We start from the raw sequence: 60,948 nt of genomic DNA, 5'->3' as shown, positions 1-60,948 counted from the left end.
GAAACCAATCCTCATTAACCATTTAAACCTTCAGCATGCACATATAGGAGGTAAAGCGAGGCGCGCTTTCATGAGCAGCGGCTCCAACACATTTAAAAGCAGGCAGAGATGATCCAATAAGCCGGCATCTCTCTCTCTCCTCCAGCAGCTCTGAAGGAGGCTGCTGGAGGAGAGGTTTCTATTTATCAAGTAATTTATTGTGTTTCCGGGCTAGAAAAAGGGACTCTGCAGATGCTGAAAACAATAAGAACAACAACAACAACACAGGAATCTCATTAGTGCAGGATTTGATAATGACATTCCTGTCTTGCATTGGGAAAAATCAATGCAGCAAAGCATGATGTAAGTCTTTCCCCCCCCCCCCCCCCCAACACCTGGGGACAGGGAGGAATTGGTTGTTGTTTCAAGTCACAATGAAGAGACAGACACGAGCAGTCGTGTGAACGAAGCAGGCGTCAGCTGGTGCTTTGGGAGAGGTCATCCTTCAAATCTGACACTATTCGGGAGCGTTTTCATCACAGGAGGCTCCCCGGAGCCGAGCGGTACACAAACAGAACGCTGCCCTTTAGAGGGACCCAGCGCTGCATCGAACAAAACGGTAACGTCTGTGGCCCGGTTCAGAAAAGCTGACTAACGGCGCTTTGACAGCGAGACAAAGGCCGAGGCTGGTGCCATTCAATGGCAGGAATAATGAAGCTACCAGAAAAATATCGGCCCGGGACAAAAGGACAAAAACAGAGATGCGTGCGAGCTCGGCAAGGCGAGTGGAAGGTGCCATTATTTGGGCAAAAGGTCTTTGTTTCAGCCATTGATTGCCGTTTTGTTAGGTCAAATGTCAAACATTGGCACAGAGGCTGTTAAAAGGCTGAGTCGGCACAGCGAGGTGAGCTATTATGGGATGTTGACTTTGCATTTGTTGATTAAAATACAAATACAGTTACACAGACTGAAAGGGAAACCATCATCCTCACAGGCATTAGTAAAGATCAAACATCTGGATTTGTGCAACTTCCACATAACTGTGCGCATTAACATAACTTATGTGCATAATAAATAAGATGCTTTTGTTTATTCGATACCGCTTTGCAAACAAGGAGAGCATTAACAACGCAATCCAGAAAATTAAGAAAAGTCATTTTCAGGCTTTATTGAGGTTTTCTATTTTCGTTACTGTTTAGACTGATGAAGTTTCCATCCAATAATGTTCCGTCTTCGGATAATCATCTGCATAAGACGACGCAGAAACAAAATATATCCCTTCATTTGACTTATTGATCCTTTCAGTCCGTAGTACCGGTAAATCGGGGTTAGATTCATGCTTTTTCTTTCTTCTTCTTCCACTCCTGTCGTTTGGCATCGCTGCAGATTGAGGCCAACCCATCAAGGATGAGCACAAACCTTCTGACCCAGACCTGCTGCAGAATCACTTCGTAAAGTCCACTCTTTTTTATGCATTGGAGCTCCTGCAGGCAGCGGCGTTTTCATCAGGCGGATAATTGTACAGCGGGTTTGCAAAGGAGAGCTTTGGATCTTTCCCTTTCAAAACCTAGCAGTGGACAAAACGATAAAGAGACACACACTAGCGTCACTAGCTTCTTCTGCGCAGATAATTAAACGATAAAAAGGCAGAGACACCTTACCTCCACCTGCCTCCTCCAGGGGTAGACGCTGATGGAAACCCCCCGGCCGTCGCCGATCCTCGGATTAACCGTGGGACGGCTACACCAGGACCGGATCTGATGGGAAGGGAAACGGTGCAGGATAGATTAGATGAGCCTTAATGTGTGTGTGAGCGCATGAAACGCAGACACACTTAAAATCGAATTGAGCCGTTATGCCTCCGTGATTACACCTCCAACCTCCATAAAGCATTTTCTCATCACTTCATCACAGGAATAATCCCCTCTAGATTGTCCATTCTGGGCTACCGTAGGCAACATGTTTCTGTAAACTGGACTCAATACTTCAGGGATCTTCAGGGATCAATTTCTAAACCATATTTTGATAACGGTCGACGCCACTTTGTAGTATTCCACGTTGCGTTGTTGCAAATCAGGCTCTGTCGTTGCCTTTAGCGTTTATCTGGTAATGTTTTGCACTCAAGAGCATAATTATAAAACACACGTAAATACACAGACATCCACAAGAAGCACAAAATCAATAATCTTAAATCAAAAATCCAATCTAGTGGAAAGGCTTTGAGCAATCTAATTGTGACCCCCCCCCCCTCCTGCCCCGCCGTAATGCTAGATCCGGTGATTGAATAAAAGTGACAGGAATAGCAGAAAAATTAGATTTGTACACGGGAACTGAATTCATTGATGATCGATTGGACATTCTTCTGCGCTGACCTCTGCTCTCCAGTCAAAGGCGGAGTCCTCCATCACCCCATAGTCCACCGTGTTGGGCCTCCTGTAGAGACAGCGAAGAGCATAAACTCATCATCATCATCATCATCAACAATGTCCCCATCGGTCAAATTAAAAGAAGACGAGACTCACAGCGAGACGCATCTTTTCTTGCACAAAGCCAGGAAACAGACGGCGACTCCGGCGACGAGCAGCAGCGACCCGATGGCGATGCCGACGTAAACAGAATCTAAAGAAAAAAGGCCGACGTTCAGCTGAGCTGCAGACGCGCCATGCAGGGGAGGATGCTTGAATAGAGGCAAGCAGGGAGCTGCGTTTGGTTATTACCCAGCTGCAGGTCATCTGGTTTGGGCGTCGGGGTTACGAGAGAGGGTTTCTCCCTCACATGGCAACGGTTGCCGGTCCATCCTGGATGACACCTGAGATCAGACACCAATGGAGCATTGAGAACAGGATGTACTACACCACTCTGGGGTTTGAGCAATAATCCCTGTCGTCCATCACATTTGACCCTCCAGACGTGCGTGTTTTTTTTCTTCCACACAGAAACGTTGCCTCGTTCATGTATTTTCTTATTTTCTAAATATTGCTGCTGCTTTTGGGACATTTTACAGAAATATTATTTTCATACTCCTTACTTTATGGGATAGAGGCTGGCCCTTTCAAACATTTACCCATTCATTTGAACTGCTTGGACTCCGTCCTCGGGTGGAAATAGCTTGTCACACTCTAAATCGCAGCGCACTGTGAAGGTGTGGAAATGACTCAGGATGGTGGAGCCGAGTTTTTCTGCTATCTGGTGATTTATAGCCTGGACTGAAATATACTCCTCGTGTGTAATCATCTTAAATATAAATATGCGGCTGTGTAATAGATTTAGCTACCTCACACCCCTTCCACTACTCCTGGGTGACCCTGGTTAGGATCAATTTTGCGACAAAATATATATATATATTTTTAAGAGTATTAAATACAGCTTTGGGATAAGAGAAAAAAGCAAAGAAAAAAATAAAAGCACTAAAATAGATGACATTCTCCTTGTGCACATACCCAAACACACATGCTATGCACCATCAGAAATGGTGGAAGATTTATCTGCTGGGTTTCCAGCATGGAAACTAATTGCGGCTACGCGCCGTCCAGTGAGCCGCATCAGTGGGAAGGAAAGAAACTCCGCTCTGCTAAACATCTGTTCTATATCGGCCTGATCTCCTAATACGCAGCTCTCGGCGAAACCAGACGTGTCATGACTGTTCAGATGGGTGGGGGTAATATAACGTGAGCTGGTCCCTATCGTGGCTCCCCGAAGCAGGGTGGAGGAGCGCGATCCCCACATGTTTCATGCAAAGAATGAAACAGGACAGCTGGGATTTCCATATTTTGCATCTCACAAAGAGAGGGATAAAGGATGGGAGGATGGAGTGTGAAAACTAGACATCTTTATGTTTGTGTTTTCATAAATGTGAGGCTCAGCTTACGTGCAGGTGGGACCGTGTCTCCCCACAAGGCATGAGCCGTGATCCAGGCAATACATCGGAGGACACTCTGCAAAATGTAGAAGACACTTTTTCGTTTTTTTCAGAGGCTTTTCTGACAGCTTTTTGAGACAGAAAAGAGGGACGCTGTCCTGCAGCATCTGTTTGCTATTTTGACCAAAGACTGTCACAGACATTTCATATAATTGTCTAGGAACTGCGTTAATTTGTGGAAAAAAGGGTCGAATATGGGATCTTTAAGATGCTTTGGCAACACTTGAGTAAATCAAGAGAATATTATTTAAATAGTATAACATGAAAGGCGCAGGTTGACAATAATGAGGTCGAATGTTTGTGTATCTCTAGAGTCGGCTTCTTCTGACACATCAGAGCATCGCAGAACTGTCTATGATTAATTGGTAAGAAAAAAAGGTAAATAAAAGCATGTTACCACGGCAACTGGTCTCATCAGAGTGAAACGGCAGACAGTCGACGGCACGGTCACATCGCTTCTGAAGTGGGATGCAGCGAGGCGAATCTTCACACACCAGTTCTCCCAGCTCACACTGGAGCAGAGCTGGAGGCGGGAAAAGAGGCGGGGATGGAAAAGAGGCTTACGTTTGAGAGGTATAACACGTATAGGACGTATAGGACAAGGGAGGATGAGTCCTTGTTAGTAACACAAAAACAAGCCGTATTGACGCTTCCAGACATTTTAAAGCAGGTTTAGAAAGCTGGGTAATTTCCAGGCAGCCAATTCTACTCTATATTCCTATCCTTACGGCAGCTGAACTCATCCTCTCCATCCGGACAGTCTGGAATGGCGTCACAGCGCAGGATGGAGGGCAGGCACGCATCATTGAAGCACTGGAAGCGTCCAACAGGACAGCGATCCTGAGGAGGGACAGTGCCGGGAACGACGTCGGGACAGGACTCTTCATCGGAGCGGTCGGCACAGTCAGGCTCTCCGTCGCACCTCCAGCTCTCCGGGACGCACTGAAAGGAATACGCACACTGGAACTGGTCGGCGCCGCAAGACGGAGGCCGGGGCGTTCCCGGACCTGTCGGGACATAACGCAGGGAAGATTCATGCATGTATTTAGACAGTTGAACGAACTAGATGTGTCTTTAGGAAGTCAAACGAAGAAGACACTCAGAAGTGAACACAAATTATGCCCTCCGTGCCTCCGCTTGGAGCCGGCCCAATTCCACGGTGAATTACGCGGACATGTAGGGCAAGCGGTGCCATTAACTTACTAAACTCTCCGTGAGGGTGGCATTATTCCGAAGGAGACTGACAGGACGACGTGAATGTTGGTGATCGGAAAATACGGCAAAACAGGAGAGGACAGGAGGTGAAAAATGGAGGATGTGGAAATATCAGCAGCCGCTTGAAGTACTACTGAAAGGAGGTTAAGAAGAATCGAAAGAAATCAAACAGTCGCGTAGGGACAGAAAGGGACAGGAGATAAAACCTTTACCCGCCACACAATCTGCAGTGTAGGAGACGTCGTCCAAGGCGATGTCTGTCCACACATCTCCACCGACCTCAGCCTGGAAGGTCACTCGGAAGGGCGCCGGGTTGGACAGGATGACATTAGCGTACGTCCACTGGTTCCCATGGTTACCAGTGGCCGTCCACATCAGTAGGCTGGTGCCGCTGGGTCCAACAGTGTAGACCTGTCGAGGTGCGTGGGACTTTTACACGAAGATTCCGTTTCACATTTGTTTCTTCCAAACCAAAACATAGTTAGCCCGAAGCTACAGCTGATCAAGTCGGTGTGTCTATCAATAATCAATCAAAGCCGTACACAGGTGTGAATTAAGTTTAATCAAGAAGTCACATCTCTCTCTCTCTCTCTCTCGCTCTCTGTGTGATATTTCATTCGTTTGTCTTCTTAACATTGTTGTTTTGAAATTAACCCAACTACAAAAACACCTAAAAAAAAAAAAAGACATGGAAAGACGGATATGATAATTTTTAGCGTCGACACGCTTTCATCGAGACTTTCATTTCTTCCTGTACGTATCAGGAGACTGACAGGAAGCAGACTCTCATGAAGCGAGATTGCTGATGAAACCCAAAATGAGCCTTGAAGTCGATTGTGACGGCTCATCCGGCAGCAAACAACAATAAAATAAAAATAAAACGTGTACGAAAAGCTCGACACCTGACACAAACGGCACTTTGAATTATTTATGGAGATGAGGCTCTGACTAAATCACCTTCAGCGTTCCCATCTCGTCAGAGCCGTGCATGAAGAACCAGAAGCGAAGGTGACACAGGCCGATGCTGGCTGGAAACGGACCCCTGGTTGTTACCTTGGCAACGTCCCCCTCCCTCTGAACGGCTGAGTGGATGTATAGGAAGTTCCCGCCACCCCCTATGGAGATACATACAGGACAGAGCATCTCTAATACGCTGATGTTTTTCTGTGATGGATGACAGAACATTTGCAGAATATCCACGTCTGCTTAACTGCAGGAAACAAAATGCTCTTTCCCGGTTGTGCTTTCTTTAAATGCTGCAGCCTGCAGGAGGAGCAAGCTGCAGAGAGCTTCTTCCACTCGGCTGGTTTTTGAAGATGCATCTGGGTGAGTCCAGAACAAAGTGGCCGTTTTCCACGTGACTCGAAGGCCATCGCAATCCACAGCACGCGACAAACACCAACGCTCGGTGCCCTCAAAACAGCGAATCCATTCAGATTAAACGCAAGCACATGTTGCTTCCACATCCAACACGAGATGCCGCGTCCGCCTCATGTCCCGGTTCAGTCCCCTCATGTGTGTTAGAGGGAGTTTATTGATCCGCTCTGGTGTCCACTGATGACATTCATCTCCCAGATCAATACATTCAAACAACCAATAGGAAGGGCTCCATGATCTACACAGGTTTGGATCACATGATGACTTGGTGTCACACACACACCTTTACAATAATAGCGTGCTTCCTGATGACAAAATTTGGTTTTATATCATAATTTATTGACCATAAATGATCAGCTACTCTCCCATTAATAAACTAAGGCTGCAACTAGTGATTAGGGATAAGACTGATCAGTCTGATCGTTGTTTTTTTTGTTTTTTTTAACAATAAATCAATGAATCTCAGATTTGCACTTTCTCTGCGGCAAAACCTTCAACAGTGTAATATTAAACATTACATTTGGGGTTTTGTAATTCCGAAGGAACGGAATTGTATTATAAATATTGAATCTCATTGCCAGATTGAACACTCAAACATTGTAATTAGATTTTTCATTCATTTCATGGGGCTATGTTCGTCTATCAAGGCCGTGTCGCAATCGTCAAGAGACGTTTTCCAAGCCCAGGAAACAAACAATGAGCTCCAGACAGTCAGTGTGCCAAACAATCATTAATAAATGCAAATTACAGGAACAGCGACATAGAATGAGGATTTATTTCACCTTATATGGATGTGAATGAGCATAAATTTCGTTGACCCATACAGCAAGATCCATTTTTAATTCACCAGAGGCCGAGGATCATGTCTCGATTCAGCATAATCAATTCTTGCTGATAAACAGCGTTTCCAAATCCCGTTCAGCTCAGCTGGGCTCAGGCTGACATTGATCGGGATGCTTTATTAACCCTGCCTTTCACGAGCTTGCAGGAAGTTCTGTCAGGCTGTAATTACAAAGGCGCCGCACGAACCCGACAGCAGGCGAAGAACGCGGAGGGTATCGTGTGAGGAGGGGGTTTGACAGCCTGATTAATCTGCTGCTAGAAATCAAGGCAGGAAGCAAACGCGGTGTGAGATCGCTACACAAACAAGACCCTTAGTGGGAATGTGGCAGGATGATACGAGTGTCTAAGGGGCCTCAAACCAATATTCAAACCAAGACGATGATCTTTCGTCAACCTAAACCTCAGCTAAAAAAAAAGAGTCACGATCAATTAACCACAACTATTAAATATTAGCCTTGCTTCAGTTGTTCTGCAAGAACTGATGAAAAAGGGGGGGGGGGAGAAACTAAATACAGCTAAATGGCTTTTTCTTAGCTTCTCATTAGCACACGAGAGAAAGAGTCGAGAAGAAACCGGAGAGTGATGACGCTTTGTCTCCTTAGAGCATCATCATCATCAGCGGTGTTATAAATAAAATAGAATCATTTCTCATCAAAGATAAAAAGATAATTACATTCGATGATTTGCTGTATATGAAGGAAACGTAAAGTAGGCGGGGTTTAAGGGTACCAACCGGGACTGTGGTCCACGTTAGGTCCCGCCCCCGGCGTCTCAACCTGATGGCCAATCCTCCAATCAAAATCATCGTCGGCATCCTGAGAAAGCCGGCAGCTCTCCTCCCAGCGGTCTCCGCCTACGTTGAAGCTACAAGCTCCTGGCAAGCCCAGGATGTGGCCTACGAGAGACAGAGACACGTGGGAGAACGTTTTATATCCGGTCCACAGGGCGATGGAGTCACGCCCCTTACTGCAGGAATCCCATTTCCCCATTCCCCCCCCCCCCCCCCCCCCCTCACCGCAGTTTTGCTCATCCGATTGATCGGCGCAATCGGCCTTGTTGTCACACAGCAGGTGGGCCTCGATGCAGTGGCCGCTGCGACACACGAAGTCCGTGACGGCAGGACAACTGACTGGATCCACAACATCTAAGAACACACAGATGGTAAATGCTCTTCAGGCTTCAGATGGGTCTGACCAATCAGAGGAGATGCTCGGGACGAAAGTGTGTCTCGCTAAAACGCATCATTCCTGATCTGTGCGGCGATGGAGGGTCGGCTCCCAGGTTAGTGTGTGTGTGTGTCGATGACGGCATGGAGGCGTCCAGCCCCGTTTCATCTGGAACATCTGTCATTTGTCACAGACATCAAACAGCCCGTCAGCAGCAGTCACACAGAAACAGAAAGACACACTTGGCTCTCCCTTTTTCGGCTCCGACTCCGAGCGCTGGAGGCGAATCAATTTCACACATTGAGGCTATCAGATACGAAAATATCGGAAAAATAATTTCACGGCACATTTACGTCTCGCTTGTGAAGATTATTAGAAGCACGTTTGATGAAACAAGAACCGAGGACGGCAAGGGGAGAAGCTCGACGCCATTACGTAATGAAGGCTCATTATCCCGCCTTCGCTACATAAATCACCTGAACAGGTGAGGTGGGGGGGGGTACATGAATCGGCCGTGCACTTTTGACATTTAAGTCAGTTCACGGTTGGGTAATCTTCAGAGACAAGCTTATAGATGTTCTCGGGGCTTTAAAGGAAAAGTCGGATCTTGACTGACATGAAAAGAGAACTGAACAAAGGAGTTAATGAATATCTTTCTCCCGCCGTCAAGTAACTCGTCAAACTCGAGTTACTTTTGAATTAAAGCAGCGATAACAACGTTTGTGCCACCGCTCCGCACAAAGCGACCTTCACACCTGCACTAAGGACGCCGGCGCGATTGCTTCGCCAGGCAGCTGAGAGTTTGGGGTCCAAAAAAAACCCCCAGACTTTCCAGTTCAGCGCTCCATTTCATTTACCATCTTCTCTGCCCGGGCCTTCTGCATTTTTCATCTCTCTGACAAATTTGAAAGCGCTGCAAGGTAACTCAGCTACAAATGCGGGCAGCTTTTAAATAACCCATCAGGTGGAATGGTGGGATTCAGCGATATCCTACTGGCTGAAACTAGAAACAGCAGGTCGGCTAGCTTAGCCTAGCATGAAGACTAGATATAGGAGGAAAGTGCTAAATGAGATGCAGGCTATTATTATGCAAATTCGTGAGCTGGATTGGTGCTATAAGGCGGAAATGCAATTTAGGAATTATAACAGGAAGGATATCCTCATTTTGAGGGTTTCATTTTTTTTACCATATCAGTTAGTGCGGATTCAAAAATTGGATCAAATGAGCAGAGAGAGAGATGATGCTGCTATAATTGGAGTCAGGAATCTTGGAGAGGAAATATTTTCTACGGGCAAAATCATGTCGGACGTAAGGCCGGGTAGCGAAGGAGGGGCCCTGAAATTGATAGCAGGTGTAGAAGGGCAGCAGGACACTTCTCCATCCGGAGCTGGATCTGACTGCCAAGGACGAGGACGGATGCTGGCTCCCGTTCAGAGCTGGAATCAGAGGGGGTGGAAGGAAAAATCAGAAAGAAGATACTAGTGAGAAAGAAAGAGAAATCCACTCGGATGGGAATACATTGATCGGGAGTCCTGCCAGACGAAACATCAGTCGAGGGGAGCAGATTGTCCAAAGAGAGACAAACAGATGGAAATAATGAGGGTCAGATCGGGGACACGCGAGGAAAGAGATGATTGGATGAGATGTTGAGCAAAGCAGGGCAGGTTTATCGTTGAAGAATGGGATGAAGGGTGAGCAGGAACCAGAAGGAGGATCGGCAGATGTCATTGATCCATCCTGGTCTGTGGACGTGATGATGGGCTCTTTTGTCCCCTGATGGCCAAGATGAAATAGATGCCATTTTTGTACATGGAGGCTAACAATGTGGGCATGCTGTCATCCAGGGGGGACGGAATGGAAGCCAGCCAGTGTAGCCTGCCAGTCCTACGTGATTTGCATAATCATTACCTAGCGATTTACCGACCCAAACAGGGACAACTCCGTGGTGCGATACCACATCTGTGGGAAACACACTCTCAAGTGGATAAAACACAACTGTGTTCCAGACACTGTGGTCAGATCAGCAGCTGGGGATGAATCCGGATCAGCAGTCATTTTCTCCGATTTGTCCTCTGGCTTCATTGTTCGAGCTGAATCTAGCTTGTCAGAGTCCAGGTTGCTTCCACATGGCGGCTGTCTGCCGTTCAAAAACAAATCCTCACTTTCAGATTAACTCCGGGAGTCAAATTGCTCAATATAGGTTAAGAAGCCGGACCAGAAGCTGACAGTCCAACACAAGGAAACTCAAACTGTGCTTGCACATTCGTGATAACGGAGAGGTTTTACGTGAACTTTCTGCAACAACCAATAACTTAAATTGCTTATTGAATGTTTGCATTCTTCCCATCACTCACTCGGGACACAATCAATGAACTCCAGGTCATCCAGGGCGGCTCCTCCGCTCAGGTCCCTTGAGCGAACCCCCTCAAATATCACCTCAAAGTTCCTCAGCTTCCTGAGGGGGATCTCTGCCTTGTTCCAGTAATCCCCCTGATGTCCCGTTTTGTTCCACGCCTCCCACAGCTTGTTCTCGGTCTGTGGAGAAGGACAGCAGTGGGACAGGAAGATCACGCGGTGGTATTTCTGGTCACGACTGATCAAGAGCCTCGAAGTGGACTCAAGGTCGCAGCGGCTGACTGTTGTCCGAACGTTACGTTTAAAGAACTTTAAGTTAAAAGAGATGAAACTAACGTTTGGAACAGTAAATACCATCCGAGGGGTGTCATTAAAGTCTCATTAGCATAACTTTGTAGTAATACGTTCCCCTTGCCCTGAGACATCCTATTGAGAATGAAAGCCTCCCTCATACCACATGTGGAACATATTAAAACACAAGCCGATGCATATTCCTCTGTAAGTCCTTGCTGTCTTGTCCCATGGCACTGGGGGGGGGTCAGTAAATCTTCACTAACACAGCTTTGAAATAAAAATGGACGGAACTTTGAAAGGTTGTTTCTATCGTCTTACCTGCGTGTGTCGAGAGCATGAATGAGACATTTAGAACGCAGTATGGAGTGAAATCACACACACACACACACGCACATACATGTGTGTCATGGTGGAGATGCACTCTGTGGAGGAACAGCCATCCAAACAATGGAGGTCAACATAGAGACAACAAACATGAAACTGTCATTATATATAGCCCTGTTATACAAAAAATATAAAGTATAAGAATATTAACGCCTTGCAACTGTGCAATAATTCATAATAGCTCAATCTCCACTCCTTTCCAAGGTGACTGCAGGCTATTTTGTGTTACTTGATTTGATGTGGTGATGGAATAAGTCACAGAATGGTCAAACTTCATTGGCTTTTTCAATGATGTCCAACCTACTCTGCTTGCAGCTCCAACAGTACAGCGAAGGAGACGTGGCCTAATGTAATCCAGACCAGAGGACGAGTGATGCCTTATTCTACTCTAGTTATAAAGCCAATTAAAATGCACCCTTGGCCGTCTCCTCTGCTTTCCACCAGTAGAGCCCTGGCTTGAAATAATCGTGTTACTGCGAGTGTAAAGCGCAGATTACTAGCCGGCTACAGGAGGACTTACACAGATTTATGTCAGGGACTAAAGACCCGATCCACAAAAGCAGCCTTAGAGTGACTGACGAGTGTGTGTGTGTGTGTGTGTGTGATACATGCAGCACGCCAGATGGGTGATTTAGCAGTCGAGGCATTTATTCAATCAGTCTGAAGGTTCCTCGCTGGAGCTCCCAGTCAAAGGAAAGTTTCTTCAAGGCGAAAACGCAGGTCGGAAGCAGAGTAAATCACCGCCGACATAAAGCTGCGAGCACAAATTGCAATCCCTGAAATGTTGATTGTTGTTGACTTGGGCGCACCATCGAGAAAGAATCCTCGACAACTGGCAGAGGGGAGGGTGAGACGAGGAGTGGCCATGACTGCCATCGAGATACACTGATCAATAACCCTGAAGGAGAGAGTGACGGCTTCGCCTCCTTTATGATCCTAGCATCCTGAGACTGTGCTGACGTGGCGTAATTACTGTCCAAAATGAACATGATGTAATTAGGCTTCACGTTCGACTGAAGCAAATGATCTGCAGGGTTCCTCGTCTGAACCGGTGGCAACCCCGATCCGAGTCCTCCTGCATGGGGCTTACCTTAATCAGCAGGCGGATTGTCCCCGAGGACACGTGGGAAATGTAGTACCAGAAGGAGAGCTTGCAGATGGCGCTCGACTCTTTCCAAACAGAGCTCCTGATGTGAGCTTTATCTCCTTTGAGTCCCACCGGCGTGGCTTCCAGAGAGACAAAGTGCCCTGAAGAAGGAGACGAGGGAGACGAGGAGAGGAGGATGGTGTTTTGTCGAAGTTGTCCGGGCCAACATTGACAAATTATAGGCGTAGAGTGGGAGCTGTGAGGTCACAGAGTGATCTTTGACACCTAATATGTCACTGCCTTTGATCAAGCAGGGGTCGAAGGTCAAACCCGCACAGAATATTTATAATGTAAAGGCAGAACATTGTGAAGACCGACCAGTTTCATCCATCAGCGTGTGGTCGTACGGAGGCCGCAGTCGTGTGATGGCGCCAACCCCGAGCGTCCAATCGAAATTATCGGCCAGGGAGCTCTTCCAGCCGCAGGGGCCATCCTCAAAGGAGCAGGAAGTCCCGCAATCCTTTTCATCTGTGCCGTCGCCACAGTCGTCCGTAAAGTCGCAGCTTTGGCCCGGAGTGAAACACCGGCCATTCCTACAGGGCAGGAAGCCTGAAGGGCAGGAGCCTGGGAATAAGACAACCATTAAACATCAGTCAGGCTCCGTATCTCTAAGGACTGGCGGCGTACGTTCCTGCAAACCCACAGGCAGGTCATGATGTCTGAAATACGTGTCACATCACATTCTGGTTGCTGCTTTCCGCTGTTCAGTGGCTTTTATAGTGGAGCTGAGGTTTGACATTGTGAGGAGAGAAATATGCTTATTCCCGTTTGATGAGGGGGCGGATAGCGTAAATATCCAGCTCCTCCCCGCAGTCCGAATCAATTAGAACATTAGGACGCGTCTGAACCCCTCTGATCATATCGGATTCATTTTGTGCAGAAAGCAAAGTTAATGAAATATCTGTACGCAATTTCACTTCCAGCCAAATAATAATAATCTTGCACGGAAAAGGGCCTTTCAAGTCTACAGCTCGCCACTTGGACTCTCCCGTTTCCTCCGGGCCTTTGATTTGACAGTGTCGCAGATTTGAACGCTGTTCTTTTTGAAGTCAAGCCGCTTTGTGCTTCATCAGATCAGCACAATGAGAGTCTGGCAGTAACTTCCCAGCATAAGAAGTCAACTGGGAGGCCATGAGCAGGCAGCGTCAGGGTCCTTAAGAGGCTTAAGGACATCAAGGAACATGGGGGCAATAAGCCCAAATCAGTGTATCATAGGGTGGCAGCGCTCGAGGGGGGGGGGGGGGGGGGTGTACTCCTTTCGGTGCCAGGCATTCCAGCAGGGTCAGGGCTTTGCTTTGGGTTGTGCTTGAGAGGGAGATGAGGCGTGATGAAGAGGGGTGGTCCCGGTAAGTAAAGAAGAGAAAGGCTTATAAGTCCCTTCTAATCCTTTGTTCCTCTTCAGATGCGCAGGACCAGAAGCAATGCGCCCCAACAAAGGCGCATAGGAAGCCGGCTGACCGGCTGGGGTGGGGCGTCCCGAATGTTCCACCTCATAATATCCCTTTGCTAGATGCAGCTTTTAAAATGAATTTGTCCTCATTAATTCCAGCGCATAAACTTCCCGACTCCAGATCGTCAGCAGCAGCCAGACCTTCACGCCAGGGACACGCAGTATGCTTGTCACCCTGCGTGTTATACTGCCCCCTAGGCGTAAGGGTGATACATTACACCCTCTGGCATCTGACAAGGTAAACGCAACCTTGGAGTTCACAGATATCATCTGGCTTCCTCAAATTAAAAAGAAAAAATCATTTATAAATTAAACGGAAGCCTCTTTGTTTTCTCTCTTGCCCCGCCTGCCCTCCCCGTCTTTAACAATGATGTCACAAACACGCACACGTAGATCTCGTCAAACAGTATAATAGAATGATGCAGTGGAGAAAAATGTCCCTGGGGGTTTCCGTATACAGTATAATAAAAGCTCTCTCTCTCTCTCTCTATGGTTACATACCGTCTTAACCTTCAGGAAATATATGAAATCCCTCTGTTCTCCATCCCACTTTATCTTTCGCCTGTTCTGAAACTGATCCCGTCACATTTTGAAAAAGAAAAAACAATAAGGCAGCAGCAATCCGTCTTCCTTTTCTCAACCGTGCAGTTCTTCACAATGGAATCCTCGTGTGAGGTGCCGCCGGCACCGTTGCCTTGAGCGCATAACTTACTGTACAGTCAAAGTACATGAACGTATTTGTGCTGTGGCATTACACCATTCCGATATTCCCCATTTACGGTTTAACGCTAAACATAATTTGCATGAGCTGCACTGTATTTTTAATCTGTGTATTCATTCACATCTATTAATATTTGATGTCTAAAATATAAACATGTGGATTCTCATTCATCAAAGCAACAATAATCCTAAAAAAACCTTGATACAACTTGAATTTTTTTATTCTTAAAGACGATTCATGGGGCCAGTTTTATTCACACTTTTAGGATATATAGTAATTAATTATAGTTATTATATTTTTATTTGTTCAGATTTCAAGATATCGATGCCTGGAATAAGCATGTTTAGTTTGAAGCGCAAGAATATTATTTTTCTAGTCTTCAGAGTGACTATTATTTCTTCGGAAGAAAGTAATTCCAAACAATTCGCATTGAGGAGGCTTCATTTCTGTGATGACATGATGCTGCTAAATTCTTTCAGTCTTTTCCAAGAATAATAAACAGATGCAGGGAGACAATGCACACGACCACAAGGACAGTCTTCAACACTACATGTTTCTGCTGCTGAAGACAAGAGACAAGGAGACTCTGGAGGGGAGGGTGCTCCTCCGCAGGGTCATCTCATTCAGCCTCCAGTGCAAGAGGAAGGTAATACATTTAATTGGCCTATTATAGCCAAAATAAAAATGGCAGTAAAAAAAAAAAGCTCATGTTCTCCTTTCTCGCCTTAAATAGTTCCATCGTTAAAAAAAAAAAAAGGTAAGAGATGCAAAGCAATATAAAAAAAAATAGTTTTATGTTCACAGCCACCTTAATTCAGCATGTTGGCATGCTAACGACTGAATGTTTTTAGCTTTCCTGGTACGACTGGTCACGAATCTAGGTGATCTTAAGAGTGATCTTTAATCTAAAAAACACGGTGGCATAAAAGTCTGGAGCGTATATACCTGGAGGAGGTGAAGGATCGCTGCCCACTTCTCCACAAGCGAGCAGACATCCTGGTGAGAATGTGATGTCATCCAGGCAGATGTCCCCCTTTGGACTCCGGCCCACCTTTCCCTCAAACGTGACCTGAAAGTCGCTGGTGTCGCTCAGCGGGATCTCCCTGAGCTGCCAGTAGTTGCCCTGATCCCCCGTCAGGTTCAGCAGGAGATGAAGGCGTCCTTTGCTTTTCCTGAACACGCTCAGGGTCCCGATGCCGTCTCCAGACATGTGGAAATAGAAACGCATCTGGATGAAGGGGAGCAAATAGAGATCAAATAAGCCATTTATTTAGCAGGTGTGACCCCCCCCCCCCCCATTCATTCATCTATTCTGATTATAGTTCATTTAAATGTTCGTTTCTCCGGCTCACCTTGCACCGTGAGCTCCTGCGGCTCAATAAAGGTCCTGATATTCGGGCGGTGTCTCCAGCCGCTTGGGGGAAGGAGCTCTCCAAGTAGAGGTAATGGCCTGAGGGGTTCCTCAGGGTGTGGTCGCTCACTGGCCCCGTGCCAACCGTTGGCGTGCTGCCTGCTTTGATCAACCAATCAAAGTCATCCTGTCTGCACTGGCGCCAGGAACAGAGATCAAATTCGAAGCTGCAGCGCCCACTAAATCCCTCTGAAACACAGCAACAGCATATCTGTAGGAACCTTATCTGTAGATTATATTTTTTTGGGGGGGGTAATCGGGCAGGTGGAGGAGGCCTCACTGCAGATGTAGTGGTCTTCATCAGAGTTGTCCCCGCAGTGGTTGATGAAGTCGCACAGGTTGTCCTGGGGGATGCAGCGGCCGTTAGCGCAGGCGTACTGATCGGGCGAGCACGGCTGGCCTGACGGAAGAGGATTAGGGCAGTCCATGAAGGTGACATCATCCAGCACCAGATCGCCCATGTAGCTGATCCCACGCTTCGCCCGGAACTCCACCTGGGAAGGAAGCGACAACAAGCAGGACTGACTTTTAGAGTCTATAATGATGGCGCCCATTCTGTGTGGGCGACGACCTCGCTCAGGAAAAGGGCTCTTGAACTCTGCAAAAGGGGACCCGGAGCAAAAAGGGCCTTCAGCTGCCCGTTTGTGGCGTTCTCACGCCACCGAGGGTTGATGGTGATGTGTGGGGGCGATGCAGCCCTCGCCACCGGGGGCGATGCATCGTCACGCTGTCCGAGACGAGACGATTATCATGCTGCTGATTGTCCAGCTCGCAAATGAAAGGCACATTAGACTCAATCAGGTCATTATTGACCCAGTCTGTGAGTCCAATTTACAGCGAGAAGATACTTTTAATGACATCGCTTTTATTGAAAAAGTGATGATGGCAGGAAGCCACATCATTTAGTCATGAGTTAAAAGTACCAAGTCCTGAATGAGGAACTCTGGATCCCTGAAAAGTTTAAATAATAATCACTTACATTTTTTATTATGCTTAAAAAATTATCACAAGGCATTAAATCGGCCTTTTAGACAACAATAAAAGTATTTTATATGATTCCCGTCTCAGTTAAAGTTCAACACCGTAATTGTAACAAAGAAAATTAGGGGATACATTTTTATATCAACAAATAACGTGAATATCGTAGACAAATATATATACTATTGTCAGCATGGTTTCCTTTTAAGTGTACTCAGGCCACCCGAATCAGGTTATAGTACCGATAAGAGTGTTTATAAAAGGTGTAATAAACGAACAGACCTGGAAGTTGGCTGAGAGCCCCAATAACACCTCCCCTCGCCTCCATTTGTTGCCCTGACTTCCAGACTGAGACCAAACCTTATGAGAGGCATCTCCATGTTTCAGCAGCACCTGAAAATGTCATGTAATCAAAGGCTTATTGACTAAAACGCTTACCCACGATACACTACGATAGCGCAGCGTGCTCCATCGTCTTACTTGCAGCGATCCCACCGTGAACCCAAACATATAGTACCAGAAGACCAGCGTGCACTGAGGTCCAGTGGAGGAGATGACCGGGGTCTGGAGGTCAGTGGTCTGGCCGTAGCCGCCGTTAGAACTGTCTGCACACAGGTACCAGCCCTCCGGACGGCCTCTGCCAGAGCGCAGACAAGAACACACAGAAAACCTCTGGACATCGACTCCTGCTGCGTTTTACTTCACTTTACATCCATTCTCAGTGTGTGTGCGTGTGTGTGTGTGTGTGTGTGTGTGTGTGTGTGTGCCTGATTACAAAACAGACTCGTATGTGCATATTATTCAGCAGTTATTCTGATAAGAGCTTCAAAATAAAAAGCTTTCAGTTCTCAGATTTAAAATTTGTTTTTTTTATTCTTCTTCATGGATAATAATAATAATAGAGAAGGTTTTTGACTTTTAGACTTCTGATTTGATAAAACAGTTTAGAAGATCCATATTTAGTTTTTTCAGTTTGTAAAGTGTGTGCAGCTCCATTTATTTTTGATATCTGTTGCATTTTCTTTTCTTTTTTAATCCTTTATTTACTTGGTAGGGTCACATCCAGACATGCCATCTCTTCTTAGAGGGAGTTACGTTATGTTAAAACAGAAAGCAGGAAGAGTAAATCAAAAAGCAGCGACTTTTCAAAATAAATGTTGCCTTCCGTTATTGAGGCTCTCGCCTATTCCATGGCTCATAAGCTAGTGATGTCGCTGCCTCCACAGACCACGGCTGTAGCCTCACACGACCATCGCCACGACGATGCTGCGTCGTGTCCGCAGCTCTGGCCGTGGGAAGAATTGACTTAATACTTGCTATTTGAGTGAAGATATTCACTTTCCTCACAATGAACCGTCTGATACTCACAGGGTGTGATCGTTAATAGGACGGTGGTACTCCTCCCCATCATGAATACTCTCACCCTGATCCGGCGCCCAGCGAAACGCGTGGTTCGGGACCAGAGACGAGTCAACAATCACCCACCCACAGGTGTCGCCATCTTTAAAATCACACCGTTCCTTTACTGGGCAAAGAGAAATGGGTCAGGAAACACAATAGAGATACGGCGTGAGAAATCATGACGCTCATCATTAAAGCTTTCTCTGGTGAAATTGTGAGACGGCAGTTTTACCACACTCAAGTTCGTCTGAGCCATCAGGGCAATCGCCTCTGAAGTCACACACTTTGTCTTGAGCAACACACTCTCCGTGCGTTCTGCACGCAAACTGTCCATCGGGGCAGCCATGGGGTTTAAGGGTGGACGCTGGGGTGGTCACTCCGGGGGTCGTGGCGTTCGCTTTGGGGAGCTCCCCTGGAATATCGCAGAGAAAAAAACAACAAATCAATGAAAAAATTTGAAAATAATTAGAAACTGAGGAAAGCGAATGTTTAGATTTCTATGACGGTCGACTCATTCACCCTCGTATGGGTCACAGTCCAGGAAGGAAAGATCATCTATGGCGATGTCTCCGTTAAAATCATCGCCGACTGTGCCTTCGATCAAAATCTGACAGAAAAGAAAAGCAAGCGAAAGAATATTGGACCAGTTAACTGCAATTCTGTTTCACAAATGAAACATTAGGGTATGAACCAGCTGTTAGCAGGCAGAGACAGCAATTTGTCAGACGTGCTAACAGTGATCCATTGGTGTAAGAAGTCCTCCCTACGCCAGTCTGCCTCACCACATCTTCATCGTTGCCTAGGGAGCTGTGTTTACCTGCAGCTCGTGTCTGCAAGGGGACTGAATGCAAATGACTTACAGAGGGATGTGCTGCGAATACAAGTGGGATTATAGCAATAGAATCATGCCTCCTACAACTGCAGATTAATCTGTCCTCGCACGCTGCCTTTCATGGTGCTAAAATCTGAAGACATAAAGAGCTATGCGAGTCCAACTCGGAAACTAAAAGCCTAAATAGACATAAAAAAAAAAACATTATTGTATTGTTGTAGAGCCAGGAAGTACCTGGAAAGGCCGAGCACTGTTGAGGTACAGAGTCTTTCTGTGCCAAAGGTTTCCTTGGTCTCCGTATCGAACCCACAGCATATGCCCACGGCCGCTCGCTGCGGTCCGCAGGTACGCCGCCAGGCAAAACACGCGCGAGCCAAACATGTGGTAATGGAAGCGGAAGACACAGTGTTGTCGGCGGAAGCGGGTCGGGCCCGCGCCGCGCTGATGGGTGGGCTGAAAGACCCTGCTGAGCAGGACAGCTGTATCCTTGAACACCTGGGGCGCCGAGGACTCGATGTAGAGGTAGTGGCCATAGCTGGCGCCCAGCGTGTGGTCCTTCCAGGGCCCGGTGTTAAAGGACGGGGTCGGGCCTTCGATACGGGTCCAGTCAAACACGTCCCCTCCGCTGTGCTCTTGTTTCCAGCTGCACAGCCCGTGTTCAAAGTTACACTGCAGGTCCGGAGCTGTGGGACGCGAGAGGAAATTCATCTGATGTGCCAACACAAGCGTCACAAGCAATTTTTTGTAAAACCCAGTCTTTTAACGACTTTAATCAAAGGTTATTTCCAAGACTAAAATCTTACAAACTAAGCATACAATGAGATTAAAAGATATTCCTCCAGCTGCAACGAGTGTGGATAGATATAAAAAAAAACTCAAAATCGTGGTAGCAGAACGACTGATACCGTTATTCTATGTTTTTACTTTCTTACACAAAAAACAGGTGACTACATTACCCACAATCCACATCAACCACCTGCAGCTCACTCTATTATTAGGCTAATAGAAGCAAAGCTTGAGCAGAAAAGCAAACAAGACGCTCACAGCATCCTTCCTCGTCCGATCCATCGCCACAGTCGTCCACGAGGTCACAGAGCTGCAAGCGCTCCACGCAGGCCCTGGTGTGCGAGCAGTGGAAGTGCGTGTCCGCGGGACACTCGGCCGCTGCCGGAGGCATCGAACAGTTTTCGAAGGCGACATCGTCGAAGGCGGAGACGCCATCGAACATGCCGAGGCTCATCTTGGCCAAAGCGATCCGGAACGGCTGGGCGATGCGGCCCAGCTGGATCCGGGCCCGTTTCCAGCGGGCTCCCTGATCGTACAGAATCCTCCACACCAGAGTGTTGTTTTGGGCTCCATTGATTCGAAGGTACATGTCTACAGCCCCCACGGAGATACCCGAGTTATAATGCCTGAAGGAGATAACAGACGCAGATAGTTTATTCCAGCACAGGCCATTCTTTGCATTTCTTATTCTGCTTTCTATTTAAGGATATCTGCTCACACCAGATTCTGTAATTCACAGGTTCGTTGTGAGAATGCGTGCCTGCGTGACAGAATATACGTAATATACACAAGGGCCGCTGGCCCCTCTGCAGGAAAGTCATTTATAAACCTCCAGCATCTAGTTTTCTGCCAGGGGAACCCCTCTAATCACTAAGGACAATAAACTCCACATAAAGCTTCGGGGATCATAAAACTGTTCGAATATGATAGATTCAGAGGCATTCTGTCTGATTGTGATTATCTGTGCGAGAACTAAGAAGCGTGAAACGATGGTTGGACCAAAGGGTAAAATTAATTGCACTGGGTGTGTATAAATAGATTCCATTTGCAGGTTAGGAGTCGCTCTGAATGTTGAAGCTTTGTCCGGAGGAGGAAGTGACGCGACTCTCACCAGAAGGTCATGGTGCAGCCGGAGGACGACTGATTGATCCAGGGTCCTCGGAGGACAGCGTCCGGATAAAGACTGCTGCTGTTCTTTAATATAAACATGAAGTGACCTGTAGCGAGAGAGGCAGCCGTCATTTAATCCGTAGTCGTCGTCGGAGACGGAACAGATTGTCCCACTAGATTATGTGCCGTTCCACGACACATGAAGAACAAAGGAGGCCCCAAACCTCACGAGAGACGCTCCAAATTCCTTGTTAGATTAAAAAAAAAAAAAAAGACTTCCTGTTAAATGTTTTCTCGAAGGCAGATGAAGATTAGCCAGAGTATAAAGAAGCAATGAGGTGTGATGCAGAGCAACACGTTGTCGTGGTCGGTGCGAGGAAGGCGTTGTATCTTTCAATAAATGTGCTGTTAACATGCAGAATGGATAGAGCACATTGATTTCCTCTCGGCTATTAGGAGAGCTGAGAAGGCATTTCTAGCAAGAACAGCTTATCTCTGATAAACACACACAGAAGCTGTTTTTGTCATTTCGCTATTCCGTGATTTTAACTTGAGATAATATGATCTTTTTCCATTATTTCTATCCAAAGATCGTCCCGCTCAGCAGCTTTCTCTTCTATAGCAGCAGACTGCTGGTGGAGGCGGTTTGCTTCTTTACCTTCGGTGCTGTTGGTGGTGTGGTCCAGAGGTGGAGGGTGGCCATAGTAGTGTGGAGGCACCTCCACAGAAGAACCCCTGACCCAGTCAAAACCATCGCCGGGGGTGAGCTCATGCCAGCCGCAGAACCCGCTTTCAAAGTCACAGTCAGATGCTGAATGGGCAGAGTGAGGTTTTTCTTTTTTTGTTTGTTTGTTCACTCAAACAAAAGAAAATGGACATTTGAACATTAAATCCATCCGGAAGATTGTGTGATTTGATCGGAAGGCCCAGGAAGCACATTTAACTCGCAGGGACATGAAACTCGGTCAATGCAGCATGAAAGATAAGTCAAAAGGTACAGTTTTTATACTGCTTTATAAAAACTAGGCAGGAGAAGTTAATCGCGTAATTAAGACCCCGCTTGGATTGAACGAGTCAATAAACAAATTAAATTGATTCCCTTTTAGATTTTCCACCTATTTTGAGGATGATTGAGGACAATTTGCGAGTAATTTAATGCTGAGAAAAACTCTGATAGCACACAAAATGATATAAAATGCTGCCGTATTACCCACAAGCCCTTTAAGAAAAAGTGAAATGAGATAAGAAAACGAAAAACTTATCAGGTTCTATTTATAAGGCATGCGTCATTGAGGAAAGAAGTCGCGCTTGCCTGCAGCCCTTCCAGTGTCACTAATTAATGGGTGAGGAAGTGAGACTGAAAATTGTTGAGCCCCCCCCATTTATTTATCAATTTCATTCCAACTTTGCCTCTCGAGCAGCTGCGTCTCTCCGGAAGGAAAAAGAGACCTTAAAACAGCCGAAGGCTTCAAGGCCACAGGCTGCAGCTGAGATGAGACGACAGTCAACGCTCACCTTTTGTTTCACAGGCACCGCATGACACATAATGCTGCTCTGAATGAATAATGGCCGCCGCAAAGAAGCTGTAGTTTATGCTTGCAGCTGAAATACCTGTAAATCACCACGGCAACATATAACAATTCTGTCCAGGCGGGTGTCACTTTTATTAAATGCTCCCAGGTAGGATGTCCAACTGCATCATAATCATCAGAGTGCATCGTGCTGCTGACTGTACCCCCCCCCCTCATCCTGTGCAGGGTAATGTCTCATTAATTTAGTATTGTAATGACTCCAATTCTGAGTGCTTTAATGTCTCCCCCCCATCTTATTATTATTACTAAACTTGTCCTGCCCGAGCATTGGGATGTTGCTAACGCTAACAGTACCAGTCACGCAGCCGGGGCCGAAGGATAGGTCATCGATGGCGAAGACCTCGGAGGCCTCGCTGTCTGCCCAAAGTTGCCCTCGAATCAGTACCTGGTAGACACAGACAGCCTTATTTTATCTTAGGTAGAGCGTTGCTTTAATTAACATCGGCACAGTAGCATCATGGTTATTGTAGTTTATGTGTCTTCAGGATGATGTTGATGTCTACACCGTTTAACTTGGAAGTATGCATTATGGTAATATTTGATCATTAGCTTTGCAACACGAGTCTCCCCCGTTTAATGTCTGCTTTAAACGTTTGCACCATTTCCTCTGCCTGTCAAAGCGCATCTTGGACTGATCAAGGTCCATGGAACAGCTTTTATCTACAGTAGAGTTATATTACCCATCATTTATGACTGATCTAAATAAATAACAGATGAGTGATGGAAAAAATGAAGGCTAAGACAGAACTTTCTTTGGTCATGCATATCAGCTGATATTTATGTTCCCCCAAAATGAAATATCAAATATCAATGTAATGCAAACCTGAAAACTGTGATTGGTGGAAAGGTTCACCACGGCCCGTGACCACATTCCCATCAGAGTTTGCGGGGGCTTTTTCCACACCGATGTGCTCCAACCCTCGTTGTGAACCAAGACTTCCAGATCTCCACGCTTTGCCTCAACATAATGGTAGAACCTGATCTGTAGAGGTAAAATACAGGCCGCTTGTCTCCAGCTGTCCTCCTGTGGTTGTTCAGGATTTTTTTTTTGAAGTTACCAAAAACAGGGGGGGGAGTCTTCTTACCTGGCAAGCCTGACTGGGCAGGAAGGTGGGACTGCTCAGCTGTGCTGTAGTGGTGTTTCCACTGACAGGTGAAAGCGACAGGAAATGTGCTGAGAGTGGAGCGTAGGAGTGGTAGAAAAAAAATATACAGGGCGATGATGAAGATTGTTATTTCAGTAGGTCAAATGTGTTCATCCCAAAAATGCCAGATTATCCCCACCTGAAGCGTTGCTGTGATCGTGTTGGAGACCCGGGACCTCAGTCGTCCTGACCCATCCGGGGAGCGTCTCTGAACTCTGGAGCAGGTCGCAGAATCCCTCCGTAAAATCACACCTCTTATATCCGGAGCCTTCATAAAGAAAAGAGACACTTTTCTCTGCTGCTTTCGCCATTGTTTCTTCCGACGAACGTGTGTGGTGGGATTCGACTGCGGTTTCCACACGCCCACAAAGACTCATGAACTCACCAAAGCCCAAAATCTAAATGGCATCTCATTTTCAGCGAAGATTCTTATTGGCTTTGTGGCCAAATGTGCAACTATAGGGTCTATAAAGCAAAGCTGATCACATATTATTTTCAGAAGCGTGGAAGGCAGGCTCAGTAGAAAAGATCACACTCATATTCCAGAGTCTGAACGCAGAACCGAATCTTTTTTGTAATCCTGTCTTTTTAGCTGGACTGTAATTCATTGCACCATTTCTGCATTGCTTTGATTATGCGAATATACGTCCTTTAATCTTTTCAAAAATCCTCAAACAAATTGAGCCTACTAAAAACATTGTTCAGAAATAGATACAAACTGCCTTCGATGTCTGTTGCTGTTGGGGTTCAACTGAGGATCCACATATTTAGTTAAAGGACACAGGTGTGTGTGTGTGTGTGTGTGTGTGTGTTGTTGTTGTTTTTACCGCAAAGTAAGAAAACTATGCTTCTTTGATGGTAACAATAAAAGGACTAACGACGTGACAAGTAAACATAAATCAATACAATGGATTTTTCAGATAAAGAAAACATTTTCCTCAGTTAAATCCTTGCAATTCCAGTACAGGCAAATACTTTTCGAAGTAAGTACTATTATTTTCAATGACGAAACAGGAACTTAAAATAAATAAATGGTCTCAAGTGAAATACTGCAATGATTCAGTGTGTACAAGTACTCACATCCTACTAATATTCTAACCGGGTGACATTTAGTGCTCTATTTTTGCGTGATTATTATACTGCATGCGTTTCCTGCTTTACTCACAGCTGTCCTCGTCACTGCCGTCTCCACAGTTGTCGGTGAAGTCGCACACTCCGTCCTCCGGGACACACGTCCCCTGAGAGCAGGTGAAGTCGTGAGTCAAACAGGCTCTGACGGACACGGCGGTCAACGCGAGGGAGAAGGCCGACAGCAGCCGCGCCGCGGCCCGCAGTGACGTCATCAATTAAATAGAAGTCCGGCTTTTTAGCTCCAGGGGAAGCATTTTGTAGGAAGAGAGATCATCTCGCTGTGTTCAGTTGACTTGAGTCTTGGACTGATCCTGTACGTGCGGGTTGTAAAGGGTGATAAATTGATTTTTTTTTATGGCTGTTATGCAATAAGGTCAGTTTCCTGGTTTGTCTTACTGAGTTTAACAAGGATAAGACAAAAAAAAGGGAATACAAATAATAAAATTAGAACATTTTGGTGCGACTATCTTCTTGAAAACATAAACGTTAGATCTGAGAGTTACTGCCAGCGGATCGATTAGCTTTTAGCTAAGGGGGGGTGGTCACAGGGCCATCGCCTCTCTTTAGGGGGGGGGGGGGGGGCGAGAGAACCTCATTGTTGCAGCACCCACTGACGTGTTTTTGGACTCTCGCTTTTTTTGTTAATATATAAAATTACATAAATTAAAGATAAATTTATTGTAAGGCAGCACATGATCCTTTAGCACCATCTAGTGACTGATCCACTCTGGGACGTTTCTTGTTCCATTGCTTTAATTGGATACAACTGACGTCATTCACTCAGTATTGATACCGCTTACATTGGCGTGAGTCATGGATATATGATAAATATACAGTATAAATAACAAAATGTACGATAAAACATTTTGTACAGTCCTATAACTTATGTTTATTTTATTTATGATTTATGTTTATTATGACAGAGAAGAATCAGCGTGTCTCATGTCCAAAACCGAGTTTGCAGTGTTATTTAAGACAACAGCATGTCCTGGTCTCACTTTAAATATCACTCATAAATATCCTGGTTGACTCTTTTGAACTCGGGATTGTAAATCACTGAAGGAACTAACTGTTACTTGAACCCGCCGATTAAACTCGCAAATAACGCCTTAAAAATGCAATAACTGTGCAAAATGTAAAGTATAGTCGCTTCATATGCATCAAACAACAAAAAGCGCACCAGAATAGAACCGTCGCGTGCCCGTGACGTCACTCACATGCGTCTGTCCAAAATCGTAAATATTCTCGCTCCAGCAGCAGTTTCCTCGGTGATAGCTAAGTGCTGTCGTTTAGCTTGCTAGCATGATGTCCCAGCGCTTAATATTTATCTCACTGGAAGCTGCCAGTATCTGAATTAGTTTTTAAACCCAGTAGATATTAAATTATATCGTCTATCTTTTTTTCTGGGCTCCGCGTTAAGTTACCGCCCATAAAGTTACTCTTCGTGTTGTGGCTAGTTTTTAGCTAGCTGACTCTCAGGCGTCTCCTTCGCTGTATTTAACGCCTATTTCAGAATAAAGTGATTATTTTTTTCCTCTGAATGGCGCATTCTTTAGTGAGCCTGTGCGCTCGGGAGGTGGTGAGTGACCACAGCTCGTCGCCCTTCTGGCTAAGGTGGGTCCCCAGTGAACTGTACGGGCCGCTGCTGGAGGCGGCGTTCAGCAGCTGCAAACCGCTGGCTGTGGGCGAACTCGTACAGAGGTGGCCTGAACGCGCATTGCGTGTCGGCGGACGGAGAGAACATGGACAGGCAGCGCCGAATCGACTCTGCATCCAGGCATTGTTACTTGCAATCGTCAAAGGACTGTCGGATCAAAGGTAGAAATGAGTTTACTGTTGTAGGATCATGACGTGAAAACTCGTTTATCAGTGTACCTGATCAGTAATAACAGCAACACTCGTCTTGCCTAGGTATGCTCTGCAAGTTTTGGACCTCTGTGGGCTGCAAAGAGACGAAGGAAGCATGGGAGACGCCATGGGAGGCTGGTCGCTGACTGTTGCGCTCTGCACCATGGTCGTTCAGGCGAGAGCTGGCGCACAGAGACTACAGAGGAGAGAGGCAGAGCGGGAGAGGAAAAGGTTCTCGGCCCTGGAGAGAGAAAGGGATGTAAAAAGAGAGCGGGGGCAGTGGAGGATGGGCAAAGAAGCAAGCGGAGATGAGTCGAACACTGATAACAACGACCTGGGGGGGGGAGACAGAGGAAGCACGAGATCAAACGGGCTTCGAGGCGAAGATGATCTTACACAAGGTGTGAGGAGGAGAATGGAGATCGAAAGGAAACGAGAGAGTGGAGTGACGAGTGGAGGAGGCGACGTGAACAGCGATGTTTTGATCCATGTGAGAGCGGATCTTTTTGTGAACGCTCGCTCTCTGGATCGGGTCCGTATGGCTTTGAGAACATTGGGGCCCCTCAAGCTTCAGTGCAGGTACCTGCGTGTGGAGGAGATTTCTGTTTCGAGTATCAGGACTCTTCTAGACCTCCTTCCTCACCAGGGACTTGTGGGCATCGACGTTCGCTACAGCAGCCTCGGCGTGTCCGGCTTGGCAGAGTTGCTGCCTCTGCTCTCCGCCTTTCCATCACTGGACTCCCTCCGCCTGCGCTACTGTAACCTGGATTTTCGAAGAGACCATCCTGGTCAGGGGGAGACCCTGAGGCACTTGTCTCTGGGTCTGGCGAAGCTTCAGGGGCTGCGGCGCCTCAGCCTCGCGACGCTGCGTCTGCCTGGTCAGCTGCGGGTGCTGCTCAGGTATGACCTGATGATCCCTGTCAACTGAATATGATGATGAATATATTTATTAGATCGAATGTTAGAGTACAAGTACAGTCAAACAGTAGTATGTATTACAGTACAAGTACAGTCAAACATCCTGTCTAAGAGGAGCATTTCAAAAAAGCCTTCGCGGTCTTGTTTCCGATGAAAGTCCTTAGTGCATAAATCATCGACATTTAACAATACCAATAAAATAAAGTACCTTGTTTATTAAATAAGTGCCTCTGGAACTGTCTCCATTTCCAAACTCTGTCTCACAACTTTTATTCAATTCAACACTGGATTTAGGAATTTAAAACGTTCATTGTAATGAAATGGAAATTACTTTATTATTTCCTATCTGGCTATCCAGTGTACAGTCTAAGATTATTCACACGAAAGCTAATTTGAATAGTATTTCCAATAATTGATCAATTATTTTACCTTTAAGTATGAAACATTTAAAACTAAGGTGTTTTTTTTTCTTACAAATTCTATAATTTTGCAAAAAATTCATACAAGCTGCTGTTTACAACCTTGTGAATAAGACATTAGTCCTCTACTATGAAGGTGCAAATGAAGAATGAATCGTTTTCACAATCAATGTTCCTTCCTGTCATCCACCGCAGCTCGTTGCCTCAGCCTCTACAGATACTGGAGCTGCCGTACATGAGCCTGAAGCCAGCCGACCTGGCGTATCTGTCCTGCAGCCATCACGCATCCACGCTGCAGCAGCTGGATTTGAGTGAAAACTGTCTGGATGAGAACACCCTGCCCTCCATCCGCCGCCTCCTCTCCCAGACGTCCAGCAGCCTGCAGCATCTCTCTCTGAGTGGCTGCGGCCTGACTGACGGCCTGTCGGGACTCTTGCTTCCCTCGCTGGGAGGCTGCCGGGCCCTGAAGAGTTTAGCTTTGGCGTTGAATCCGCTCTCTAGGGCTTGCCTCATTGACCTGGTGAAGATGGCTGTGAGAATGCCCTCCCTCCGTCACTTACTGTACCCCAATCCGCTGGAGGACTACCAGCCGGGCCTTGATGACCCGCCCTCCAGCGCTCAGCTCTTGGACTGGCCGCTAGAGGAAGTCAGGGACATCAACACAACCAGCAGCCAACTCAACAGGGTTCTGGTGGATAGCGGACGCTCTGACCTCTGTTTGACGTGTGACTATTTCAATTATGATAAAGACTTTGTGGATTAAGTTTCTGTCAGACAGAGAAATGTAGAAATCATAATAATGGGATAGTGTTCAGTTACCTTTTCTTCATCGCCGCTTTTGTCGTGAAGGATGATTTTTTTATTTATGAAAAACAATACAGTGACAACAATCCGATGTAAAATTTGTTTTGAGGAAATTGCAGGAGTTCTGAAGCCGGAGAGGATGGTGAAAAGTCATCGAAGCAACAGGATTGTTGTTTTTCGGAGCATCAATCATAAATGGATCGCAAGGTTTATCTGCTTATTCTGGAGTAAAACATGTTTTTCTTTTTCACGCACTTTATCTTTGCACCGTTTAATTGAGAATGTTCAGGATTATGCCTTTTTGTACTCAGTCAACGAGGGAGGGGCGATCTGGTTGAATTGTCTTATGAGCACATCCATCTACAAAACTGTTGGTTTACCGTAGCACAGATTTAAATGTATATAAATGTAAGAAATGAAATGGGACATGAAATACTGCAATCTACTTCAATCTTAGTCTGAGAAGTGGACACTGAAACCACCAGGTTGCCCATCCTGACATTCATCTTGTATATTAAGGCGTCACCATTATCATTAAAAGTGTACTAATCCGCCTTGTACTGCACAAATACATTTATATACTGAAAGTCAAAGAATAAATTTGACGCATTTAAACGTTTGGAGAGTTATTTAATTGTCAGATACAAACAACCGAATGTCTCATCCGTAGTATTCTACGTAGGACTGCTGCAGGATGAAGGACCGGCGAGGTGAGACCTTCACCCAGTGCTCGGTCTCTCAGGGGAGGAAGGAATGACCCTGCGTGATGAGAACGTGCTAAATGTTGATTGGGGACTTTTAAATAAAAATTAACAAAGCTGTGCTTGCAGCTTTATCAGGTTCAGTCTCAGAAAGCTTCGGTCATCATGCTCTGCAGCTTATCCTCTTCTCCAGTGATCGGCGGCGTGAAGTTTCTTGTGAAATATTGCACTTCTATTGTTCCCGACTCGTGTGCCAGCGCTATTCCTGAATATATATTTTGTCGCCCCGAGTCTCCAAAAGCAGCCATGGCCGTCACCCTGAGAGGAGAACAGAACACGCCCACCTGCGGGTCAGCACGACAAATCAAAAACACCTCCGAAGAAAAGCCCCCCCCCCTTCCCGCCTGTGTGACTCACCTGTCGGAATGAACCCTCTCGGTGACCGCGGGCCCCGAGTCGTTCTTCAGCAGGTCCCATATGTGGATGTTAGACGCTGCGTCAAGCACACAGAACACCGCCGGGCGGGTTTGGGACCACTGAAGTGAGACCACCGGTTCTCCAGCTGTACCATTCCTCCACTCTGCCACAGGATGCTCGAGGCTCACAGCGTGCAGCCTGATGCTGCCGTCCCCGCAGCCCACCTGGGATAAAAGCACAATACATGGTACACACAGCCTCCCTGCCATATTTGTAGAACTTAATGTGTTTTAAGACATTTTAAATTTATGAAAGGGACACTCTGGACAGGTCACCCCCGGACTCATACTTTTATTCTGACGGCTTTGTGCTGCTCTGATGCTCTTCCTTTGTCAAACAGTCCCCCCTCCCCCCAGGAAGGATCAATGGAAATAAATTATATATTATTTAAATTTCATCCAACTCACCCATAGTGCAAGGTCTTGAACTGCTAAAGGAAATTTTTGTTTCTGTACTGACAATATTCCCATGGGAGCAACAAAATCCTGATTTTTCTATTTGGGGTGTGGAAATAGAAAAAAAACTAATAAAAGTATTCTTACCAAGAACAAGTTTTGTATAAAAGGAGAAAAATGAATCGAGCTGACTTCCACCGGTTGGACTCCTGCCTCCCGAAAGCTGTAAAACTCCGGCGGAGCCTTCAAACCGTGACTCGTTCCATGATTAACCAGACCCTAAAAGAGGAATCAGCGAAACACGCAATGAAAATAAATGATACAAAATGCAGGGATGGAAACCATTTCAGAATGTTTTCATGAGGTTAATTAGCAAGGACATCCCACAGCGGCAGATACGATTATACTCGCCATGTTGGTGCCGATAAAGAAATGACTGGAGTCTGTGGGGAGGAATTTTAAATGAAGGGTTTGAAACGGTCCTCTTTTCACTCCGCCTCGCCGTGACGCCCTGACAACCAGACAGACAAGAGAAAATCACCACTGGCATTCCACAGCACATGTATGGCCAATAAAACAAACATATTTTGAGGCTGGTAGTGACGAACGATCACGGAAAGCAATCCAAATATCAATTTCACCTCTCGGCCGTGGCGAGGGAGGAGCTGTGAAGTAACTTCACTTTGCCCCCCGGCCTGAGCCCTGAAAAGAGAGAAAAAGAGGTGAGATCCTGAAGCTGGAGCCCGCGAGAGAGGAAAGATGTGAGCTGCCTCACCCAGATCCGTAGGCGAGCCTGCCTCGGTCACTTTCGGGAGTTCCACTACCACCTGAAGGGCAGAGAGGAATTCATGGAAATCTGTTATGGCATGACTTTGCTGTTTGAGCTGTGCAAAGGTTTTTAAAAGTCACCCTGTCTTCAACGCAGGCTGAATATTACTCTTAGGGTGCAGTAAATAGAGTTCTCGTGATTTTGGAGATGCAATCTGGAAGTAAAATGATGCAATAGTTAATCATTTGGTTTTACAAACCTTAATTTGATTAAAAACTGGCACCATTAAAAGTACATTTCACAGCGACTGTCGAATCCGTTCGTAACCGACTTCCTGTTGCTTTTAGAAAAACCTGACCGACCTGTCACTTTCACCCCACATCTCTGTGACACCCCCCCCCCCCAGCGGAGAAACACCTCATACCCAGAAATGTAGCACCCCGCTTTCATCCAGAGAAGCCAGCAGGAAGGACAATCCCGTTGACTCTGCATTAGGAAACAGAAGAAAAGGCATGACTGTGAACGGCTTGGGAATGATAAACGCGACCTTTAATCGACGGGGGGGGGGGGGGGGGGGTTTGTCCGTTCCTTACCTTCCTCGGATGCCACAAGTGGGACCTCTGGCCTCAGCCCCCCTGCCACAGTGGAAGGGACAACTTCCACAGACGTCACAGAGGAGAGGTGGCCTGAAGCAGCCATCACCGCATCTGTGACGGACGAGACGGCATAAGAGAGTCAAAGCAAAGCCGCAGCCGGCAGCCGGAGGGAAACGGCCTCGGCATCATCACGTCGGGTAAATGTAAATGTAGACGTGTGCCATTTAGTTCCCGTTGACGATCATTTCCCTTGAAATACAGAACAAAGAGTAAAATAGGAGCGCCCCCGCCCCTCCCTCTCTTTTATCGGAGATCATACCAGTGGAGAAGGTGGGCTGGCGGAAAGTCCACTCGTCCTCTCCTATCTTTAAGCGGTAATGGTTGCTCGGGTGCTCCCTCAGGTCCCACAGCACCACGGAGCCGACGGACGTACCCGCAAACACCAAGACGGCCTTTCCGGGGCTGAAGCAGCAACACCGCACCTGCAGCCGCGACCGTCAACAAAGGGCTCGCGTCAGCGTTTCAAGCGCCGAGTCTTAGGTCCCAAAGGAGCTGAAATATGCTCACCTCAGATTCGTACACGAGGACTTTCTGAGGTCTGGACGGCTCCCAAATATTCCAGACGCAGATGACGGCGCAGCCGTCGAGACGCACGGCGCTGGCCTCGGCCGTCGGGCTGTGGACCGACAGCATGGCGTGCTTCTGGACTTGAGAGAAATGCACCAGGCTGACGCCGCGACCTGCCGGCCCAGCATGAATCAACCCCGTAGTCACATGAATACATTATGCGGCAGATTATTACGAACAAGTAGGAGTCGATGCATAAGTGACTATAAGCGACTAAAACACCGCACCGTAAAGGAAAGGCAGTTTGGTGTTTAGCTGTAAGCTTCCGTCGCTGAAAGACAAGGCGTCTCTTTGAGCCTCGAGGTTCCGCAGGGACTTTCTCTCAGCGTGGTCCTCCTCCAACAGGACCACCATCACCTTGGGTCCGCGGCAGGAGAGAGACAACGGGCTTTTGTTTTTCGCCGTACAAAATCCCCTTCATACAAGGAGGTCGACAGCTGCTCAAATTTAAAACCAACGCACGAGTAGATGAGACAACCTGCGAGGCGGAGCGCAGGAAAGCAGCCAGACGCTGCGAATCGAAGCTTGCTTCGCTCGCTTTGTCTTGTCCGTCCGAGGAGAGACTGGGATCTGTCAAAAAATAAATACACACTCCAGACCTCTGAATGCTGAAACCCTGGGCCAATCAGGGTAAGATCCACGCGCTCCCTTACCCCCGCAGACGCCACAGTACTCTGGAGGATGCTGGGTCCACTTCTCACACACTTCTGTCCCCTCCGTCTGGACGTCCCTGTCTGCGTTATCTTCATTACACTGAACATAAGCCTGGCCGGGACGTTTTCACGCGTCATTGCTCGTCTAACCCAACAGAAGCAGTGCACAACACCAACCTGCTTCGTGTTTGCCGTTCCAAAGTTTCTAATATACATGTCGTATTCGTTAACAGGCGGCAGATCCAGAAGGGAGAACGTCACGGAGAAATCCAGATCAATCAAGCGGAGCAGCGCCGTGCTGCGTTTCCTGCAGGCACAAGAACACGCGTGGACATTTATTTTTTTATTAACATGAGATATCGTTGAATCGTGGTAAATTCAGAAGGCCATCCTACTTCTGCTTCATCGCGACTTTCTCGCTGACTTCACGTCGCTTCGCAGCCACGAAGTTGATGAACTTTCCACGCTGGGAAGCTCTGCTTCCGTTATTTTCAGATCCTACGAGCAAAGCAGCAGAGACGCACGGGAACTCTTAGAATTCTGTACAAATGATAAAATATTAGCAAAAGGGTCCAGATCCGGGAATTCATTATATCGTAACTAAGTGATAAATGGGTATTTTCTGACATTTAGTTCCACAAGCATTTATGGAGGGGCGGGGCATGGCGAGCTATGAAAGCATTGGATTGGATGCAATTCGAATTATTAGAAGACATATTGTGGATATCGAAGATGAGAAAATACGCTTTTTATTCAACTTAAACTGTACCTCTGGACCATTTCGGCTCATCTTCCTCCTCTCTGCTCATAATTTGTCTGGTTCCAACTCTCTCATTCTCTTCATCCATGGCTCTCTGAATGGTTTCAATTTCCCTTCTCCTTTGAGCTGTAAGCCCCTCCCTCTCTTGAGACGCCTCCAGATGCTGTGGCTCCTCCTCCTCCTCCTCCTCCTCCACTCCTTCTTTGACGCTCTCATCCAGCGCCTCAAAATCATCCTCGTAATCCTTTGATCGGAGAGATTTCATTACTTTTTATCGCAACACGTGAGCACAAGCTTTGCATCGTACGAGTATGGAAAACGATACGCCGTTAAAAAGGTCTCACCCGTTTCTGAGGATGTAAATGGATTTAAAGCATGCAAAAAAAACACAAAAAATAAATCCATCAACGTGAAACCCGATACAAAAACGTAATTCAGTTTTGACGTGTGCGACAAATATCATATCTATAAAGACTGTACTTTCACCTCAAAGTCATCCTCGTACTCCTGGTCAGCCAGATCTTCATCATTGACGACCTGCAGATGTAAATAATGCATGAATGAAAGAATATTTTAGACTCATCAATAAGGAACAGCTTCGTTTCAGCCCGTAGATTCATGAAAGCGGTTGCAGCAGGAGTTGAAATATAGTTTTTGTTTTCTTGCAATTAAAAGCTCAAATCAAATGCAAATAGTAATATTTTATTCTGTGTTTTATCAATGGAATAATAAAATACTCAACTAACCAAGGACCTTTCACGCTCCTCGTTGTTGTCATCGTTCACATTTTGCGTCTGGTGATCAGATTTCTTCGCTACATCCTGGATCACAGAAATGACTCAAAGTCAAAGATTCCATTGGGAGACCATCGATAAAAAAACCCAAATGGATTGAAAGCTTGGTCTTTAAGAGTAAAGATAATTCACGTATGAACAAACCTCCGGTTTAGTCTCGTGCCTCTGAATCTTCCCAGACGCTGATTTCCTGTCTCTTTCCACATCCTCCTCCTCCTTTTCTCTTTGCCTCCTCTCTTTCCGTTTGTCTCGTTCTGCTCGCTCTTTGTCGCCGTGGCGATGCCTGACCTCCTCTCCAGACCGCTTCGAGTCTCGCTGCTCCCCGGATTCGTAGTCATGCCTCCGCTTTTCATCCTGGTGAACAACGAAACCCGTAGAAGAAAACGCGAGACACGACGACACTGAAAACATTCTGTGGTGACGGAGATGCTCACATGATATCCTCTCTCTTTGTGTCTCCTCGCGCTCTCCTCTTTACGTCTTCCATGTTCTTCTATGTGCTCTGAAATAAGACAGATATGAGGACATAACAATGAAAATGACTAAGCGTACACGTAAATGTGGGCCTACCTCTCTCTCTCGCCAAACGTTTGTCTCCATGCCTCTCTCGTCTTTCTTTCTCATTCCTCCTGTCTCCATATTCAGCTTTGTGTCGCTCTGCCTCTCTGTGCCGATCTCTTTTCTCTCTTTCTATCCGATCTTCTCGTCCTTCTCTACTTTCCTTGTGTTGTCTTCTTTCCCTCTCTGCCCCGATCTCTCTGTCCCTTTCTTCCCTCTTTTTGTCTCTATCTTTGTCACCGTGTCTCTCTCCGTCCCTTTTTGTGTGCTTTTCCTTGTCCCTCTCCCTTTCCTGTTCTCTGTTCTCCTTGTGAACGCCATCATGCCCCTTTCCATCTGTTAACTTGTCTCTTTCTTGTCTCGTCTCCCTGTCCCTGTCCCCTCTCCTGTCCCTCGAGCCTTCTTTCCGTCGATCTGCATATCTTCCTTTATCATCTTCATCCCTCCTCGCTCTTCTATCATCCTTCTCCCTTGGTTTGTCTCCCTCTCTTCGGGATTCCTTTTCCGCGTCTCTGCGGCGTCTCTCTGTGGATTCCTCTCCACGGTGCTTTTTACCATCACGGTGCCTTCTTTCCTAAAAGTTGACAAACAAGTAAAAAATAGTTTTTTAAATGAATCACGTCTGATTTACTGCATTTAAAGTCCACTTTCATTCTCTCAAATCATTACCCCGATGTGTCTGCTCAAGTCAGCTGATCTCCATGTGTCTTCCATCGTTAATTTCTAAATAAATTGATTCATTATGTTCACTAGATGATCACAACGACACTCTTCCAAAAACAATGCATTCTTCTGACATTAAACCAAAGCATGTCAAACAGAGTAAGAAAACATTTATGCATTAATAAACTATAGGAGCTAAAGTTTGATCACATGACGGACATTACGTAATTTAGTCTAAATATTTTCAACCACTTCAATCCGGACAAGGTAAAATCCGCGGTTACCTTGTCGCCGTGCATATTCTCGTCTGCGTTTTTCCTTCTGAAGTCGCTTAATCGCTGAAAAACAGTTCATGTTTTTTGCGCTGAAGCCGCCATGATGAAAGTGTCCAGTGCGCATGCGCAGTTAGTAGAAACCAAGGAGCTCGCGACGCTACAGCCTGGCAACAGGCTTATTAATCAGCAACAGAGCAATACATGTTACGGCCAGTTGCCGTGGCAACACTCAACGACTTTGTTGCTAAATGTTTTTTTTTTTTAATTCAGCTTGTTATAATATTTGCACATAAATAATATTCATATTCAACGACTGTGCGAACTGACACCAAACTTCCTGGTGCGGGTTTTTTTTTTTATTACTGCGTTTGGTATGAACTAAAAAACGAGCCAATCGACTTATCTGTACTCGACTTTATACACCTGTTCCCGTCTTAATGGCGCTTGCGTTCGATGGCAAGTAAGCGAAGTTGAAAGAAACATAAAGATTCGCATGAACAATTATACATCTTTAAGCGTTTCTATTTAAAGAATGGTCGTGTGCGAATTCTTGCTAAATGTAGCTGTGTTTGCCACCGGTCGGCACCAGATGGCGCTGTTTTTCCTTTTGTTTTGTTATTTAGCTAACTCAAGGCTACATGCAACAGGGGGGGGGTGTCTTTGGACATGTTCATGTCTAACCCGAGGTCGTTAGAGACGGAGCTACCGGAGCATTGAGGGCTGGATCCGCTGCCGGTTCCTCCGAGGGCAATGGGCTGGTGTGCAGCTGCGCCGACGTGAGATCTGGATTCTCCGTTTTCGGTCCCACCCCCCCCCCCCCTCGTGGGATCCGTTTCAATCAATCTTTTCCGCATTTTTTTTTTTTTTTTTTTTAAACAATTTGAAGACGGATTAATGACAACAGCGAGATGTCCAGAGACAGCATGACCGACGTTCGGGAAGCCCACTCACACAACGCTAACCCCACTTCCCCGAAGGAGAACGGACACGCCGTCCCCGATCCTCCCACGGGAAATACCGGTACACCCAACAACGACTCCCGGGTCTCCTCCACGCGTGAGCTGACACAGACTTGGCTTCACTTCGCTAAAACGTTCGTTCTCATCTTCCCGATTTACGCGCTGGGATATTTCGAGTTGAGTTTCAGCTGGCTGCTGATCGGACTTGTGATCTTCTTCTGGTGGGGGCGGACCACGGGGGGGAAGCGCAGCCGGCTGAGCCGCGCCGTTGCGTTCCTCGAGCGGGAGGAAGAGGAGGAGGAGGAGCAGGAGGAGAGAGGAGGTGTCAAGCAGAAGCTGACGACATCCGATTTACCACCGTGGGTAAGACGACTAAAACAAGTCGACCAAGTCATCATGTTTACTCCCGTTGTCGTCCCGGGGGGGGCTGGGGGGTGTCATGTGTGATCCGAATGTCTGAGTTTCCAGGAATATCCACCGACGAGGGCAGAAGCAGCAGAGCTGGAGCTGTAAAGCTGTGATGGAGCAGCTGCCCCCCCCCAGCCCCCCAGCAGTGACATTAGTCTAAATACAGCAGGGTACAATGGTAATCCAGACACCCCGCTGCAAGGGAAGCGTGCCCGTGAGGTCTCTGTTATTTTGGGATTCATGCAGCAACACTTTCAGGCTGTCGGATAACATTTAGCTTCTTTAATCCGTGTTTTCTCTTTTCTCTTTTTTTTTTTCTGGGCATCTCCTCAAACTTCATTAAAACCCATCAGCAGAATATATAAATCATTTAAGATGTCATTTAATCATGTCTCTTAAATACGCGTGAAGCATCACACGATGATGATGATATCAGCAGGCAGCAAAATGATGTTTATGATGTTTAAAAACAACAACAACTTATTTTGTATGATCTGAAAAACAACGTAATCCATGCTGCTGCCTGTAGGATTTAACAGCAAGGGTTAACTTGTTTAACTTAATTATTATATGACTATTAATGCGCTTTCAGAACTGTTAAATCCCTTATTCCCTTCCACAGAGGCCACTAAATAAGCCCTTTCTATATTTCATTAATGTGCAACGCACCCCTGCAGCACGGAACTGAAAGTTAAGCGTCTTTATTGACCTCGGATGGTCTCGGGAGTCCGTTTTTTTGGATTTAATAAAGTATTTTTATTTATTAAAGTGCTATTCAAGCAACAAATATTGCTGACAGGACACATGAACTGGGCGTGGAGTCTCGGCTGCTTGTATGTATTAGCATGCGAGCCTCATCATAAATGCACGGCAGACTCTTTGGGAGAAATGGCTCGTGAACTTGCCGATAGGGAATAGTGCAAAGATCATTAGGAGCACGTTGCACGAGGACGGAGGAGCCCGATGAGGTGCAGCGACCATTCGGAGGAAAGAGAGACGAATGGAGTCAATTAGAGCCCACGATCCCTGCCTGCCTCGGGGGACTTTTTATTTATTTATCGGAGCGCCATCCTCCCCAAACTTCTAATGTGGAAGTGCTCCACACTCCTCCTCCTCCTCCTCCCAGTTCATCCATCCAGAGTGAGTCACTGTCTGGCATGGGCCAGCATCTACTTACACTAAAAGTATTGGAATTGGTTTTAGCTTAATAACACATGGGGGGGGGGGGGGGGGGGGGGGGGTCTCGCCACCGCCGTATTTAGTTAATTTACGATGTTTCAATCCCCCGTTTTGTTTGGGGCGTGTTGGCGGGCGTCTCAGCGAACCCGCTGCCGGCTGCACAAACAGAAGACACGCGCTCCCACGGAAGCGAATAAAGGCCACCCGGCGTTTTTCTATTTAAACTTTCAAAGTAGTGCGTTAGAAATCGTTTGCGTTGTAGTATAGATGCTTGTATGTCTCCAGTTTGACTGGGAATAATGGTCTGAAACCAGCAGATGTCAGCTGCCTCTAATTTTCTGTCTGCTCTCCCTCTGCATCTGATGCGTCTCTGCATCTTGGATGAATAAATATGAGACCTCATTATCTATATAATGTAAAAAATTAATGAGACGTTCGTGTTTTACAGCCTTAATGAACTCATTCGGCTTCATTTTTAGTTTCAAGCCTGATAATTAAGACGCTTTCCCTTCTCAGCTCAAATATGTCCCCTACAATGCTGTCCCTTTAGTTTCCCGAATGAAAACTTGACATCACCCCTTCCAGAGGGTCATATTTCTTCCACTTAATAACAAGAAGATTTGGGCTTGGATGCATCGGACAACCGAACCGTCCCGCTGTCCGTCCTCCTGGTTCCTTGTCTCTGCTTCATCAATGCTTTGACACAAATGCTGGATCGGCAGTTTTTGCTGCCTCCATTAGGAAGTGCCCCGTCCCTCGCCGCTGTCGCGCCACATGAAGTATCTCTCCAGCCAGACTTGTCACCGAATCTTACTGTTGAAATTCAGGGGGAAAATGTCTAGAATTTAATTTGATGGAGGGGTCGTTAATCTGTGATTTCTTAAGGGGCCGCGCATCAATCTGCACTTTTGCGTGCAGTATTGGCTTAATCCCAGGGATTTCCTTTACCTCATGTGAATGCACTGATCTACACTGGCTGTTCAGGGAGATGAGTCAAACCCTAATTTACAGCCTGAGGGTCATTTGGAGATCTGTGGCGGATTATAAATGAATTAAAAAAGCCAAGAGGAATCCTGGAACAAGTTCATGCATCAAAGTCCAGTAGAAGCGCACACCCTGCCTTCCCATCCTGGAATCAGTTTGCGATCATATTTTGCAATCGCATCGCTGTCAGCCGTGCAGAACGGCAGCTTCCCCCCCCCCCGGGGGACGCATCGTCTTTTCTGTGCAGCAGAAGCACAGACCTTTAAAAACTTTGCTTCCAGGGGTTTTCAAATGGCACTCACCTTTTCGTATCTATCTCGCATTCAACAACCATCCGAAAACAGTTTTAAATGGAATTATTGTAATTCATTTATTTTCAAACCGCCGTCTTTGCTTTGGGCTCAATTATCTCAGCAACGATTGAATGAAAGGTCGTGATATTTGGGGTAGAATATGAAAAACAAAACAAAAAACACTCAATTTTAATTTGGCCTCTGGGTCTGCTGCGTGACAACAACCGAATGCTAGCATGCTAAACTGCTCTCTGAACATTTTACCTGCTCATTCATTAGCGTTTCAGCACTTCCCGATGGACATATCGCCATGGCGATGCAGTCGTCTGCTGCAGCCTTACAGAGCCTTTTACTCTTTCTGCTGCGATGATGTTTGCAGCTAAACTGTATTGCTTGTGCAGATCATGTTGCTGCAACATAATATGATTCCCCATTTTATTTGATTTTTAATCATAGTTTGAGAAAGCAAATCTCAGATGGGGCCTAAAATTTGGTGCAACATTTCAACCATTGTGACATTTGAGTTTTTAGATTTCTGCTTGTAATTCTGCATCTTACTGTCGGGTTTCCGGGGCGGAGTGACTTTTTTTTTAAACCGAAATGCGAGTTCATCTTACAAAAATGTCCGTTTGTTAGCCTTCAATGGGACATGATCCCACCAGGTGAGTCGGATCTCTCTCATGGGGTCAAAGGTGGAACCTTGCCAGACTAACTGCTCTGCTTGGTCCATTCAGGTCCACTTCCCAGACGTGGAGCGCGTGGAGTGGCTAAACAAGGTAAAGAACTGAGCCGGCGTCTCTGAAATGTGTTTGCTCGAGTGGAAGCCCTCCCCTCCTGCATCGCTCTGGAATGCAATAACCCTGTGGAATCCCCATGGCAACAACCTGGATATACTTTTACAATGATATACGGAGACGCTGCCATAAACATTTCATTTGTTGCCATGAAATCCCCCCCCCCCCCTGCTCCAGCCGTTTAGAGTGATGACATGATGGGTGGCAGGCTTGTTGAGGTTTCTCTTCCTGCATCCCTTCAGGCGCTGAAGCAGATGTGGCCGTACATCAGCCGGTGTGCGGAGAAGCTGTTGAGGGAGACGGTCGAGCCGGCGGTCAAAGCGTCCAGCGGCCACCTCAGCACCTTCTGCTTCAGCAAGATCGATATCGGAGACAAAGTGAGCTCGTCTCGGCACTCCTGAGCCCCGATCATGTGTTGTTACGATGGTGGTAAAAAGAGACTAATCACAGCAGGTGCTGCTGGGACTGCAGCCTGGGGTGTGTGTGTGTGTGGGTGTGTGTGTCGGGGGGGGTGATAGAAGGTGAACTTACATTCAAGTGGCTGACGTACGATTGTTGCATAGTTTCCACGCCGGGTCTGCAGAGGGGTCGACCTTGTGCTGGCTGCATGGGGGGGGGGGGGGTCCTTGTTTTGTCGATGAGCCAGAGCGATGCCCATAATGATTTCCTGCGTTGCGGTGTAGCCCCCGAGGGTCAACGGGGTCAAGGTTTATTCAGAAAATGTGGATAAGCGGCAGATCATCATGGACCTGCAGGTCAGGTGAGCCAACTTTGATTGCATTCCAAGTCTTCTTCCTCTGCAGCGTCTTTCCAACGTGAAGTTATTTCCAAGCAGATCCTCATTCATCTTGCATCGTGGTCCAGAACTAGAACTAGAGAGGTGCTTTCATTAATGCTCGATGGCGTATCTTTGACCATCTTTGACCATTTTAGCAGCTGTAAACCTTTTTCTCTGCACAACATCCTGCGACTCCTAAAAGACATTCAGCCTTCAAGGGGACGATGACGATCTTGTTTTTCTTTTTTAATTGATCACCACTGGCAGTAACTTTTCCTTTGGCAGCTTTGCTGCAAAAGTCACCTTGTGTTTTACAAAATGAACACGGAATAGAAATTAGCAGCAGGTAAGTAGGAAACGTTTGAATTGAAATGGCACTTAAGTTACGAGAGAATATAAAGACAAGGAGTGAGAAAATAAAAGCTGTGAAGCAGGATGTGTCAGTTTGACTCCAGCTGTTGTGTATGGAGAGGCAATCATTGATCAGACGTATATTTTATTTTTTTTGTCCCTTAGCTTTGCGGGCAACACGGAGATTGACGTCCACATCAGACGCTATTACTGCCGAGCTGGCATTAAAAGCATCCAGGTAAGGAAATTCCTTTTTCTTCACCAGCCGCATGAGAGTTGTCAAATAGGAAAAGGAAGCGCTGCATTAAAAGTGGCACAATGTCTGCCCCCTTTTCTGCTGCGAGAGACGTTTTCCAATATTGTGCAAACATCAGCTTTGATTTTTCCACAGCAGAGCTCATGGGTGGGTGGGTGGGGGGGGCACGGTCCATCTTCTAGACAGTCTAGTTATTTCTGGAGAGTTAAATGTCTCCATATTTAAAGCTGGGCCATCCATTTCAGTGCAAATCGATGTGAATGCGCAGATCGCTCAAGCACCGGGTCGTTCCGATGGGGCTGTATGAGAGACCAGTTCCTCCCCCTGATCCTAATCAAAGGCGGCACCGGCTAAACGGAGAGCGAGATTAGAGTCGGGACTCGTGCCCAAGGCGATTGCGCAGATATCTTTGATTTAACCTTTTAATATTGATCTCACTAAACGGAGTTCGTCCTCTGTAAAATGTTTTTAATTGAAGTCATTTTAAATGCATTTATTTTCTTGATAATGCAGCTTGTGTGTGTGTGTGTTTGTGTTGTTGCCCTTGAATAAAGCACGCGTATAAAAACCAATGGGCCATCCTCCTTGGCGTCTTAGTGCGGTTTGGTCGTCCTCATTATGTAGCTCAGGGAGACCTGCATCATCTCAGCTGCTATTACTCTTCATCCATGAGATGATTCACGCGAAACATTAGGAAACGGGAATGTTTCTCTCAATATTATTTATTCATATCAGCCTGTGTGTCTCGAAGCTCCGATAGAAATTGAAGATATTGCAGGAAAAAGCCGGTTAAACCGGAAGCAACTGCCTAACTCTGATTGGTAATGACCCCCCCCCCCCCTTCCTTGTAACTGTTTGCCTGAATCTTTGAGGTGAGGTGTGTGTGTGTGTGTGTGTGTGTGTTGCCACAGAAGCGCCGTGAAGCCTTTAAATGAACAAGATGACATTTACAGAGAAGAGCTTCACGCTACACACTACAAATATAGCCTCAAATCAGATATATTGGTGTCAGAATTTGAAAGGCCCTTTTGTTCCCTGCCGTGGATTAGAGCAGCTGTCTGGCGTCCACTCGATCCCACGCCAAGCGCTTCCAGCGGCGTAAATCCCCACAATCGCCTCTGCGTCAGGTGGAAGGTGACACCGGGACGCTGTGAATGGAGGTCGCCGACCTGTCATGTGCTACAGCTAAAGCCTCCACTGCTGGCGGATGTCGGGGGGGGGGGGGGGGTCTCCCTTTACTTTAGTGTCACTGTGTTTCCTCTCTCGTTTCCATAGATGCACGGCATGCTGCGGGTGGTGATGGAGCCGCTGCTGGGCGACATGCCTCTCATCGGAGCGCTGTCTGTGTTCTTCCTCAAGAAGCCAGTGAGTCCACATGGAGCTAATGGGGGGGGGGGGGGGGGGGGGGTATAGCGACGCTGCTGCAGTCTGTATGAATGTAATGTTACTCCCAGTGGAGGGATGATGCTGAGGTTGATGGTGCAGCACCTCCAGCGTTATTCTGTTCTGCAGGAAGACAACACGGGTGTCTCACTCCTTCCCACTCCTCATGCTCTCCTTCCTGCCCTCCGTGTTTCGGAGGCCGCCTGGTTTCTGTGAAGTTCACTAAATGACACGGAAATGTTTCACAGCCAAGCGTATTTTATATTCTTGTTCAACGCTAATATTATTGCACCTCATGAAAACAATCCACTCCTTGGTCTTCCTGCTTCGTTGCCCTGTTTACTTGTATTTCCCGCCTGTAAAATAATGGATGTGAACTGGAGGATGAATGTTCAACTGGTCGTTCTTGACGCTTCTTACGCTGCCGCAGCTTGAACGTGCGTTTTTACGCAGCTAATCGACGTCATCGACGGGCGTCCTCATGCACGGCCGCCACAGGCGTTTGAGCGAACAAAGCGGCGTGGCCGACGTGGAGGGAAGACGCGCTTATGATGCGACGTGCTGCTGATGTCGACCCTTTATAATAAAGACAAGGCGAACGGGCGGTGACGTCATCTCAGCCCGCCAGAGTGAAAAGGAGATGAGATTCTTTAACACTAGAACTACCAAGGCAGTCATTTTGACTGCTTTCAAAATTTGCAACGTTATAACTTGGTCTAAAAAAACAATTATGTACCAATGAGATCCTGACTTTTCCTAAATGTGTGTATATATTATTATAACATTGTTTTATTATTACCTCGAATGACCATACACACCGTTTTACAGGGCATCATGTGTCTCTTTGTTTTTAGGCTCTGTGAAGCTAAAACTTAGTTATAGCTTCAGTCTTAACCCAAAAGAGACGAAAATGACAAGTAGAAATAAAACGAAAGTTATGGAGGCTTTAGCCTTGCTTCAGAGCCTTGGTGAGGAAGACTCTGATGGAGGGTGACCAGTCGTCCCGCATCGTGTGGGATTGCACAGCATTTTCATCTCAAATCCGGCATCACGCAAATAAGCAAAGCAAATTGGCATCACAACAGCAGAGTGTCTTCAGTTGGCAGGCCGCCCCCTCACAGCGGGGGCGGCCTGCTAAATGTTTATAATAGTTAATAATTATCATTGTAATTATTGTAATAAGGTCTAATAATGGCACAAACCTGTTTTGAAAGCAGGATACATTTGTTTTGTTTTCCACAGAGATCATTGTTGCAGGTCGAGTTGGCGTGCGTCATTGCAGAGACGTTATGTTGCGTCAGTGAAATAAATAAAACACTTATCATTATAGTTTTCATTTAGTGGCCTGATGGGTTTTTTTTTTACTTATTCCATCTATTTTTTTCTTAGATCATTATAACAATAATCAAAATTATAATGTCCGAGCAGTCAAAATGACTGCTATGGTCATTCTAGTAGTTGCAGAATTCTGGTAGACCGAGTGTTAAAGATGGAGCGCAAACAGAAGAAGAAACGCTGAGACTGGGGCAGATGTTTTCTTTTTTGAGCGACGCTTGTTTTATAGAGGATGAAGGAGGAGTTGTCTGTTTCTGACGAATGTGAAAGAGAATTTAGTTTAATGAACTGTATTAAAATAGCATCCAGAAATGGCCTTGAACTGTTTGGAGCAGCCGATGCGTATAAAGTCAAAGCTGCAGGCAGGCGAGGACGTCAACCTGGACAACGTGTCCAACCGTTGGAGACGTGAGAAGGACACAGGACAAATTTGGTTATATACTACAGAGGGAACTGAACCCTCAGGCCAAGCAGAAAAGTTAATAATGAATTCAATTGGAAAGAAATGTGCTCCTTATTTATAAATGGTGCTTTAGCTGTCAGCGAGGGATTCAAGCTGTGAACTCAGAGACTGGCGTGTGAAGACTTTCTAAAACCTGCAGGTGCTGCCCTGAAACGCTGCACAGGAGATTCATTCTGGGCGTTGGAGGAAACGTTTGATCGCACCGCCGTGTCTGTACGAGAGAGTCAAGCCTCCAATCAGGGGGAAGCTGGTTAGCTTAGCGCAGCTTTAAAACTGGAATGTGGGAAAAACGCTGTAAAAATTTATTCCACGAAGCCTTCGGGACTTTAAGAAGTTTCTGTTCTACTTTGGATTTTGTATGGATAATAAAAAATAAAAAACCCAAGATGCATCCTGGTAATTAGTGAGTTTGAAAGGAGCCTGTGGGCTTTCTGTCTCCCTGTTGCAGCTTCATCTGAGAGAGATTATTGATCTTCACATCTAAAGTTTGGCAAGGAAACAAACAAGAAGTGAATTGAGGAAGCTGCGTCGCGTGTTATAAACCCGGTTCCTGCAGCAAATCCCTGTAACATCCTTTCATAGGCGCGCGTTGCAGGCCAGGCTGTGTCCCTCTGTGTTACATACCCACATACCCCCCCCCCCCCCCATCATTCAGGGCCCTGCAGTGCTCCCCTCTCCCCTGCGACACTAAAGGAATCTGCTGCAGTGGAAGCAGGGTGGGAGAGACTCATCAAGAAAACACAGCTACTTCAGCATCAAAGGGAGGCGCGTCAGACGAGGGCAGATGATCTGCTCTCTCTCTCCTCGTTTGACTTTCGTGTCCACTTTTGTTTCAAAGAAGCCAAAAAAGCGTTTTATTTATTGTTTTATTCGCCCCCCCCCCCATTTCTAAACTGTTACTGGTCACTTTTTTATGTTTTTACGTAGTTAATATTTAAAGTAGGCGAAGCAGTGTTTGGTTTCAAAATGGAATAAAACGGTACCAACTTAATCTTTATATCTTTATTTATTTAGTGAGTTATTTTGCTGCAGCTTGTGTGAGGTTCTTTGTCTCCATGGCAATTAGCCTGAAGGGTTCGTTGGCCAGCAATCTGGAGGCACACCAATAAATGTAGCTAAGGGGCCAAGCTAAGTGTTCCGATCAATTTCATTCTTTTGTCCCGATCAGCTGCTGAGTTCTTATTTCCCCTCTTCTGTGTTTTGCTTTTAGCTACTGGACATAAACTGGTCCGGGCTCACCAATATACTCGACATTCCTGGACTCAAGTAAGTCGACTCAAATCTGCTTCGCCACCTTAGAGAGAAATTGATTTGCTGGCATCTGTGAAAGAGAAAGAAATGGAACCTGCCCAAGAGTTCCCCTGTGGATGAATCATTATGGGCCTTTTACTTTGATCGGCCTGATTGATTGGTTTGTCTGAGAGGCCAGAATTCACCAAATGAACTCGAAGCATTTCCTGATTACGGTCTTGTTCTGAGTTCCCGGGGGTTCCTGCTCAGTTTTCACAATTAAAAGCTCACGTATGAAGTGTGTTCCCAGGAACGACCTGGTAGTTTATCTTCCTGGTCTTAAACCGGTTAGATCAGGAAATGTGCTGTTTTAACATCCTGCTTCCTCATCCTTCCTTCCTTTTTCTCGCTTATTATTAAACATTAAACGTGTTATTTATGCTTCAATTCTGCGCTCTGTTCCTCTTCCAACCTCGCTAGCTGGCTAGCTTGCTTCGACCAACAATATGAATGACTGAACAAACTTCTGTGGGCAGACTTGTTGCTCCAATTGGGGGGGGGGGGGGGGCATTTGGGGTGAAATTGATCTGATTAACTTGTGCAGTGCAACATATATGTGTGTGTGTGTGTGTGTGTGTGTGTTGGTTGTATAGGAATGGAGACGCATGCAGAAACATATGGTGAAATCACAAGCTGCAGAGAGGTCCTTGAATGCAGCACCAGACAAACGGACAGCGTGAAATACTCCGCTTTCGTGTTAGCGTCTGAAAGGAGGGTGATTGGAACGTTGTGAGTTTCGGCAAATCAATCCTACAGAGAGGCTGAGATATTTCATTAAAATACAACTGTCCACCTCATGGTGGCGCTACAGGAGAAGTCAGGGGGATCACCAAAGTCATCCTCTGGGAACGAATACCTTCTATGTCAATCCATTCTCTGAGTTATGGACGTTGGTGCTGAAGTGACGATATCAACACGTCTCACTTTTCTTGGTGCACACGCACGCAGGCGGGAGCCGCAAGGTGTCTTCACTAGGCTAGCAACGACGAAGCAATAAAGCGCCGATGCAGCAGGAATCCCGATCAAATCAACCCCTCAGATCTCAGCCGGAGGAGAGCTCCGGCTCCGATCATTCCCTCCCCGGGAGAATCCTAATGTCTCTAATCGGCTGACGGAGGAAGAGCTGCAAGACGGCCATTCCTTTTGCAGGATAAACTCCGGAGCGATCAAATGGATTCAGACCCAGTTTATTTAATTGGATTCAGAGCAGATGTGTGTTCTGATTTTAGAGCAGGAAACGATGTTCCTGCGTTTTCCAGGTTGCTTATCTTCAACGGCCAGATTAAACTGCACTGTTGTCACTTTCTGCAGACATTTACACACAAACACACACAAAAAAGGTGTAAATGGTAAATCCTGTTGTAAAAGCCTCGATTGAAAATCGTCAAGATCTTTTTTCTTACACGTCCAGTTGTCCACCCCAGAGACAATATCAGGATAGCTGCCAGTTAGTTTCAGCCAGTTTTCCATGCCATTATTTTCCAGCTGTACCGCAACAACAAAAACAACAACTTCTCCTACGGAGAGCAGAAATATACCGTAAGAAGATGAGATTAAAGGAGGCTGTTTACAACCCGCAGGCTTCCCGACTTAATAATTCATCGCTTAACTCTGGTTGTCCTTTTCTCCCTTGCTTGCAACCCCCCCCCCCCCCCCCCCTTCTGTCCTCGCAGTGGCTTCTCCGACAGCCTGATTCAAGACGTGATCTACAGTTATTTGGTTTTGCCCAATCGTGTCACCATCCCGCTGGTCGGGGACGTGGAGTTGGCCAAGCTTCGCTTCCCCATGCCAAAGGTAACCAGATCAGTGTTGGAAACGTGTCGGTGTATTCTTCCTTCATGGTTCGGTAACACAATGCAGCAGGTGCTTCGCGTTGGAATTCACCGTCTGAGGGTGAAAGTCCCGGATCGGCGCGTCTCCCAGTGCCTGCGATATTTGTTTTATCTTTATTTTCTGCGATGAAATAGAAATGCAGTTAACCGGTATTTGCAAGTAACCTTAATGAAACGATGAAACAAAAGCGGAAATAAAAAAAATGTCAAGGCTTTATTGCTCTTTCTGTAGCTTTGGCAACAAGTTAACCACTTGTATTTCAGCTTATTTAAGAGATGGTGTGTGTGGCGCTTTTGCCTCACAGCGAGAAGGTTGCAGGTTCAAGTCCAACTCGGGGACTTTCTGTGAGGACTTTGCTTGTCCTCCCCGTGTCTGGGTGGGTTCTTTCTGGGTTCTGTGGGTTCTTCCCACCTCTGAAACAGGTGATTTGTTTAATGCTAAATTGTCCCTAGGTGTGTGTGTGTGTGTGTGTGTGTGTGTGTCTGCGTGGGCCTTCGATGAACTGGCGACTTGTCCAGGGTGTACCCCTTAGACTGCTGGGTTCGGCTCCAGCAACACCCGCCACCTGGATTTTGGATGACGCGGTCAGGAAAATGAATTGAATGCTTATTTCAGAGATGCTACGCTAACACTGCTCTGTGCATTTGCGGTCTTTTTCCGTTTAATGGAGTAAATCGAACGTCACTCAGAATTTATTTTGGTTATCGGTTTGAAAATGATTGCCGCTACTTTTTTAGGTTTGATTTGTGATTTTTGTTCACGTCCCCCCCCCACAGGGAGTCCTGAGAATTCACTTCTTGGAGGCTCAGGACCTGGAGGGGAAGGACACATTTCTCGGGGGCCTCATCAAGGGCAAGTCCGACCCGTATGGTATCCTGCAGATCGGCAACCAGCTGTTCCAGAGCAAGACTGTCAAAGAGAGCCTCCATCCCAAATGGAACGAGGTTTACGAGGTGAGGGTGGGAGAACCCCCCGGTTATTGATTGGACATGGAACAACCAATGCCGTTCTTCCTCAGGCATTGGTGCACGAGCACTCGGGGCAGCACCTCGAGATTGAGCTGTTCGACGAGGACCCGGACAAAGACGATTTCCTGGGGAGGCGAGTTCTTTTCCTTTTCTTGCCCATGCTCTGAACTCATTGCACATTCTGTCGAGGCAACAAGGTCTCTGTGGCCCCTCACAGTGCGATTGATTTGCCAGCGTCGTCACAGTTGGTTAGAGCTACAGATTAAGGAGGAACTAATTACCTCTAAACTAACTGCAGCGGGGGCTGCATGTTGCATGTTGTGCGTGGAGTACCAGAAAACGGCAGCAATAACAGAGAGGAAGAGGTTCCCTGTTTCCCCGATCAAAGGGGGGGGGGGACGCGTCCATTGATTTTGCCCCCAAAGCTTGAACGCTACTACCCACGCTCGCAACACCAAGCAGCCAATCGATGACGAGCTCGCCTCTGCTGCAGGTAATTGGTGCGATTTCTCTCCTGACTGCTTTGCACTAATTATGTGTCACTGTTTACAGCCTGATGATCGATATGACGGAGCTGCACAAAGAACAGAAGGTCGACGAGGTACGACATTTTCCAATAGCAAATTTTAAGTGCTCATTTAATTTTCGTCTAAGCAACAGCGCTCGGCTAGCAGGAGGATAGCTTAGCGCTGCTAATGAACTGTTGGGCACAGCTCCTCGATGTTAGTCGACTGCTTCAAAATATCAAGGGTGTGCTCTCTCGTTTGACTTCATGATGTAACGTTGCAGTGGTTCGACCTTGACGAAGCGCCTACAGGGAAACTCCACTTGAAACTGGAGTGGCTGTCCCTGCTCTCCACCCCGGAGAAGCTGGACCAGGTACGACACCGGTTTCGGGTGCTTTGACCAATCAGCTATCGTCTTGTTTGTCACGTTCTCTTCATTTCTTAACGACTCATCTTTGTCTGGCCAATCAGGTGCTGCAAAACGTGCGCGCAGACAGAAGCCTGGCCAATGACGGGCTGTCGTCGGCTCTGCTTGTGGTCTATCTGGACTCGGCGCAGAACCTGCCCGTAAGACACTTATGCTGCTCGTTTTTATTTTGATGCTAGTCCTAGCAGGCTTTCATGTTCTCCATCCACAAAACACACATAGTTAAAAAAATAAATAAAAAAATAAAAAATCCAGTTTAGCTCATGTTGAAATCCGGATTTTTTATTTTTTGCTTTCCTTTCTGGTTACCATAACATTTTCATGCTTGATGACACTTGTCTGACCTCCACTGAACATCACATCCAGCCAGCTTGTTTTGCTCACATCTCAGCCGTGCTCTAGATAAAAAAATAAAATGAATAAATAAATAAAGGCCTCTCTTTTAGTTTAACTTAAAGTCATTATAACCCTTTCTCTCTCTCCTCTTCACTCAAGAGCATCTTCACAGGCAGTTTAGGCTGTGGGAACTTAAGAGAGAGGCGAGCATCTGGCCTAGTGTTTTGTGAGAGCAATACCTCACAGTATAGAACAGTGAGTCCACTCTTGCATCATGACAGTGTTAGCGTTAGCCGTGTGCGATGCTGTGATTTGACCATTAGCAGCATGCGTTTAGCTGCACGGTTTTACTGTGACTGTAGAAAACTAGTCGCCGTGTGTAACAACCATTAACACAAGCCAGGCCTCTTCGGGGACGCAGGCCGCCTCGGCCACGCCTGCTCGATGGTCAGATGTATATTCTAAATATAAGGCGGCTTTAGGATGAAGACCTGCAGCTGGTTGGAAAAAAGCCACACGACCTTTCAAAGTAGCACAATGTCAGCCCGCACTTTTTTAAAGCGTCTTCATCGTGTATTTCACCATTTACTTGTGGGTTTTTGTCATGCCTCGTAACCCTAACCCAATCATTTCCCCGTCCTATTAATGGTGGGTGTGGTTTTCTTCCCTGAAATCTCCTCTTGGCTTAAAAGAGCAACCTCTCAGATTTCACCAATGATGGGTTGAAGCAAGTCTCAGTCTTTAAGGCCCTGAAGGTAAAATGTGGGGAAATACGGGACTGCATGTACAACTCAAACCTTGTGTCTCATCTGTCTGTGCCCTCGAACGCGACATCCGGCATCACGTGATTGTGACGACTGTACCAACAGGCGGCATGAAATGTCTCGATGTGTGCGTTAATGATGGATAACGCCCCGTTTGCTTTGTGCTGTGCAATCCCTTTTTTCTTCTGAAGCAACGGCGCATCCTTTCTGTCTCTTTCTAACCCCTGTGATCTTGCATGCAAAAAAAAAAAATGCCTTCTGGAATGCATCATTCACATATTTCTAAAGGGAATCTGAGCCGCCTTTGCATCAGTCTTATTAAAAGAGAAATGATCATTCTCCTATCCCGCAGATTGCTTTCTGTCGCATTGAATGGAACGGGTCTGGAGGTGTTCAACTTAAACCGTGACATCACAGCAAAGATTATGAAAAGACAAATTGTGTGCATGCAAAAGTCTTTAATAGCCTTTAGCTCGCTTGCTTTTCCGCAAGCCTGACATATAGGTTTTTTTTACTATATAGTCTATTTCCTTACTTAGAAACGCACCGATGTCCTGCTGAGATAAAGAAGCTCAGATTATAACACACAACTATTATTCCACTATACGATTTACATAGCGAGGAGTAGTTTGCTGCTATAAGACATGCAGGATCGTATGGACAATGTGCAACAGTAAGCAGTTGTATTTTCTGCTCATCAACGTGTCTAATGAAGGATGTTGAACATTCGATGCAGAGCTTTATTCTAATGCTGGTGAGAAAGGATGGATTAATCTGTATCTAATCGCGCTCAGGGTATTATTATTCCGTAAGGTCCAGCAGGCTAAAGTTAGAAAGCAGATGAGGCACAGCTCTCGCTCTCCTTGGTATCCTCTCTGCCTGCAGCCATGTTTGTCAAAATGCATCGTTGTGCTTCTCCCTTCCTGCAGACTCTTAATGTTAATGCAATGCATGCCCCCTCTTGGAATCAGCTGACACGCATCTCTCTGACTCCCTAATAGTCCGCAAAGAAGACCAGCAGTGAACCCAGTCCCTTTGTCCAACTGACCATTGGACATAAAACTCTGGAGAGTAAGGTAAGTTGTTTAAGTGTCCATTAGCTTAATTGTATTGAATCTTTTTTTTTTTTCATATCTCATTCCTTAAACATCCCTCCTGGAGTTTTCTATTCTAAAAATGTTCATCTCCTGCTCCTGCAAAATGAAAAGGGCTGCATAAGAAAATCAACTATGTGTTGGTGAAGGAGCATTTACCCACAGGTGTCCCACAAGGATTGGTCCTGAGTCCACTGCTCCTTTCACTATATACCAATCACCTTCCATTGGGTGACATATAGATAACAGTAACCACTTATCTACTATGGGTACATTTATAAAAAAATAATGTACATGTGCAAAATCAGATTCAGAGCGTATTCGTGCCTTAATAGTGGTGTTATAATTCTGTAGTTAAACACATCCCAGCACCTCCATTCAGTGCAGCCTAATTAACAAATAACAAGCGACTACTTGTCTGCCCGCAAAGATCCGGTTCAAGACCAAGGAGCCTCTGTGGGAAGATTGCTTCTCATTCCTCGTTCACAACCCCAGACGGCAGGAGCTGGAGGTGGAGGTAAGGCTGCACAAATCCTCGCTTGTGTCGTGTGGGTTTCATGAGTTCAACAAGTGGTGGAAGAAGCAAAGAAACCTTTTTTTTTCTAACGCAATCTGTTTTTTTTTTTAATGCACAGGTGAAAGATGACAAGCACAAATGCACCCTGGGTAATTTGACGGTGCCTTTGAGCAGCCTGCTGGGGGAGGAGGACATGACGCTGTATCAGTGCTTTCCTCTCAAGAACTCCGGGCCCAGCTCCTCCATCAAGCTTAAGATGGCCCTGAGGGTAATAAAGATCAATCAATGCATACTTGATTTTAAGGGCTCTCTGTTTCAGGAAACCAGAGCAGATATGTTAGGCAGAGTGGATCGAGAGAAGAGTACAAATAAACTCGAGCAAGTTTTTGTAACATCAGCGATAAATGGAGAAGAGCCTTCACATTTTATGCCTCTGGATCAATTTTAATTAGAATGTAAGTGCTTCTAATTTGCCGGCCCATTAAAACTTTGCTCCGATCAGATTCTATTCAAAACTCAGTTTGCTGTGGCAGATTTATCCCTGAAAGGCTTTTCTAATACTGGAAACAATGAATCCTCTTAAGGCAGAAAAAAAATGTGAGGCAAGTTCTGGGATGGCAGGAGAGTTTTATTGGTTGCAGCCAGGTGGCTAAATTCAGCTAACGTTAGCCTCCAGCTGCCTTTTATTAAATAGGCTGAGTCGGGCCCAATAAATACACATAAATGGGGTTTTCTACTCTTATTATTATTCTACTCGTATTTCGTCTACTCGAGTACTGTCCTAAAGTCGACTCTTGAGTTACTTTGACATTTTTAATGCTGCTTTACAGAATCACAGGACAATATTGCACTGTTAAATTTATTCGATGACTTTATTCCCCACTGACTTCACAGATTTTGATTAGAAATGTAAAAATACATTAGATGTATATGAAATAAATTCTGTATTGTTATAGCTTCTGTATTGTTTATTACGGTAATTAAATCATAGTAGTATATAAAGTAATCAAAACTACAAGTGACTTTGCCCATCAACGGTTATCATTCCGAAACGGCCCCTTATACTTTTACCTTAGCTACTTTAATTTATTTAAAATGAGAAAGGATATCCTTCCCTTCTTTCACACAAGTAAAAGATCTGAGTAGTTATTCCAGCAGTGCTTTTGAGGCTTCACTGTTTCTCATTCTGAAATGTCACCAATAAAATGGTGGGGGGGGGGAGACTGGAATTTAGATTATGGTGCAGAATTTAAAATGACATTTACAGAATGCAGCAGCAACATTTCTTTCCACAAATAGCACCAGTGTGGCTCAACAATCTACATCCGCAGAACACGACGTCTTCTGTTTACATCGACGACAGAAATAGTCTCCATGAAAAGTTTTGCCAGTGATAGCTGTGGGAGAAAAGAACCCCCCCCCCCCCCCCCCCTCACCACCACATCCATGTTTTAATTCCACCCCTGAACTCAAACATTCACTCTTTACTTGAAGCTGTAACATGGCACTCATGATATATTCTGTTTAGGACCAGAATCATTTCTTCTCCTGCCTGAAAAGCCTCACAATTAAATTGCTTTTCCCTTCTTTTTGCGGAAACCGACTGCATTCTCGTTTATTAAACCATCACATCTGATCAATTAAAACAATGATTGCAAGCCAAATCAAACTAGATTGAGCTGAGCTGCACTGGCGCAGCTTTCCTGTCACTTCACCGCCATCTCATCAAGAAGATTCAAAAAGGGCAAATGGATTTACGTCATGAAGCCAGACGTGACCTGAAACACCTGATTTTTGTTGCCGTGGCTCATCCAAATAAATGACCTTTTAAAAAAAGCTTCATTTTTTTCTGGAATGGAAGCCGACCTACATGAGTTACGGATTCTAACATGGAAAACACAATCTAATCTCATGCCAGCCCCCTTTTCCCCCTGTTCTAACTCATGTCTCTGTGTAGATCCTGTCGCTGGAGAAGCAGACATCCTCGGATCAGCCCTCCTCCGTCCTGGTGAAGAAGTCCTGCGCGCCGCAGCCGGCCGTCGCCCCCGGACAGAGACGATCGGTCTCAGATTCCCCGCTGATTCCGCCCACGCCTCCGCAACCTGCGCACGCCTCCGCCCTCGCCCTCCATCAGAAGGACGGGGAGCCGTACGCCGCCAGCCCCCCGTGCAGCGCCTCCAGCCTGAGCATCTGTATGTCCAGCTCTCAGAAACACCTGCCCCACAAAGAGTCCACGCCCAGCCTGGCCTCGGACATCTCCCTGCCCTTCGCGTCTTTGGAGCTTCAGCAGAGGCTTTCTCACCTGCAGAAGTAAATGCTGCATGGAACACCCCCCCCCCCCTGTTGTTCGCCTACTGTTCCCATCTCGCTCCGTCCCATTTCAGTGTCAGTGAAGCAACTTCTGCAGTTACCTCTAAATGACATGACAAAAAAACAACAACATGCATTTTAGGAATATTATCCCAGATTGCATGCAAAGCTTTCTGCAGAAACGCGGCTGCAGTTTGTGAAAGTGACGCCGACGTGCTCTGGTGTGTTTGCAGCGGCTCGGCCTCCAGCCAGTACCCGCTGGGCGAGGTCCAGCTCACCATCCGTCACAGCTCCCAGAGGAACAAGCTCATTGTGGTGGTGCACGCCTGCCGGTGAGGTCATCAGCTGCCAGCATTTCTAGTTGCTGCTTGAAAAATATGCTTGTAGACTTTCCTCTTCCAAATAGTGATGGCCATTCGTGGGATGGGATACTTTTTAGAGCCTCTAGTTCTTTGTGGAGTGACTAGGAATAACCCCGACAACACGTGCCTGACGGCATGTGAGTTGAAAGTATTTTGTCCTGTGTGTCCGCAGTAACTTGATCGCCTTCACCAAGGACGGTTCAGATCCCTTCATCCGCATCTTTCTGCTGCCCGACAAGAGCCGGACGGGGAGGAGGAAGACCAGCGCGGCAAAGAGGACCCTCAACCCTGTCTATGATCAGACGTGAGTTTAGATGTCGCTGCTTTCTCATACCTGAAATGCCTTTTCTGGGTCACAACCGCGCGGCAGGTTTGTAATCCGAGGAGTGTTTTTACGACTGCTGAGATGTGAGCGACAGTTGTCGGGTCTTTCACACGTTGCCATTTCTTTGAAAGTCAACAGGCTATATAGATGCTTTTTTTTTTTTAAATCAGATGTGATAAACTGGATGTGTTTGCAGGTTCGAGTTCAGCGTCTCCATGGTGGAGCTCCACAGGAGAACCCTGGATGTAGCTGTGAAGAACGGCAGGGGCCTCCTGTCCAAACACAAAGGGCTTTTGGGGAAGGTAATTCCTGGAGCTTCGTGTTTCTGTCTGATCGGTTCAGATGTTCTCCGGCAGCACTCCTTCGAGTCCGGAAAACTCAACTACTCCTTTACTCTTCGCAGGTGCTGGTAGATTTAAGTGGTGACGACATATCGAGAGGATGGACGCAGTGGTAAACTTCGATTTATCCTTTGTCTTTTGGTAAGAATCTGCACATTTCAAGGGTTAAAACATATTTGCATTTTGTTTGTCGCAGGTATGATCTGAGCGAAGATGGTTTGTCATCTCATGGTGTAAGAAATGTTCAAGACTCCCTCCTCACTTAGCCAAACCACCTCTCTGCTGTTATATAGTACAGACATCTTGTTAATATAAGGGAACACCATTCTGATTCTTTTTTCATGTAGTTTACAGCCTCTCTTCTGGCATGCGAGACGTTTTTGATGGATCGTTTCATCGATGATCCACGACTGATGAATATTGTAATATAACGTAATGTGTTGAGACACACTAACTGCCTTGTGTTTTCAGTGTTTTGTGTAAATATCAAATTGCTAATACAAAAAGGAATTTGCAGGAGTTTTCAGGCAACTTTATTTCATGAATGGAAAACATATTAAAACCTGTTAAAAATATATATATATATATTGTTACTGCTCCTGTCCAAATTCTCAAATGTGATCGGTTTTGTTTTGTTGTCTGAGAAATCTCTTACCAAAGGAAAAGATACAATCACAAATGTAGGCTTAAGTACAAATATTTGTTATGTAGTGCAGATTTGGGTTTTTTTGTGTTTTTTTACCTCGTATTGTTATTTATGCTTGATTACAAACACAGAATGCACATATGCAAGGAATAAATTATCGCTGTGTATTATAGTAGAGGATTTCGTGCAAAATTGTTGATTCTGCACATTATCTCAGACACTGAAAACCTGATGGTATTTTAGGGCTATGAACAATACAGAGGATACTTGAATAAGGGTTTGATTGTGATTCAAATATGGGGGTCAAATAAACAGAACAATATGAGAAGAATGAACAGTTGCTGCAAAATTTATATAAACTGTAAGGAATGTGCATGTTTTGTCATGCATTCAGTTTTATTTTTTCTTTGGTGAATTCAAATACCATTTCTTTTTATCTATAATGTGCCTTAAAATCGCTATGTAATTTTTGCCTTTTAATGGTGTTTTATTTTTGAATGATATCATTTCAAAGAATAAATGTTTTCTCTTGCGAAAACTGTGTCTTGCTTTTTTTTTCTGCCAAAAAATATTATTAAAATACAGTATGATTTTTCTATCCTACACGTAAAGACTGGATGGATTGTATAAAATTTAAATATCCTTTAGAAAGCGCTTTAATTCGACCTTGCAGCAATATTTCCATCGATTATTGATGTCTAATCGATAGTAGAGATTTCAATCCGAAGGCACAAAATTACCTAAATTACCTATGCAGCTAACACGCCTTTGTGATGACAGGCGCTTTGATGGGGGGGGGGGGGGGGGAGGATGCCTCAATCACGTCGATGCACACAACATGTGCGGCAGTTTGGCGCCATCAAGCGACAGAAGTAGCGAACTACAACAACACTTTAAAACGTCACAGCCGAAGTTGACGCACAACGTCATGACGTAAATTCATCCAAATTAGCGCGGGTTTGCTGTTATGGGTGGATTTTTATCTGTTTGTATTCCGGCTGAGAAAAACGTAAATAAAATCACAAAAGGTAAATATTTTCTTGAATATTTAATACTGACGCGATTACAACTTGTTGTACTACTAATAATATCCGGTAGAGCCGTATTAACTATCGCGAACAACACTTTAAGCTAGCGACGAGCGGGCTGGCGTCTTTGTTTTGGTTTAGTTACACGTAGGTTAGCTTGATTTGTTACACGTAGGCTAGCTTGATTTGTTACACGTAGGCTAGCTTGATTTGTGCACTTCTCATCACAGGCTTATCGGGAATCTTCGCGTTGCGTCTCATTTCGCGGAACAAAACAAAACATGTCCAAACGAGAGGCGTTTTCAGAAGCCGCCTGTAAGGAGAATGTCGAGGACTTCCTTCGCTTTATCCGGCTTCACGTGAGTCCCGTCACTTCTCATGTTCGGCAAATCAAAGCAACCCTTAATTCAATTGCTAAATATGGACCGTATAATAAATGTCCAAACTAAACATATGCTGTAAGAACTTACTATTACAGATTGGCTCTGATACGAGGAGTTTTCTATCTGCATCTTGACTTCATTGCGGGGCAGAAAGACAAAACCGAGCCCTTTGACGTCGAGGAGGTGCTGCAGGAGATGCCGAGTGGCCAAAGGCAGAGTCTGTGGAGGAAACTGGCTTCGCTCCTCCAGGACGTCCTGCAGGAGTTACCCCCGGATCGCTGGGAGGAAGAAACGGAGTCGGCTGCAGACCCCGTGAGTTCCCGCTCTGTTGAGTTGTGTCCAGATGTTTTGTTTTTTACCAGCGTCTGTTTTTCCTCTAGAAGCCTGCCATGGCTGTGCTGGACGGGGTGACGCTCGTGGCTACGCTCTCTGTAAAGGTCCTCCAAGATGGCGACGCCTACAGTGCCCTCGTGGAAATTGCCCACAGGCTTCAAGGTTGGTGAATCTGTGTTGTTTTGTCCCCCCCCCCCCCCCCCCCCCCAAGTGTCCAGAGGAGCGTTATTTTCTCTTCACGTGGATGAAGTTGTTGTTCTTGTCCGCCCACCAGACGTCCTGGCGTCTCTTCCCGTCTCGGAGACGCCCCTGCAGCTCCGCCTCCACGCCCTCTGCGAGGCCTGGTGGAAGAAAGACCTGCCCGAGAAGGAACGTTTCGGTCGCACCGCCTTCCTCGTCTCCCTGCAGAAGAGTTTTATTCTGAAGAAACCGGTGAGCACGCGACCTCCAGCTATTTAAAAAGGCAGACCGGTCAGTGCGTGGCCTTTTTGGCTCTGGCTGTGAGGTTCCGTTTTATTCAGGGTGTTGAAATCCAAAGAGTCTGGAGCCTCCACGATGTTCTCCCGAGTCTCGACTACTCATCGGAAGACAACAAGCAGATCGTTGACGCGTTGCTCCAGAGCTTCCACCGTCCCACGTCCGTCAGAAGCGACGACGTGAGTCGAGTCGCCCTCGCTGTTCCTTTCCTCTCGTCGTCGATCCGTTTCTGACTCGTGTTTCCCGTCGCAGGGAAAGCGATTCCTGGTGTTTCTCTTCAGCTGGAAGGTCGACTTTATCGGGATCATTCATCGAACCATCAAAAACCAGCTTGTGTTCTACAGCAAGTGAGCGACGCTTGTTTGCTCCACGAGGTTGAGTTTCTTCTCGGGTTTCGTACTTCCGCGCTGCTTATTTTTCTTTTCTTTTCTTTTCCCAGGAGCATCACTGCTCATATTATGGAGATCTACTTCAGAGCCTGGAGGAAGGCGAGCGGGGAATTCCAGGAGCGGATTGAGAGCTCGTGCGTTCAGGATTTGATGCAGAATGCCATCTTCCTTTACAGATCATCTCCTGTCCACGCCAAAGTCCGGCAGGTAGGCTGATGTACACGGTTTGTGTACTCTGCCGTGTACAAATATCCTCCAGTCTCGATGCTTCTCGCGCAGATCGTGTGCTATTTCCACACGAGGAAGGGCTGCCGCCAGGTGGACAAGATGCTCCACAATCTTTACAAGCCTATTCTCTGGAAAGCGTTAAGCGTAAGGAATGCTTCGAACCCGTTTCAGTTTTCCTTTCCCGTCTTGACGTTCCCGTTTTAATATCTTCAGGCGCCGAACTTTGAGGTGCGTGCAAACGCCACTTTCCTCTTCACCGACGCCTTCCCGCTGCACGACCCGGACCAGAACGCCAAGAACATCGACGAGGCCGTCCAGAAACAGCTGGACACGGCAATGGTGGGAGGCGCTTCGCGTTTCAAAGTTAGCGAGATGTGATGAGAGGCCACGACGGCAAACCCGCCCTGCCCGTCCGTCGTCCGCAGGGCCTCCTCGATGACCCTCATCCCACCGTGCGCTCCAACGCCACCCTGGGCGTCTGCAAGATCCTGGCTAAGTGCTGGGAGCTCCTCCCTCCGGCGATCATCGCAGACTTCCTGAAGAAGCTGGTGGTGGAGCTCGCGGCTGACAGCAGCTCGCCGGATGTCCGGTGCTCGGTTTTCAAAGTAGGAGATTCTGTTTCTCTCTCTCTCTGCGATTCTGGTGTCCGACCTCGTCCCAGATCGGAGATGGGAACGACACAATCGTGGAAATAATTAGAGATTCTTGTCCAAA

At 46.3% G+C, this 60,948-nt stretch overlaps 5 protein-coding genes across 5 annotated transcripts in view; 3 read left to right on the top strand and 2 right to left on the bottom strand.

Annotated features, from left to right (window-relative positions):
* Positions 1 to 1,291: 1,291 nt before the first annotated feature.
* Positions 1,292 to 25,449, bottom strand: malrd1 (MAM and LDL receptor class A domain containing 1). Its single transcript, XM_068748257.1, has 32 exons — positions 25,272 to 25,449; positions 24,246 to 24,374; positions 24,047 to 24,135; positions 23,785 to 23,943; positions 23,256 to 23,346; positions 22,028 to 22,180; positions 21,371 to 21,476; positions 20,518 to 20,885; positions 19,708 to 20,156; positions 19,161 to 19,248; positions 18,874 to 19,053; positions 18,609 to 18,765; positions 17,721 to 17,877; positions 17,523 to 17,633; positions 16,543 to 16,756; positions 16,204 to 16,451; positions 15,797 to 16,079; positions 12,999 to 13,244; positions 12,624 to 12,781; positions 10,855 to 11,035; positions 8,349 to 8,477; positions 8,067 to 8,228; positions 6,071 to 6,228; positions 5,326 to 5,524; positions 4,627 to 4,905; positions 4,296 to 4,421; positions 3,848 to 3,914; positions 2,697 to 2,788; positions 2,502 to 2,598; positions 2,352 to 2,412; positions 1,641 to 1,736; positions 1,292 to 1,546 (listed from the first exon to the last, which is right to left on the bottom strand). Exons 1-32 carry the CDS (start codon positions 25,447 to 25,449, stop codon positions 1,448 to 1,450), a joined length of 5,310 nt encoding a protein of 1,769 aa, XP_068604358.1. The 3' UTR covers positions 1,292 to 1,447.
* Positions 25,450 to 26,777: 1,328 nt separating this feature from the next.
* On the top strand, positions 26,778 to 29,651 carry si:ch73-174h16.4 (leucine-rich repeat-containing protein 14). The gene is made up of 3 exons (XM_068748160.1): positions 26,778 to 27,055; positions 27,149 to 27,985; positions 28,618 to 29,651. The coding sequence occupies exons 1-3, from the start codon at positions 26,778 to 26,780 to the stop codon at positions 29,183 to 29,185; spliced, it is 1,683 nt and encodes a 560-aa protein (XP_068604261.1). The 3' UTR covers positions 29,186 to 29,651.
* A 201-nt stretch (positions 29,652 to 29,852) lies between these two features.
* Positions 29,853 to 36,630, bottom strand: dync2i1 (dynein 2 intermediate chain 1). Its single transcript, XM_068748181.1, has 23 exons — positions 36,504 to 36,630; positions 36,226 to 36,279; positions 35,569 to 36,130; positions 35,433 to 35,500; positions 35,143 to 35,352; positions 34,951 to 35,025; positions 34,691 to 34,741; positions 34,214 to 34,448; positions 33,840 to 33,942; positions 33,622 to 33,751; positions 33,445 to 33,556; positions 33,270 to 33,361; positions 33,019 to 33,148; positions 32,732 to 32,904; positions 32,484 to 32,646; positions 32,162 to 32,275; positions 31,993 to 32,054; positions 31,575 to 31,626; positions 31,441 to 31,501; positions 31,211 to 31,310; positions 30,947 to 31,078; positions 30,345 to 30,568; positions 29,853 to 30,245 (listed from the first exon to the last, which is right to left on the bottom strand). The coding sequence occupies exons 1-23, from the start codon at positions 36,516 to 36,518 to the stop codon at positions 30,074 to 30,076; spliced, it is 3,090 nt and encodes a 1,029-aa protein (XP_068604282.1). The 5' UTR covers positions 36,519 to 36,630; the 3' UTR covers positions 29,853 to 30,073.
* Positions 36,631 to 37,205: 575 nt separating this feature from the next.
* Positions 37,206 to 57,928, top strand: esyt2b (extended synaptotagmin-like protein 2b). The gene is made up of 25 exons (XM_068748183.1): positions 37,206 to 37,816; positions 41,052 to 41,093; positions 41,354 to 41,488; positions 41,795 to 41,871; positions 42,406 to 42,478; positions 43,772 to 43,861; positions 46,888 to 46,943; positions 48,641 to 48,761; positions 49,577 to 49,753; positions 49,819 to 49,901; positions 50,321 to 50,369; positions 50,558 to 50,647; positions 50,746 to 50,841; positions 51,197 to 51,292; positions 51,730 to 51,792; positions 52,803 to 52,877; positions 53,326 to 53,412; positions 53,531 to 53,680; positions 55,370 to 55,722; positions 55,956 to 56,054; positions 56,257 to 56,388; positions 56,606 to 56,711; positions 56,813 to 56,862; positions 56,947 to 56,983; positions 57,098 to 57,928. Exons 1-25 carry the CDS (start codon positions 37,403 to 37,405, stop codon positions 57,179 to 57,181), a joined length of 2,835 nt encoding a protein of 944 aa, XP_068604284.1. The 5' UTR covers positions 37,206 to 37,402; the 3' UTR covers positions 57,182 to 57,928.
* A 777-nt stretch (positions 57,929 to 58,705) lies between these two features.
* ncapg2 (non-SMC condensin II complex, subunit G2) overlaps positions 58,706 to 60,948 on the top strand; it is a 7,034-nt gene continuing 4,791 nt past the window's right edge. The window contains exons 1-10 of the mRNA XM_068748076.1: positions 58,706 to 58,783; positions 58,958 to 59,119; positions 59,188 to 59,302; positions 59,415 to 59,572; positions 59,662 to 59,796; positions 59,870 to 59,964; positions 60,057 to 60,213; positions 60,286 to 60,378; positions 60,448 to 60,573; positions 60,660 to 60,839. Of these exons, the coding sequence (XP_068604177.1) occupies positions 58,706 to 58,783; positions 58,958 to 59,119; positions 59,188 to 59,302; positions 59,415 to 59,572; positions 59,662 to 59,796; positions 59,870 to 59,964; positions 60,057 to 60,213; positions 60,286 to 60,378; positions 60,448 to 60,573; positions 60,660 to 60,839 (1,299 nt within the window). The remainder of the gene's footprint in view (positions 58,784 to 58,957; positions 59,120 to 59,187; positions 59,303 to 59,414; positions 59,573 to 59,661; positions 59,797 to 59,869; positions 59,965 to 60,056; positions 60,214 to 60,285; positions 60,379 to 60,447; positions 60,574 to 60,659; positions 60,840 to 60,948) is intronic.

The sequence above is a fragment of the Brachionichthys hirsutus genome, chromosome 14, assembly GCF_040956055.1.
Source record: "Brachionichthys hirsutus isolate HB-005 chromosome 14, CSIRO-AGI_Bhir_v1, whole genome shotgun sequence".
Classification (NCBI taxonomy): domain Eukaryota; kingdom Metazoa; phylum Chordata; class Actinopteri; order Lophiiformes; family Brachionichthyidae; genus Brachionichthys; species Brachionichthys hirsutus.
Note: the sequence above shows the minus strand (reverse complement) of the source record. Positions and strands in the feature narration are given on the sequence as shown.

Excerpts from the sequence above, each read along its gene's own strand:
- malrd1 (XM_068748257.1), bottom strand. The coding sequence starts at position 25,449 with ATGACGTCACTGCGGGCCGCGGCGCGGCTGCTGTCGGCCTTCTCCCTC. Across the intron at positions 20,157-20,517 it reads ATCGGACGAGGAAGGATGCT|CTCCGGACCTGCAGTGTAAC; the intron begins GTGAGCGTCTTG and ends CGCGTCCCACAG. Across the intron at positions 16,452-16,542 it reads TGAAGACCACTACATCTGCA|AGGGATTTAGTGGGCGCTGC; the intron begins GTGAGGCCTCCT and ends GCTGTGTTTCAG.
- si:ch73-174h16.4 (XM_068748160.1), top strand. The coding sequence starts at position 26,778 with ATGGCGCATTCTTTAGTGAGCCTGTGCGCTCGGGAGGTGGTGAGTGAC. Across the intron at positions 27,056-27,148 it reads AAAGGACTGTCGGATCAAAG|GTATGCTCTGCAAGTTTTGG; the intron begins GTAGAAATGAGT and ends CGTCTTGCCTAG. Across the intron at positions 27,986-28,617 it reads CAGCTGCGGGTGCTGCTCAG|CTCGTTGCCTCAGCCTCTAC; the intron begins GTATGACCTGAT and ends CATCCACCGCAG.
- esyt2b (XM_068748183.1), top strand. The coding sequence starts at position 37,403 with ATGTCCAGAGACAGCATGACCGACGTTCGGGAAGCCCACTCACACAAC. Across the intron at positions 43,862-46,887 it reads TGTTCTTCCTCAAGAAGCCA|CTACTGGACATAAACTGGTC; the intron begins GTGAGTCCACAT and ends TTTTGCTTTTAG. Across the intron at positions 56,863-56,946 it reads TCGAGAGGATGGACGCAGTG|GTATGATCTGAGCGAAGATG; the intron begins GTAAACTTCGAT and ends TGTTTGTCGCAG.
- dync2i1 (XM_068748181.1), bottom strand. Across the intron at positions 36,131-36,225 it reads ACTTGAGCAGACACATCGGG|GAAAGAAGGCACCGTGATGG; the intron begins GTAATGATTTGA and ends GTCAACTTTTAG. Across the intron at positions 33,362-33,444 it reads GTACTGTGGCGTCTGCGGGG|ATCCCAGTCTCTCCTCGGAC; the intron begins GTAAGGGAGCGC and ends ATTTTTTGACAG.